Raw genomic sequence first — 72,089 nt, forward strand, 5'->3', positions numbered from 1 at the left:
CATCCCATAACATACATAGCAATAATATAAAGCATTCAAGCACATGCTATATAAGCGAAAAACTATCACAAGAAAAATTATAAAATAATAATTTTATTCATAAATAATAGATAGTTTTATTCAGATTAGACCTTATACAATTATTGAAAGAAATCAAAAACTGATGTATATTTTCCTTCTAATCGCAAGTCTTGTGAAGATTGCTTTCGAAAACTGGATTCAAATTCTTTTGAGCACTTCCCTTTTCAGTAGGCAATTTGTTCATCTCAAACAGTTGAGAATGAATATCAGCTAGTACTTGTTTTGAATCCTTTATCATCAGCTCATGATATCTAATGCAACCTCTAACAGTAAGAATCTGTTTTCTTAGAGAATCTTGAGGATTATCATGAAGAGAGACATCATGAGTTTCAGTCATAACTGATGCACAGAGTGCTAAATCATCAAGAGATGACTCTTCTTTTACCGATTTCTCCATTGAAACAAAATAGTCTTCTTTCGGACAAGAAGAAAGTATATAGGATGAGAGAAATTCAAGAGATAATTTGGTTTATAGAAACCAAATATATTTTTCCCAAAAGTAAAAGATATCTATTATTTTCACTTAAGGAATATGTATAACCTGCCCGAATTTATGCCTCCTCACAGTCAGAATTTTGGGAAACAAGTGAGGATGCATTCTTCAACACAATCTGTGTGTGTTGAGGTGAGAATTATTCTCACCATAGGTAACAAAGACATCCTTAGGATGACTTGTAAACAAAATAGACTGTGTTTCCTTACGTTCTTTCTTTCTCTTGTAATTGCAAGAGTTTGCAATTTCCTTTTGAAATCTAATAAACTTATCATCCTTCAAAATCTTTACCCCCTTGCGAAGTGCCTTGATAAATTTATTTTGTTGGAGATTTCCATGGAGATTGCAGTGTGGTTATTTCCTCCACATGAAGAACTTAGTATATTATCAGAAAAACTAGTTTCTGAACCTTTTGGTTTTTCAACCAATTTTTCTTGCTCAGATTTCACCATTCGGGTTTTATCTGATAGGAATTTCAAAAGGTTTTCAAGTTCTAGGCTTAACCTTTTATTATCCTTAATTCCCAACTCAATTTTTTCTATGAGTTGATTAGACTCACATGATTCAACACTGTTAGAGTTGTCAAGAAGCGCATTACAGTTAGATATTCCAGGGTTCTTCCTCCGGAATATCATGAAGAGTAGAGACATAAGCCTTGTTGCACTTCTGAGTTCTTCTGCTTGAACAATATTTTGCCATATTTCTGAATCTACGATAGTTGAAACATTGGATTTTTTTATCAGGATTAGAGTTATCTTTCAATAAAACATCCTTAATCCGTTGTGTTAGAAGAAGAATTGTTGAGTTAAGTAGTTCATCCTCTTGACAACGTTTCTCAGTCTTATTTATGCATACTTCTTTCGAAGATTGACTTGTTGTAGCTGAGATATCATATCCAATACTTTGGCTTTTCAGCAGAGTTTCTTTATCAAAGATCTTCAACTTTCCTACAAGAGCGCTTCGAGAAAGTATAGAAAGATCATTGGCTTCCAATATGGCATGTTTCTTAGACTTGTATCTGGATGGTAACAATCTGAGAATTTTGCATATTATTTCCTTTTCAGGTATAGCCTTTCCAAGAAAGAAAGAAAGATGCATTAACAATCTCAGAAAGTTTAGAGTTAAACTTCTAGAAGGTATCATTATCATCCATTCTGAGGTGTTCCCATTCGGATGAAAGGGAAAGAAGTCTTACTTCTTTTTCAGAATCATCTCCCTCAAATACAGTCTCAAGAACATCCCATGCTTCTTTAGAAGTTTTACATGTCAGCACATGATGTAGAAGATCATGACTAACTGCATGTATGATAGCATTCAAACCATCAGAATTCTGCTTTGCGAGAACTCTTTCTTAATGAGTATAGAACGCTAAGCGTTTGAACTCTGTCTCCGAATAATCCATCGGTTGTTCATGTCCGTCTTCGATTAATAACCAAGTATTAAAATCTCGGGATTGAAGAAAAGCTTTCATAGCAGATTTCCATAATGGGTAGTTTGTCCCATTAAATCTTGGCGGTACGTTAACTGAATCACTCATTAGATTCATTTCTTATAGGTTGGATCGCACCAAACACAGATTGTTAGATCTTTTCGCGTTTGCCTGCTCTGATACCAATTGAAAAGACGAGTGTACCCAAATATACCTCAATCTAAAACTTTTCCACCTATAAGTCCTTTCTCCGAAAGTGATTGTCTATGGACTGAGTCGAGGCAATACAACGCATCGGTTCATACTTCGTGTGATCGTCTATGGATACGAGATCGAGACAATACGACAACAAGATAACTTGCGTGATTGACTATGGATACAAGTTCGAGAGAATATAAAAACGAAGTATGATTACTTGATAATAGGTTCGGACTTAACCAAACACTATAGGATTTCTATCAAGTAATTAGGAATTAACGTTTGTGTATTTTACTTCTAATTACAATAAAACAATTATAATTGAGGAAATAGAAAAGTAAAAGACACAACAAAATTTTGTTAACGAGGAAACCGCAAATGTAGAAAAACCCCGGGACCTTGTCCAGAATTGAATACTCTCAGAATTAAGCCGCTATACAAAATCTAAACCAACTTCGTATAGTTGAGACCAAGCAACTAAACCTATAGTTCACCTAGTTCCCTCAGTATCCCTGCGCCTCCAACTTGTAATAAGTCACGCACTTGGAACAATTCATTTGGTTCGTATTCCAAATAGTAAAGGAACAAAAAATATGTTCGGTAACAACTCTTTTCAAACAACGTGATATGAGTTTGACAAAAGGCTCTTCCGTTTATCCCAATAAACTCCTTTGTCGGATACTTAGATCTATCTATTCAACAACTACCAAAGTAATTGTTTATACTATGCAATCAATATTATGAATCACAAAGAAATGAATTGATGCCGATCTACACAACTAATCAATCCAATCTATCAAAAGATAAACCGATTATAATTGGATCCCCAACCGAACAAGTTTTGTGCACATCAAAGATTATGAACTCAAATAATAAATCTTCTTTGTCTTCAAATCTTCTTAGATCTTCAATAAACACCTGTACACAAACAACTTGAATCTCTTGTGATTAATCACATACAGAACGGAGTCTGTTAAAGATGGATTATCACAAGACGTCTTTAGATCTACAAACAGTCTAAAGATCCCCGTCGATACTTCGATCTAGTTTGAGTGAATCTTATATCAGAAGAAAAGATTCGCAAGCAAAAACAAACTAGGTGCAATCAAATTTCAACAACCGTTAGTCAATCAAATCAATGGAAAACTAATAATAAACTGCAATTTTCTAGTTTCCTACCAACGGTACTCGTAGAGATTCTCAATCCCAAAGAAGTCTTTAAAATGAGCGGTTGTAAGAGATTTCGCCTAATTAGGGTACTTTCCTCTCCGAATAGACGGCTCCACCAGTAACAAACAACTAGGTAGTTTTGCTGGATCTAAGGATTAGTTTGCTCGAAATGCAAACTTCAATATTTATAGACCAAGGAAGTTTGGACACCAAGGAATTTGCAAAACCGAATATTCTCAAAGATATGCAATAAAGCCAAAATCGCTTTTCATAATTCCTGGAAATGCACTGCCCAAATATTGACCGAAATCTTAGTAGAAAATCTCCAATTAATAAATGCACATTACCAATTTTTATTTTCTAAAGATATGCATTAATTGCTGGAAAGTAAAAGCATATAAAAACTAAAAACCTTAATTAAAAGATTCTCAATTTATTTCGATCCAGGATTCCCCTTTAGTTATTAAGGAATATCTTTGAACAATAAAAGATAAGAATTACTGCACATGTTCAAAGTATGTCCACATCTTTACTTTGTAAATCCTTTTTCATATTTACAATCTTGGAACCGATATTCCACACTTCCAAACAAGTTTATAATTGGTTCATCTGACTTCCAAGAAATATGTGATTGATTATCCTATCAAATCACATTAATGGGTTTCACGGTTCTACCAAAACACAAATATTCGGTTCTACCTTTATGTGGGTACTAGGATCGGTCACACTATCTTTCCAAAAGTTGGTTGACTAGGTACTAGGATCGGTTACCACATTATTATGGTATTTACTTGTGATCGGTTGCACAAGTCATAGGATCAGTTACCAATTACTAAGACTTGTTATACCTATTACAAGAATCGATTCCACATACTTGTGATCGGTTGCACCTCTTACTAGGATCGGTTACCCAATGTCTAGAGTTGGTCATACCAATTACAAAATATCGATCATACCATCTCAAGTGATTACTTAAGATCGGTTTCACTAATAAAAGTCATACCAATAAAAAAGTCAGGCATTGTGAATAGTTTTACCAAAATACATAAACAAGTTATGAGCGACTATACTAAACACACATATTGGTAATCTAAAGATTTGCAATGAATAACAATACCAATAAGCTTAGAGATTTCCCTTTCGGTTCACAAAACAAGTTTATGAATTGTACTTCCTTTAAACGAATGTAAAACATTGTTTCCTAGGACGAAATCTTCACCCATACCCATACATAATCACAATAGCATTCATACGACTATGTCGATGTCTTATATACGAAGTTCAAAAGATAGATGTTATACTTCGTATTATAATTCCTTAAAACTATGTCTAACTAGAGTATAATTATTCACAGATTCGCAGTTATGTTTTAAATATGCATGACTTGAAAGATACGTTAGGAATGAAACATTTCAAGTCAAATATTACTAACCTCAAGAGGAAGGATGATGTCATCGTTGTATCTCTTTACTTCTTCACATTCTTCAAGTCTTCACGTAATACTTGTAAGTCTCATATCCTAGTAATTTTCTAGCTAACCTATACGAAGTTGACTCTAGTAAATAATCAAGCGACTCTTTAAATGAGTTTTGGTTCACTAAAATATGACAACCAAACTTGACATACCAACGCTTGGTGGGTTCAACCGAGCTATGCTCTAACACGCTGTTATATCAGTAAAAGAGGGTTATTATAGAAAATTCTTCCTTCTTTAGAGTATGAGTTGTGCGTACGTGAATCCTTTTAGTGTATAAAGGTTTCGTAACCCTACATTCCTTTTTCCTCTCTAAGAAACTCTTTTATCACAAGGTTGCTTGTTGAGATTTTTCTGTGAATCCCCTTCACGAATCCATATTGTTATGGAGACTCCAAGCATCATGACTTCTGATGGAAAAGATGTTAATGTGATTGTTAAGCCATCAATCATGAAGGAAAAAGACAATTCTCCTCTTCTCTCAAATCTGAAAAGGAAAAGGAGGAATGTGAGAAAACCAAGGGTTGTCCCTTCAAATCTTCAGAAATTTTCTGGTGTACTTGAAGAATTGAAAGAATTAAGAAAGGAAGTGCAGAAAATAAAGGCTTTTGTGTTTAGGACTCTTGAAATTCATAAGACCCTGGTTCGGCATCAGTCAAGAAGGTTTGTTGATATTAACTCCTATCTTCATGAACCTTATGTTCCAACGGATGTTGACGACAAGGAGTTCGGGGTTGATAAAGAATTTTTCAAAGGTTTTCATTTCTAGGAAACTTCTTATGAGAATTTATTCTTGTGTTTTAAGAAGGATAACTAGGGTTTGGAATAGCAATTATTGTGAGTACACATAGCTATTTCCAATAATTTTCATCTTGCAATGTTTTTAGATTTATTTATTTAAATTCTAAAGTTTATTTGGAAGATGATTTTGCAGTATTAATCTTTATGGTTTTATATATTGCAACTTGTTATGGGACATATGTGTTTGCTTCCGTGAACTATGATTATCCCATACATGGTCAAAAGTTAAGTCTTTCATATGTCTTTATGCAAATATCGATAAAAGATTGAATGAACTTTTGACATACAAAAGTTAAGCCTATCATGTCATTATGCAAATATTGATGGAAGATAGGATGAACTTTTGTTTACAAAGATTAAGTCTATTATATGTCTCTATGCAAATAGTGATGAAAAATAGAATGAATCTTTGAATATTCCGCAGTATTAGTCTTTCCTTGATCCACATTTTTGTGTAAATACTGTGCGGCTACGTAATTTTTCTTATGTGAGCATTTCCGATTAAATTAATCATGGGTTCTCTTGGGATTAATTTAATTGGGTATTTCGGATAAAAAATTCATGTTTCATGAGATTTTTTAATGTCCAAAGAAATCCTTCTTTTCTTGTAAAAGCAAGGTCGCTCTTGTTGTTCCTTTTGGAATGGCATTTTATGGGGGAGAGTTCTTATTTGAACTTGTGCTTAATTGCCAAATCTTTGTGGGGAGTACGGCTGTGGAATATTATAGGGGTTATCTTGTATCTTTATAAACTCCTTGATGAATGCATTTAGTTTCGGCTATATAATTGCATTTAAACAAGTTGATATGTGCTTCTCTTTTGGTCATGAAGTGTCTCTATGGAAATTTCATTAGGATCCCACTAATTTTCATACCTTTGCCAATTTTTATTGACAAAAAGGGGGAGAATTAATGTGTAGTTCACACTACAAATACATATGGTTTACGGATCATTATGTAAGGGAGAATGGTTTTCATTGTGAGATGAAGTGCTGACTAAGTGGGAGTGATACATATCACCATAGTATTGTTGTCAAAGTTGCGATACAATTGAACTTTGATGTGTATAATGATATTATGACACTGTATAACAATGATTGAGAGCTACTGTTTTCTCATTGTTATAGCTGCGGATATTCAACAACTATGATGCTGAATTGAACATCTATGGAATCATGGGAGTACTTGGAAGTGACGAAGATTTTGAGTAATGTTGAAGAACCAAGGAGATCAAGCATTTGGATGAGAAGCTACAAAGTTTATTTATTTTGTATTCCATATGTATTAATAATTTTGTCACTAAAATTGACAAAGGGGGAGATTGTTAGAGCACTGCTCGGTCGAACTCGCAAGCGTTGCTATCTCAAGCTTGTTTGTCAAGTTTACTTTCCAAAACTATAAGTTTTGATTTCTAGTCTACTTATAGCTAAGTCTCGTATTAGGATAGTAAGTGTAGTTGAGATTTAGACTTCACGGCGTTCATCGAATGAAGACGAAGAACTACTCAAGGGAACTTGTGGAACTTCATCAACAAAAGGTATGTGGAGACTTGAACTCATCTATCACTCAAAAGTTTATCTATTTTATCTCATATTTGAGATAAAAGTCGTATTGCTATATAGACTTCAATTATGGCCAGCCTACACAATAGACACATCATGATTTGTCAATGTAGCCATATACTCATCTATTGCCATAGGATATGAGTTCAGATTTAAACCCATGACCAAATGGTACTTTTTGGCTACAAGTTATGAATTTGGACCTAAAATCCATGACTAAATGGTGCTCTTTGGTTACACAGTGTTTTGGGGTAAAAACTGATTATGCTGGAAATGGTAAATTTGGGTGTGCTGCCGAGAATAAAATCTAAACCCTAACCAAATGCGCTGCATGGGAGTACTTTTAGATTCAAAAGATCAATCTGTAAAATTCTGGCCTAAACCAAGAATCGCAGTTCCGGTCTTGCTTCGGTTTGAAAAAGCGGGGGTACAACAACCTCACCCTATATTTCGATTAGCAATCTGTATGGAAAAACTCCAATATACTTTCAAGATAATCAACTAGACTCAATCTTAATAAAGTATATCAAAGAGTTAATATCTCTCTTTCTCGATTCAATTCTTACTCAAGCAAATAGTAATCTGCGAGTCTAATTGAATACAAGAGAAATCACTTGAACGGTACCAAAGAACAATGTTCAAGTATCAATCAATTTCAATCAACAACAAAAGGTCGGATTTCCAATTGATTGATTCTAACGCACAACCTGTGATATTTCAATTATATAACAAAATATAATGCGGAATAGAAATAACACAGACACCACAATTTTGTTAACGAGGAAACCGCAAATGCAGAAAAACCCTGGGACCTAGTCCAGATTGAACATACACTGTATTAAGCCGCTACAGACACTAGATTACTACAAACTAACTTCGGTCTGGACTGTAGTTGAACCCCAATCAATCTCACACTGATCCAAGGTACAATTATGCTCCTGCGTCTCTGATCCCAGCAGGATACTACGCACTTGATTCCCTTAGCTGATCTCATCCACAACTAATAATTGCTACGACCCAAAGTCGAAGACTTTAATAAACAAATATGTATCACACGGAAAAGTCTACAGTAATAGATAAATATGTCTCCCACAAAAATACCTACGAGTTTTTGTTCCGTCTTTTGATAAATCAAGGTGAACATGAACCAATTGATAAACCAGACCTATATTCCCGAAGAACGACCTAGTATTATCAATCACCTCACAATAATCTTAATCGACGCGGCGAAAGAAGATATTGTGGAATCACAAACGATGAGACGAAGATGTTTGTGACTACTTTTATATCTTGCATATCGGAGATATTAATCTCAAGCCAATCGTTACGACTGTACTCAAAACGATAGAATCAACAAGATCAGATCACACAACTACGACAGAGTAGTACCGATCTGGCTTCACAATCCCAATTAAGTCATTAAGTCGTTAACCTGGTTTACAAAAAGAAACCTAAGGTTAAAGGAGAATCGACTCTAGCTAATACAACTAGTATCACACAGGAGGTGTGGGGATTAGATTTCCCAGTTGCTAGAGTTCTCCCTTATATAGTCTTTCAAATCATGGTTTGCAATGCTTGGTAACAAAGCATTCAATATTCACCGTTAGATGAAAACCTGATTAGATTCAAGCTAATATCTTTCAACCGTTGGATCGAAAACTTAGCTTGTTACACACAAATGAAATGCACGATTTTAGGTTTGTGTAACCATACCCAAACATGTACATTTGTTGGTTCAACAATAGTTAACCAAATGGTTAGCCATATGAGCACTTTCATATCAACCATATTCTTCTTCACCATAACTAGTTCAAATAACTCAAATGAACTAGTTAGAGAGTTGTTCAATTGCAAGGAAATCTTATGTAACTACACAAGACACAATCGAAGCAAAAACGATTTGATTCACTCGAATCGGTTCATGAACTTTATAGCCACGGTTTGCATTTTGCATTCCTTAGTTGATATAAATATATGTTCACAAACAATCGTCTTTAGATATAACCAACTTAAGCTCACAGACTTAGTTCGCGGACTTAAGTTCCCGGAAGGAGTTCTCAAACTTCAGCAGATTTTGTCGGGTCGAGAACTTCCGCCAGTTCGCGGACTGGGTTCGCGGACTGAGTTCACAGCTCTTGTTTCGGTTCTCTTGATCAACAAATTTCGTTCAAACTTCGGTCCAAGGAAAAAGGACTTATACATATATGTGTTACCACACAATGCTTATATCCATAATTGGTTATATAATCTAAACTCTCATTTCAATCATTGAAACATTCTTAGAGGACGTTATTATATAGTTGTTATTCACAAACTATTTTTCGTCAAAGTAAGCAATTTTCAAAGTGATTGAAACATAACATGACTTTCGTCACTAGGTAAAGATGAACTTGGCCAAAGCAAAAGCTTACCAACACATATTTCGAGAAATAGATAGGCGAGATAAACTCGGCTCGAAATAGAAAATGTATATAATCAAAATCTATATAGTAAAACGACTTTTGTCTCAAAATAAGAGATAGAGTAGATAAACTTTTGAGTGATAGATAAGTTCAAGTCTCCACATACCTTTTAGTCGATGAAGTTTCACCAGTACCTTGAGTAGTTCTTCGTCTTGTATGATGATTGCCATGGAGTTCTTGAGCTCAACTACACTTTCTATCCTAGTTCGAGACTTAGCTATAGTAGACTAGAAATCAAGACTTATAGTTTTGATCACTAACATTGACAAACATGCTTGAGATAGCAACGCATGCGAGTTCGACCGAGCAATGCTCTAACAATCTCCCCCTTTGTCAACTTTAGTGACAAATTCATCAATACATATGGAATACAAAAAATAAATGAATTAACTTTTGTAGCTCCTATTCCACATGCCTAATCTTCAACGTTACTCGAAATCTTCGTCATTTCCAAGTACTCCAATGATCCAAAAGGTTGTAAGTTCAGCATCATCGTTGTTGAAAATCCGTAGCTATAACAATGAGAAACAAGAGTTCTCAATCATTGTTATACAGTGTCATAGTATCATTATATAGCATCAAAGTTCAATTGTATCACAACTTCGACAATAATACTATGGTGATATGTGTCACTCCCCCTTAGTCAATACTCCATCTCATATGGAAACCACTCCCCCTTACATAATGATCCGAAAACCATATGTATTTGTAGTGTGAACTACATATTAATTCTCCCCCTTTTTGTCACTAAAATTAGCAAAGGTACGAAAACGGGATCCTAATGAAATTTCCAAATGAGACATTTCATGACCAAAAGAAAGCATATATCAACTTGTTTAGATGCAATCATATAGCAGAAGATAAATGCATTCATCAAGGAGTTTATAAAGATACAAGATAACCCCTATAATATTCCACAACCGCACTCCCCACAAAGATTTGGCAATTAAGCACAAGTTCAATTAAGAACTCTCCCCCATAATATGTCATTCTCGAAAGAACAACAAGAGAGATCTTAATTTCAAAAGAGAAGAAGGATTTCTTTGGACATAACAAATCACATACGAGTATGAATTTGAATCCAAAATACTCAATTAAATTAACCAAGAGAGAACCCATGATTAATTTAATCGGAAATGCTCAACATAAGTGAACTTATGGAGACTCAAAAATACTCAATTAGGTTAATCACAAGAGAACCCATATTTAATCTAATCGGAATACTCAACCAAATTAACCACAAAAAGTAATCAATTTAATTGGTCATGCTCGACATAAGAGAACTTACGGAGCAACAACTAAACAACCAAACGAGGATGATTAATTTAGTTGATCATGCTCGACATAAAGTACCTCACGGAGCAACAACTAAGCTAATCATAAACAAATGAATAACTCAGCCGATTGTGCTCAACATAAGACACCTTATGGAACAACACAGTATATGCACAAAAATTGTAGACCGGAGGTCGACCAAATACTGTGGAATAAGCAAGGATTCATTCTATTTTCCATCACCATTTGCACAATGACATACAATAGACATAATCCTTGTAAACAAAAGATTTTAACCTTTTTTTTTTTTTATCAATAATTGACATAATAAGCTTAACTTTTATATTGTCAAAATTTCATTCCTTCTTTTATCAACACATGCATATCGACATATAAAGGACTTTGTATGGGTTGTCATAGGCTCAACAAATTAATAAATATATTTCCCACTAATTAACTGGTAATATAGCGGTAGTAAGAGATCGTTCCCACAGAGAGCTGTGTAATTGATATGTTATTTGATCAGCAAGATAAAGTAAATAACAAAGGGGGGTTTGGTTGTCAGATAAATAGAAAGACAATAATAAAGAAAAAAGATGATTAAGGAATCCTTCGTCGTTACCAAGCGATAGCAGGATTAGAACACTTATCTATTGTTCGTAAGAACCATTCATCACCAACCGTAGAATGAAACTAGATCAGTGTTATTCCCAAAACTCCTTTTATCACTGGATACGGAAGTTATCGCCTACCAGTTCGCGGACTTTACTGTCTTCGGTATTCAATGGAAATTGTTTTGGCCACAACTTCTTCATCCGAACTCGGAATGACCTCATTCTTTTTGCATTCTTTTTATATTTCAATTATCTTAAAGATGGTGATGACAAATCCTTAATTTGAATGAGTTAAGATCGGTCTTTGGCCTGTGTCTTGATTATGAGCGTTTTGCTCCTTTTCGTCGCACTTCTTCCACTTCTCTTGGACTTGGGCACTTGAATACTTGGAATACTTCTCTTCTTAGCTATTTTCAGAACTTTGTAGCTCCTTTTTGGATGATTCACCTAATATATACAAATAAGAGAAAACAATGGTAATAATACGAATACATGCAAGAATAATAGCTAAAACAAGTATGGAATGAACACTAAAATCATATGAATTATGCACTTATCAGACTTAACTTTTGACAAGGTATGGGACAATCACAGTTCACGGAAGCAAACACATATATCCTATAAAAAATTGCAATATATAAAACCATAAAGATTAATACTGCAAAAATCATCTTCCAAACAATTTTAGATTGTAAACCAAAACATGAAGATGGAAATTTTGGACACAGCTATGTGTATTCACAATAATGGCTATTCCAAAACTTAAGTTATTCTTCTAAACAAAACAAGAAAAAAGAAGATTTACTAGATGTCAAGACAAACTCGTATGCACATATAAGATGATTTGTCCTTAGAGGGTAGAATCAACCTTTTTCTCCCGGATTTATACTAAAAACAGCTACCAAAGGCGTATAAAAAGATTTTATTAACAAAGAGGAATATACAAAGTCATTAACGACCATGCACCATAGTTCACATAAAATGATTGTGAACATTCAAGAAACCCATAGTAATGCGTATTACTGCCCATTCTTGAAATTCCTTCTTTGTGATCCACCAACAACATTCTTTTAAAAGCTACAAAAGATCCTATAAGAGTAGTACTCCATGAATCCAAGTGTCCAAGTCCAATAGAAGTGGAACAAGTGCGACGAAACGGAGCAAAACACTCAACAAACAAGAGACAGGACAAATACCAATCTTAACTCATCCAAATTCAAGTATTCTCATCTCCATTTTGAAGATAATTCAAAGAGGAAGAGAATACAAAAAGAATGAGGTCTTTCCGAGTTCAGACGAGGAATATACGGCCAAAACAAGTTTACCGAAAATCGACGTCTACAGGCAAGTATGCATACGGGTTTGCAAACAAATTTTCATGACCTGGAGCAGTATGCAAACCAGGTATGCGTACTTTACTCCCTGGATTTTGATTTTAAATGATGGTATGCATACCTAGTATGTGTACCATGAATTCCAAACATCTCGAACTACTATTTTCAAACCTAAACATATAAGAACCTTAAACACAGATCAAGATAGGTAGAAATGAACGATAAGCAAGGTACATAGATCATCATAAAACCTGCTCAAGTTTAGAGACATACCTTTTTAGAAAAATCCGATTGAATTCTACAGTGTTACCAAACATTCAAAATCATACCAAACTTAATATGTGTACCCCAGTTCTTGTGCTTCCCTCACCGTATACATAACATGGCGTTTCTTGGTGAGGATGCACTTTTAACACAAACAAGTTGTGTTGATGTGAACAATGTCTTGCTCACCATGGCATCAAGAGAGAGTTTCTTTCCAGCAACTCTTATATCTTGTAGTGTTGAGAAACACCCAAGGAACTGTTTTTATAAGTCTATCAAAGAGCTTCAAGAGAACCCAAAAAGATTTGTGTTTCTGATTTTTTGTTTTCCAACTTATAAAAAACAGTTTCTGCGGATAGTTTATAGTACTGCGAAGAGAAACTCTTTTGATAAACAGATACATCCTAGCTTCTTCATAAAAGAAGACAATACTACTATCTTGATAAGAAGTATCAGGAATTGAGCAACGAATCAATTCATGCTTTGAGGTGATACACTCAGATGACTGAGATTTAAACTCCTCTATAATTCGTTTAGTTTGTTACAACTAATTAGATTACGCAGAGGAGCAACATTGCTCTCACTGATTAGTAAATCAATATCAATATCAACCTCAACATAAATATTATTCATCATAACTTGATTTAGCCTGTCAAGAGATTCTTGCTCTTTCTGGAGGTACAACTCAACATCAAGAGATAAACTCTCAAGCTTCTTTTCAAGCCCTAAAAACACTTCAAGGGATTTTAAACCTGGTGGAGGTTTAGATAGAATTTCTTCTACATATTTTATTAAATCATTCATGGAAGAGAATTTAGAAATCCCTGGATCTGGTGGTGCATTTATTGAGATAGCACTTTTGTCCATATCAGATCGCTACAAACACAGACTTATAAGGTCTTTAATGTGTTTTCCTGCTCTGATACCAATTGAAAAAGCGAGGGTACAACAACCTCACCCAATATTTCGATTAGCAATCTGTATGGAAAAACTCCAATATATTTTCAAGAGAATCAACTAGAATCAATCTTAATAAAGTATATCAAAGAGTTAATATCTCTCTTTCTCGATTCAATTTTTACTCAAGCAAATAATAATCTGCGAGTCTAATTGAATACAAGAGAAATCACTTGAACGGTACCAAAGACCAATGTTCAAGTATCAATCAATTGCAATCAACAACGAAGGGTCGAATTTCCAATTGATTGATTCTAACACACAATCTGTGATATTTCAATTATATAACAAAATATAATGCGGAATAGAAATAACACAGACACCACAATTTTGTTAACGAGGAAACCGCAAATGCAGAAAAACCCCGGGACCTAGTCCAGATTGAACACACACTCTATTAAGCCGCTACAGACACTAGCCTACTACAAACTAACTTCGGTCTGGACTGTAGGTGAACCCCAATCAATCTCACACTGATCCAAGGTACAATTATGCTCCTACGTCTCTGATCCCAGCAGGATACTACGCACTTGATTCCCTTAGCTGATCTCACCCACAACTAAGAGTTGCTACGACCCAAAGTCGAAGACTTTAATAAACAAATATGTATAACACAGAAAAGTCTACAATAATAGATAAATCTGTCTCTCACAGAAATACATACGAGTTTTTGTTCTGTCTTTTGATAAATCAAGGTGAACATGAACCAATTGATAAACCAGACTTATATTCCCGAAGAACAACCTAATATTATCAATCACCTCACAATAATATTAATCGACGTGGCGAAAGAAGATATTGTGGAATCACAAACGATGAGACGAAGATGTGTGTGAATACTTTTATATCTTGCCTATCAGAGATATTAATCTCAAGCCAATCGTTACGATTGTACTCAAAATGATAGAATCAGCAAGATCAGATCACACAATTACGAGAAAGTAGTATCGGTCTGGCTTCACAATCCCAATGAAGTCTTTAAGTCGTTAACCTGGTTTACAAGAAGAAACCTAAGGTTAAAGGAGAATCGACTCTAGCTAATACAACTAGTATCACGCAGGAGGTGTGGGGATTAGGTTTCCCAGTTGCTAGAGTTCTCCTTTATATAGTCTTTCAAATCAGGATTTGCAATCAATGTTAGCTTGGTAACAAAGCATTCAATATTCACCGTTAGATGAAAACCTGATTAGATTCAAGCTAACATCTTTCAACCGTTGGATCGAAAACTTAGCTTGTTACACACAAATGAAATGCACGATTTTAGGTTTGTGTAACCATACCCAAATATGTACATTTGTTGGTTCAACAATAGTTAACCAAATGGTTAGCCATATGAGCACTTTCATATGAACCATATTCTTCTTCACCATAACTAGTTCAAATGACTCAAATGAACTAGTTAGAGAGTTGTTTAATTGCAAGGAAATCTTGTGTAACTACACAAGACACAATTGAAGCAAAAACGATTTGATTCACTCGAGTCGGTTCATGAACTTTATAGCCACGGTTTGCATTTTGCATTCCTTAGTTAATATAAATATACGTTCACAAACAATCGTCTTTATATATAACCAACTTAAGTTCGCATACTTAGTTCGCGGACTTAACTTCCCGGAAGGAGTTCTCAAACTCCAGCAGATTTTCTCGGGTCGAGAAATTCCGCCAGTTCGCGGACTGAGTTCACAGCTCTTGTTCCGGTTCTCTTGATCAACAAAGTTCGCAAACTTCGGTTCAAGGAAAAAGGACTTATACATATATGTGTTACCACACAATGCTTATATCAATCATTGGTTATATAATCTAAACTCTCATTTCAATCATTGAAACATTCTTAGAGGACGTTATTATATAGTTTTTATTCACAAACTATTTTTCGTCAAAGTAAGCAATTTTCAAAGTGATTGAAACATAACATGACTTTCGTCACTAGGTAAAGATGAACTTGGCCAAAGCAAAAGCTTACCAACATATATTTCGAGAAATAGATAGGCGAGATAAACTCGGCTCGAAATAGCAAATGTGTATAATCAAAGTCTACATAACAAAATGACTTTTGTCTCAAAATAGAAGATAAAATAGATAGAATTTTGAGTGATAGATAAGTTCAAGTCTCCACATACTTTTTAGACGATGAAGTTCCACCAGTTCATTGAGTAGTTCTTCGCCTTGTATGATGATTTCCATGGAGTTCTTGAGCTCAACTACACTTTCTATCCTAGTCCGAGACTTAGATATAGTATACTAGAAATCAATACTTATAGGTTTGATCACTAACATTGACAAACATGCTTGAGATATCAACACATGCGAGTTCGACTGAGCAATGCTCTAACACGGTCACAAAATGAAGGAGTAGGGTTGATCTTAGGGAGGGAAGTGAAGAAGGTGTTAATATCATAATGGATAACTCTAAAGGTGTGGTTGTTTTATGACTTGTATCAGAATGTGGAACTCGCTTGCGGAACGTAAGTTGTGAGTTCTTTTGTGTTTTTCTAGATACTTGTGTTGATAACCATTGTTGGTTGAAATAGGTTGAAAACCTGTTTATATAAGTCATAGTTGAACGCACCCTGATCTCATAGGAAGTGATATTAGTTGAGTGATGGAAAAGTGGGATCGTGTGAAAATTTTGAAAACCACGTCTTTCAATGAGGGAAGACGGGTTGGTGTATACCCACTACTTCTCTGCTGCCACTAACTGTCCGTCTTTCCTGACACTTTCTCATAATGAGTGTGTTGCACGTCGCACGCTGTAAACCTCCAGACCAATACCCTGATGAACATCCCTCAGTTTGTGACATGTTTGATGTCTCGAGTATTTTCATGAAAATATGCAGCAGGTTGCTGAGTGGGTCTTGTTTGCAGGACCTAGTTATTTTGACCAATCACGCGCAAACTAGGAAGCGGGTGGTCATGTATTACAAGTCGATCCATGAGGCTTGCCGCAAGAAATAACACGTAACGCTTCTTAGGTCAAATAATTAAATTATTTGTGAAATCGATACTTATAAAACATTGTTTATAATCGATGCATATAATGCATCGCTTTTAAGCAAGCAACTTAAAATAATCGATGCTCATGAAGCATCGTTGTGTAAGGCTTGCTTAAGTTAGTCGCGGAGCCTAATGTCTCAAAAGGAGCACGACCGGCCATTTTCGAGAAGCTGATGGGAGCCATTTATGCGCGCCAAAGGTAGGCCAATCGGTCCTTATAGGAGAGTGACGGTTGGCGACCATGGCGAAATCTTATTGGTCGCCTAAGATTTGATCTAGGCTGGTCAATTTGGCTAGCGAAGTTGGATGGCCGAGATGATTTGCGGCATTTAACGGCTGCTGCTGAATTTATCAAAATTCCTATTGGCAGCTCGACTAGCCATTTTTGGGTGATCTTTTATGAGCCATACGGGCAGGCCGCGGCTTGGCCGGTTGTTCCTTATGGAAGAGGGGTGGATAGTGACCATGGCGATGTCTCATTGGTCCCCTAAAATTAGATCTAGGCCAATTGATTGGGCTAGCGAAGTTGGAAGGCCGAGATGATTTGCGACAGTTACATACTGTCGTTAATTCAATTTAGGGTTTAATAGCCGTGTGGCCAACCTACTTTGGGCTAACGGTTTTTGGTGTTAGTCGCTTGCTGGGAGCTGTTCGATCGGCCAGCACAATAGCCAGGTCGCTGGTGAGTGTGTCCGAAACTTGCCCGTTGATTAATATTGAATCTAGGTCGGTCAATCCGGATGGCGAAATTGGGCGGCCAAGATCGCAATGTGGCAGCAATATACTGCTGCTAACATAAATTAGGGTTTTGTAACTCACGCGGCCAACCCACTCTGGGTAATCGTTTAATGGATCCGCTTGCGAGTTGGAAGGATTCTGATTGGCCTAAGAACTAGTGGGCTCGCCAGTGTGCATGATAGTGCTTGTCCGACCATGTTAGGAGGTGGCTAGATTTGATAAATCGACCGGCCAAAACGTACGGTCGTGATCATTTTGAGACTGACATGGGCAGCATATGTTCAATTCCTCAAGGAATTAAGTACTCGACCAACCAACTTCAACTTTTAATTGAAAGTGCATGTTTCTCATTTAAAGCGATATGATTGGTCGATGGGAAAGGGGGGCCGGCAAGCGGCAACATGGAGCGTGGCCAATCGTCCACGGGTGACGCCTGTTGGAGCAGATCGGTCGACCAAGTGGCGTGGCCACGCCTCCCTTTGCTGCTGCTTTTACTTGCTGTGGTTCCTCTTTATTTGTTGTTTTCTACTTTTGGTAGGATTTTGCTCCTACTAGTCCATGGAGGATTAATTTCCTAGCTTACCTAGGTTTGGTATCGACCAATAGGGTTCGAGATGTTGCGCAGGCCGCAAAAAAGACCTAATTTTTGTAAATTAGTAAAATTAGGTTCGAAAGATTGAATTTTGTGGGCTGACACAAAATCAATCAATTTCTGGTGAATTTTGTGCGTTCATGCAAAATCACTAATTATATTTCAGAGGACAACATAACTTTGCGTGTCTCTAATTGAGTACTTCTATGCATATCTTAATCCTGACACTTCGGGAAATCCATGCTACTCTGTTGCGAGCGAACATTAATTGTCATTATAGGATCAGAATCTCGCAGCAATAATGCCTCAGCGAAATTATTAACAAAACAACACGACAGTGTCGCAGAACAGCTTCAGTAACGACATAATAAACGACATCAGCCAAATCATGAGAAAAGTGTGACGACCCCGCGAAAATAAGGAAGTTTGCGAGATTGATATTTATAAAGTTGCAAGAATGTCGCTAGTCATATTCTAAAATAAAGGACAGATTAGCTGTCATCCACTATGTGATTTCCTATAAATAACCATTCAATTGTAAAGGAAGAGAGAGATCTTTTTTGAGTGAGAAGCAAGTAAATAGGAGAGAAAATCTTGAGTAGTGGTTATTCTTGATTCCTTTATCTTTTCTTGTAAGATTGTTCAAAGATTGATCAATAAAATTAAGATTGTTAATCCAAAAATAAGTTGAATGTTAATGAAATCTTGTGAGGGGTGTAGTGTAAGATTTCCTGCAACTACATAATGGCGCTAGAAATAGGGACTTGAAGATTGTTGTTGAGATTGTTCAAATCAAGAAAGCGATTAAATAAATCAGTGAACCAGTTAAAAGAAAAATGATTAGAGTCAATGAAGATGACAAAAGATTGGAGTGTAATATGATAAGAAAAACAATGGTTAATGAAGTCCATGAAAACATCAAATGAAGGATACATAAACGAGATTTTGAAGGAAGAAAGGTTATGGCGGTAGAAAAAACATCACCCTTAAAAGATTGGGAAAAGCAAAAAATCACATTCATGGCGGCAGAAATACCAAAAGAAAATTTGAGCCACACATCTCCATTGGTTATTACAATACCTATTACACGAAAAGATAAGGGGACAACAACAAAATCCATGAAAGAATGGATATTGAACAGAACTTTAGTCGATACAGGAAGTTCAATGGATATAATATTCTATCATGCGTTCAAAGGAATGGGATTCAAAGATGAAGAAATGTCTTGTTCAACATATCTTGTTCACGGCTTTGGAAAATCCACAACAAAATCTAAAGGAGAAATAGTGGTGTGAATTCCACTAGGAGAGATCGAAACACAAGTGACACTATGCGTAGTAGATATGGAATCACCATATAACATGTTGTTGGGGAGGCCATAGATACACACAATTAAAGTTGTAGCATCAACTTTGCATCAATGCATCAGGTTCCCCATGCCAAAGGGAGTAGGTGAGATTAGAGGAGATATTGACAGTGCGAAATTATGTTATCAAATTGAAGTAAAGCATTATGAAGGACGAGCAAAAAAACGACAATTTCGCATAAAAATAGAAAAGGAGGCACAGAAAGAAGAAGAATTTAGAGTGTACATGATAAGAGCAAAACAAGGTAAAGGAATACCCAGCGAAATTTCGGAGGAAGGAGATGGACATGTGAAGATGATAAAAGAACCAACACCAATGGGAGAACCCAAGGCCAGTTACACTGCGGCAGAACCAACAAAAGAAGTAAATGTTGGGACTATAGAAGAACCCCTAATACTGAGGATTGGAACCAAGATGGATGAAGAAGAGGAAGAAAGAACTGTCAATCTTTTTCGGGAATATAAAGATATTTTCGCGGGGAGCATGGATGAGATACCTGGAATAGATCCGTCAATTGCATGTCATAAGTTGGAGATTAACAAGAATGTGAGACCATTTAACAGAGAATAAGAAAAATCGCAACGACCTATCATCCTCAAAGAGAAGAAGAATTACAGAAAATGCTTGAGGCGGGAATTATAAGAGAAGCTAAATACCCAAAGTGGATAGCAAACATGGTTGTTGTTCCAAAGAAAAATAAAGGGATAAAAATTTGCATAGATTTCACTGATTTAAACAAGGCTTGCCCTAAAGATAGTTTTCCATTGTCGGATATTCCTCAAATGGTTGAATCAGCAGCGGGAAATGATAGAGTGTCTTCTTTAGATGGGTACAAAGGTTATAACCAAATCCCCCTCGTTGAAGAAGATCAAGAACATACTGTTTTTTTTTTGCTCCAAGAGGTTTATACTGTTATACAAAAATGCCTTTTGGTTTGCGAAATGCAGGAGCAACATATCAAAGAATGGTAGAGAAGGTGTTCGCGAAATGGATACACAAAACATTAGAGGTGTACGTGGATGACATGTTGGTGAAGAGTAAAGAATCCAAAGATCATGTACAATATTTGAGAGAGATTTTTTAACAGATGCGGCATTATAACATTAAACTGAACCCTGAAAAATGCATTTTTGGGGTTGCATCTGGAAAATTTTTAGGCTACATTGTATCAAAAGAAGGAATACAAGTTGATCCAGAAAAGGTAAAAGCAGTTCGTGACATGCCAACACCAGCAACGATAAAGGATGTACAGAAATTGAACGGACTTTTAGCTTCGCTAGGAAGATTCATTTCCCGATCATCAGACAAATGTAAGCATTTTTTCAATATACTCAAGAAGGGTGCGAAATTCAAATGGACTGATGAATGTGAAAAAGAATTTCAGGGGATCAAAGAACACCTTATGAATACATCTATTTTACAAAAGGCAGAACCAGGAGAAGAACTATTGATCTATCTTGCGACAACATCACATGCTTTAAGCGCTGTGTTATTGCGAACGGACGCAGGAGTGGAAAAGCCCATTTATTACATCAGCAAAACATTTAATGTTGCAGAGAGGAATTATTCAAAAATTGAAAAGCTAATTTTAGCATTAGTATACGCCGCATTTAAGCTTCGCATATATTTTCAAGCACACAAGATAAGGGTGCTAACAAAAGTACCAATTGAATCAGTGATGAAAAATTCAAAAAGATCAGGTAGGGTGGAGAGATGGAATGCACAAGTAGGACATTTTGAAATCAAATATGAAATATTATCTTCACCAAAATCACAAGTTGTCGCAGATTTCTTAGCAGAATTTCCTTTAGAAGATTATGAAGCGGTGGAGGAGATGATGGATATAGAAGAAGAACATGGAGATCCAAAAGACTTATTAACAGAACCAAATAGATGGTAGATATTGGTAGATGAATCATCAAATGGGGAAGGCAATAGAGTTGGAATTGTTTTAATTTCGCCAGAAGGAGCGAAGATGGCTTTTTCATTCAGATTGGAATTTGCATCCACTAATAACGAAACGAAATATGAAGCTGTGCTACATGCCTTAAAGTTCGCCATAGAAATGAAACTAGAAAATGCCAGGATCACTAGTGATTCACAGCTAGTTATTCTCCAAATAAAGGGAGAGTATACTACAAATGAACCATCCTTGAAGAAATACAAGAAGCTCGTTGAAGAATTGTGATCGAAAATCCCGAAGATAAAATGGAGGCACATTTCAAGGAAGGATAACAGACTCGCAAATGCTTTTGCTTTCATATCAAGCATGATGACAGATCCAACTGCGAGATGCATAAAAATACAGACACTTCTGTCACCATCAATCAATAAAGAAGAAGAAGAAGAAGAAAACGTAATGATGATAGAAGGTGGAGAAAAAGAACAAACGAACAATATCGCAGATTGGAGAACAGAACTTTATACATATTTAGCGAAAGGAGAAACACCAAGAAACAGATTGGAAGCACACAAGGTAAAAAGCCGAGCAACAAATTATGAATTAAGAGATGGGCTGTTATACCAAAAATCCTTTAATGGACCATCACTCAGATGTTTGACACGAGAAGAAGGGGAAAAGGTGTTAAAAATGTTACATAGTGGGGATGCTGGCAATCATAGCGAGAGAAGATCTTTGGCACATAGAGCAAAAATGCAATGCTATTACTGGCCATACATGCACGAAGATGCAAAACAAATATCAAGACGTTGTGAAGATTGTCAGAGGCACGGAAAGAAAATACATGCACCTGGAGCACCATTGTCATCTTCAACCAGTGTATGGCCTTTTGGAAAGTGGGCTTAGATATTGTGGGGCCATTTTTACCAGGATCTGGACAAAGAAGATACTTAATAGTCGCAACAGATTATTTCACAAAATGGACAGAAGTAAAGGCAGTACAGCATGTTCGCGACAAAGATATCTTTACATTCATATTTGAAAATATTATTTGCATATTCGGAATTCCAGCGCAGTTGGTATCTGATAATTGGAAACCGTTTGAAGGGCAGAATATAGAAATGTTACTTAATACATTTAAGATAAAATGTGGAAAGTCTACTCCTCAGTATCCACAAGCTAATGGACAGGAAGAGGCAACAAACAACACAATTGCAGATATATTAAAGAAAAAATTAGAAGGACATCATAGAGCATGGTGCGAACAAGTATATAATGCAGTATGGGCTTATAACACAACTAGAAGAGAAGCTACTGGAATGTCACCTTTTTATTTAACATACGGAGTTGAAGCGGTGCTACCAACAGAAGTTGTTATTCCGACGACAAAGAGAGAAGCTTGGGAGAAAAATCTTAGTGCGGGTTTGATCTTAAGCAAACTTGATGAGTTAGAAAAAAAGAGAAAGAGCTTTACAGCATATGGAGAATTATCAGTGAAGATTAGCCCGAGAATATAATAAACGTGTCAAAATACGTGAATTTTAACCAGGAGATTTAGTTCTGCGAGAGACACCAATATATCAGCGAGAAAATGGTGGAAAGTTAGCGAAAAAATGGGATGGACCTTACATCATTAAGGAGATAGTTGGGACAGGAGCTTATAAATTAATGGATCCAGAAGGTAGAGATGTTGGTCATAGACTTGACAGACCATGGAACAGATTGTACTTAAAGAGATATTATCCATAAGAAGCTTTGAGAAGTTATGTATGATGCAACAAAATGATTGCGAATAAACATTCAATAAAAGAATAGTTGCGAGATTATTCACATCAAAACAAGATCATGATATGCGAAACTTTCGCAGAGATAATCAGAGAACAATGACAAAAGATAAAGGGGAGAACCTTTATGGCGTACACCCTAGTTCGTGAATAAAATTTCGCAAGAGGAAAATGTAAGACCTAAAGTACGTCATATAATAGGGTACCTGTTGCATGGCTCAGGGAAAGGCTACACCGCCCCCGGAACCTGAGTCATGGAGATTTGGGGTCAATAAAGCCCATCCGGGAGAGGCACCTTGGATTCTCAGCTTAAGCATACGACTTAGGTTGGGCGACTAAGGTAATAAAGACTCTCCCAAGGAGTGCAGAATCTGACCAAGGCGCTGAGGTACACGGTTGAGTCAAGAGTTCCAGGGGCGTCTGGAGCGTACCTTGCCATTCTTGACAAGTCTTGGCTTATACTGCACTCGGCCCGAAGAAAACCCCACTTAGGGTGCAGTCTCGTAACCATAAACCCTATAGGTAAAAGGGATAAGAGGCTGCGAAAACAACTGGTTGTTGTTAAGACCGGATGGGAGGAGCCAACCTTGTATGGTAGAGGTACGTCTCCTTGAAGGGGCAACCAGGGGGGAGATAAGGGCGGCACCCTCCATTAGGGAGCTGATAAGTGTCTTAAGACGCAAATGTCATGAGGATTTTTACTCGCAAGGGTATTAAGGCTTGTCATATTTGTGCGAAAATCCTGAAGAGGCAATAATACTAAAGAGAAAGATAAGACGAGATCAATGGGTTTTCGCATGAAAGTGCGAAGACGTCCTGTGATTTCGTCGCACGACGACAATGTCATGGGGCTTTATTTTCGCAAGAATATTTAGGCATGTCATATTGTCGCAACAATCCTGAAGAGGCGATAATACAAAAGAAAAAGTAAAGGCAAGATCAATGGGTTTTTGCATGAAAATGCAAGGACGTCCTGCGATTTTGTCGTAATAAAAAGAGGTGGCATAATAAGACCTTTAATTAGGAAGGCAAAATAAGACCACATGACAAAACAAAATATTCATAACAGATCATTTCTCGCAAGAAAGATAATGAGAGGCAAGTATGGGAATCAGTAAACAAGAGGCATTATCTTTCTCGCCAGCAAAATATTAAAAGAGAAAATTAATTCCAAAGTTGGTTGAAGAATATTATTCGCAAGAAATAATAAAGATGAAACAGTTCAAGAAGATAGAACTAGATAAGAAACTCTTCGCCAATGTTCTCATTATCACCAGCCTTTTCTTCATTTCGATTCTGATCTTCACCAACAATAATTTCTTTGAGAGGGACTTCTTTTTCGCCGCCATCTTGATTATCGCCAGCAATTACTTCTTTAGAAGGGATTTCTTTTTCGCTTCCATCTTGATTAGCACCAGCAGTTGTTTCCTTAGAAGGGATCTCTTCTTCATCTTCCAAAAGATTATCCTCTCCACCACTTTCATAATCATAATCACTGTCGGCAGGACGAGGAATTTCATCATCATCTACTTCCAAAGGTTCGATTGATGTAGGAGGAAGATATTTGGAGAATAAAATATCATTCACCAGAACTTCAGCCCGGAGATGAACTTGACGAAGAAGTGCTCTCTGATGATTCCTATCTTGAATATCCTTAAAGTAAGCAAGATAATCAAGTCTTCTTTCTGCTCGGTCGCGAGAACCAGTAAGGACAAAGACGAGTAGTGCATTTTCTTTGCGAATTTTGGCATATTTATCCTCCAAAACAGAAATGGAGGAATGAAGATTTGTCTCAGACTCTGCGAAAAGTAGAATACAAAATTTCAGTAAGATGAAGAACTCAAAAAGGTATGACAAAGAAGAGATAGTTAAAGCAGTCAAACTATTATGACTACCTTCCTTTTGCGAAATAAGGTGATGAATCAAGGTCAAACAACTATTCTCCCAACGGTCCATCGCATTATCAAATTTATCTCCAACTAAACCTTTAAGTCGAGACTGAAGATTTTTCTCTTTAGAAATAAGAAAGGCATTTTTCTTCGCAAGTGAAGAATACGATTCTTCTAATTTGGAATATTGTTCTTTAAGTTGGTTCTCCTTTACACTTAAAGCTATTCTACCTTGAATGAGTGAATATCTTTCAGCGATAGATGTCTCTGTTACTTCTTTAAGTTCATTTCTTAAGGAGCGAAGAGATTGTTCTTGGTCATCACATACTTTCTGAAGGATGCTAAGTTGTTGCGAAGACATCGCCATCTTGTTTAAATAAGTTCGCTTCTCTTGAGATAGAATTTTATTCTCATCTGATAAAGTTTCCATCCCTAGATTAGCTTTAGTTAAAGAATAAGAGAGGCGAGATACTTCATTACTTAATAAATTTTGCCTCTGAACTAATTGGGTATTTTCATTGGTAAGATTATTTATATGATCAATAGAGGTTATCTGATTGGTTATATTGATCCGTCAAAATCTGTTTATCAACACGGGTGATGAGTGCCAAATATTGTATATATTTATCCCTTTTTGTTGGCATTTTAACTCATCTTTTGTGCATTAATTCTACATTTTATCCCATATTCTGTATTTTCATTGTTTTCAAGAATAAATATTTTTATTAATTAATTTTGCATTTTTAGGTAATAAATAAAGTTCGGATGAATCGCGGAGCGAAAAGAGCAGAAAAGTAGTGAAAAGCCGGGAGAAATTACGCAAGGAAGCCGCGAAGAATGGTGCGCACAACCTCATTTTCTACACACAAAAGCGCCTCCGTTCTCAGCCATCAGATCATTTCTCAGAAGCATCCGACGGTCGCTCCTTGCTGATCATCAAAATCTGATGTCTCTGCCAAGCACCACAGCGCTGAAATTCCAAGCCTTCAGATTAGATGGTAGTTGAATCCAACGGTCGCTCCCTTGCTGCGCATCGAAGTTTGATATACCCGCCTATCACTACAGTACCTAACTCCATCTGGCATCGTTGATTTTGTTGTATCATATAATCCAACGGTCGCTCATCGCTTACCTCCGCATTACCGTCCGATCTACCTACCAGCTCCATATCCCACGGCTCATCCTCGCTGTTCATCCGACTCGATGGATCCGCCTAACACCCTAGCGACCGAGAACCTACACCCAACCAAACAGATCCTTCTCCTATTCTCTCGAGCCACTCTTCCATCACCCTCACCCTGCTTCACCACCATACCCTGTGTGCAGAGCCACCTTCTCCACTGCCATCGCCACCACCTCCACTGTCTTCCCCTGCCACAACCATACCATCATCACAACCACCCATATTACCTAAACCACCTAATACCCCTCTCTCTAGCCCTCTATTTCACTGATTTCTCACCACTCTTTTCTCTGAACCCTAGGTGAGAAATCAGTCAAATAGTGAGTCTCGAGTAAAATAGGAGCATGGGAAAGGTGCAGCAGACCAAGGAGAAGAATGGGTCGAGGTTAATTTGATGTTGCTACATCAAATTAGGTAAAAAAATCAAACCCTAGTCTACTGTTAATTTGGGATTTTTTTTATAGAACCCTAATTGTGCTTGTAACTATAATTGGGATGATGGGTGTATGTTAAAACTATGTTGGGATTAGCCCACATCCAGGACTCTCATGTCCTGTTAACTGTTAACTTTAGTTCAATTTTCAATTTTCAGTCACTGCTTAATTTCAGTTCACAGTTGTGTTGTTCTTGTTCATTGTTCCATGTTTTAAATCTTTGTAGTTCAGTTTCATGTTCATGTTGTATTCCTGTTATGCTTGTCTCCTGTTATTTATAGTTTTGTTCATTGTTAGTCAGTTAGTCCTGTTAACTTGTGTTGTTGCTCACTGTTAGTATCAATGTTCCTGTCATGTTTGTTTACTGTCATTTGAAGGAATGCTAGGCTAGGTATCTGTGAAGCAATGTGCTGATTGTGCAATGGCAAGAAATCAGTGCTCATAGCAAGCTGATGTTCTTGCCATTCTCCTTGTATGCTTAGGTTGCAGTGTTGATTGTGCATTGGGAGAAGCTAGTGCTTATAGCAAGCTAGTTTTCAACCCATTCTATAGGAATGCCTGTATTCTTGCCTTAGTATTGCTTCTTGTCAGTTTCTTTATCACCCCTGCCCTTGGCCTTAGGCCTTGGTCCATTCTTGTTTTGTTCTTTGCTTTTGCTGTTGCCCTGTTGTATCTTTCATTTTATTTTCTGTTGCTTTTGCATTGTTTTGTCCACTGTAATTTTCATTTGCTTCTGTTCACTTTTATTTTGCTGTTGCTTTGTTCCTTGCTTGTACATTCTATTTGCTGTCCCCTGCTGTGTGCTCTCTTGTGCTGCTGTGCAGCTCTTTCTTTGCACTGCTTGTGCAGCTGCCCTGCCAAGCTGCTGCCACTCTTGCTCCTGCTGCTTGTGCTGCTACTTCTTTTCTTGTTGTGCACTTGCCTTGCTGTGCACTTTCATCTGCTGTGCTGCTACTTGCACTGCTTGTGCAGCTGCTGTGCAGTCTTGCTGCTGCTGCTTTCCTTCCCCTGCAGCTGCTGCTGCAGCCCTTCTGTTGCCTGCTGCTGCTTCCTGCCAAGTCCAGCCACAGTTCACTAAGCCCAAAGGCCTAGTTCAATAGCTAAGCCCAATACATCCCAAGCCCAAGTCACACTTCAAACTGAAGCCCAATTCAGTCAACTGTGGGCTTAACCAAAGCCCAGTTGTTCAACCCAAAAGCCCAAAACAAGGTTTAAGACCTAAAGCCCATAGTCCATATTTCTGAGCCCAAGCTCAGTTCAGCCCAACAGTTCCAAAGGGTATTCAAAGACCATTGATATTCAAGACCCCTTTGGTATTCAAAGCCCATTAGCAAATTTAGAACCCAAAATAGCTAGAAGCATTCCAAAACACACCCGATCTCTGTGGATTGACCCGTACTTGCACATTTGCCACTTTCGACACCGTGCACTTGCGGTTATAATTTGTAGGACCTTTTAGAAGCCTACCAAGTTTTTGGCGCCGCTGCCGGGGATTGGTGCTGTGTTTTATCTGTGTTTTTATTAGCTAATTTGTATTTCATGTCATAGCATTTGCATCTGCATCTGCTTCATTTCATTTGCTGTTGGACCTGCTGTTTTGAACCTGTTTTTCCTCTGCTGGGACGCCACCAAGGAAAAGAACCAAAACCCAACTGGGTTTTTGCAACAATATCAGAGCAGCTGGGCTGTGCTAAAAAGGTAAGCCTAAACCCATTCCATTTGAGAGAACCCAACCTGTGGGCTTCCAATTTTTTATTTGTGGGCTTGTAATAATTAACCCAATTTTTTTGGGCTTTTTATTTTTCTATTTTGGGTTTGTAATAATTTATTTGTGGGCTTTTTTTTTTTTTGTGGGCTTGTTTAAATTCTTTCATTGGACTTGTATTTTGAACTCTGGGTTTAAACCCAGCTGAGCTTGTAAGCATCAATTGGACTTGTATTCCACTCGAAAGTGACCTCGAAACCAAAGTTTTAAAACAAACGTCGGGCCTTAACCAACTGGGCCAAATTAAACTTTCAAAATTAAAACTTGGATTTTCGTAGGCCGCAGCCTTCATTCCATTCCATTAGAGGCTTGCACAGTGGGCTTGCTCCCATTTCAAAAACCAAATTTTATTTTTCTTAATTTTAGTTTTTGAAAAAAAAAAAAAAAAAAAAAAAAAAAAAAAAAAAAAAAAAAAAAAAAAAAAAAAAAAAAAAAAAAACCTTTTGTTCCTTTTGTATATATTTTGCTAATCCAATATCATCTCGGCTAAAATATGTTGGATTTTTGCCTTGAATAACGGAGTTTTAATTCTGCTTTCGCCGAAATCGGGTATTCTCTCTCCTTTTACTCTACTCAACATGTCCCTTTCCATATGTTGCATTTTAATTCTTTCCATATTTTGAAACATTGAGGACAATGTTTAGTTTAGGTTTGGGGGTATAGAGTAGATACCATGATAATTGCCATAATTGAAAACGAACTCCTTCTTTTTGAAAAAATTGAAAAATTCCAAAAAAAAAAAATTGAAAAATCAAAATTCTAAAAAAATTAAAAAATTGAAAAAAAAAAAAAAAATCATAAAAAATGGAGCTCATTTACCTTGAAATGTTGACTCTTGTGCAAATATGTATAATTATTAGGAGTCTTAGTCTAGATATTTAGGCACCCTGATTCTAGCACAATTCACATCGTGATAAGAAATTTGCACGCGCACGATCTACCAATACATGTATGGCCTCGATCTTCAAGGTGTTTGATAGGAAGTTACGATTGCCAATCACTTTAGAATACTGAACGAAACTTGACTAGCTTGTTCTTTGGTTGGTTGGGATAGAAGATGGAGGTTACATTAAGAAAAACAACCATCGAATTTAACTGGGTGCATCAAAAAGGGCTACCTCTTGCAAAGTGTCATGTAATCTTTTGTTTCCTTTTTGTTATGTATCAAAAGTGTTTCCAGTTGTTAAAAAAAAAAAAAAAAAAAAAAAAAAAAAAAATAAAAAAAAAAAAAAAATAAAAAAAAAAAAAAAGATGTATATATTCAGAAAAAAAAAATCAGAAAAAATACCAAAAAAAATCAAGTATTTATCAATTCCATCATCTCTTGTTCCAAAAATAAAAAGAGATTTGTCAATGTAAATAAGAGTCATGTAAATAGTCATCTTTTGTTGTTTCGTTGTAATAAGCAAGGAGGGTGTATGCCATTGATGTACAACGCGAGTAATTGTGAAATACCTCCAACTCATTCACAATTCTCGTAAAGTCCGGACAGCTAGCTAGATTTCGACCTCAGTTCTTAGCCTGAGAAACTATCTCTTGGTGATTAGTAGTCATGACTTCAGATCTTTCTTTACACATGTGTAGATACACTTTACACTCTTATCACATGTCCTTATTTGTTATCAGTGCTAGGATTGTGCCTTGATAGCTAGATTGACATCTCCATTTTGCTGTGAGCTTAACTGTTTTGCACATATCACATTTGACGGAATCTGAGCTTATATTTTGTCCTTAGGTTTTGTAGGCACACCTCTGGTAAACCTTCACGAGACTTCACTCGTCCACTAGGGACACTTAGTGGTTTAAAAGGCTTAGTGCATACGCTAAATGCATTCGAGAGACCAGCGACAGTGGTATAGTTAGGATTTCCTTAGTTTTGTTTTACTTGAGGACAAGTAAAATTCAGGTTTGGGGGTATTTGATGAGTGCCAAATATTGTATATATTTATCCCTTTTTGTTGGCATTTTAACTCATCTTTGTGCATTAATTCTACATTTTATCCCATATTCTGTATTTTCATTGTTTTCAAGAATAATATTTTTATTAATTAATTTTGCATTTTTAGGTAATAAATAAAGTTCGGATGAATCGCGGAGCGAAAAGAGCAGAAAAGTAGTGAAAAGCCGGGAGAAATTACGCAAGGAAGCCGCGAAGAATGGTGCGCACAACCTCATTTTCTACACACAAAAGCGCCTCCGTTCTCAGCCATCAGATCATTTCTCAGAAGCAACGGTCGCTCCTTGCTGATCATCAAAATCTGATGTCTCTGCCAAGCACCACAGCGCTGAAATTCCAAGCCTTCAGATTAGATGGTAGTTGAATCCAACGGTCGCTCCCTTGCTGCGCATCGAAGTTTGATATACCCGCCTATCACTACAGTACCTAACTCCATCTGGCATCGTTGATTTTGTTGTATCATATAATCCAACGGTCGCTCATCGCTTACCTCCGCATTACCGTCCGATCTACCTACCAGCTCCATATCCCACGGCTCATCCTCGCTGTTCATCCGACTCGATGGATCCGCCTAACACCCTAGCGACCGAGAACCTACACCCAACCAAACAGATCCTTCTCCTATTCTCTCGAGCCACTCTTCCATCACCCTCACCCTGCTTCACCACCATACCCTGTGTGCAGAGCCACCTTCTCCACTGCCATCGCCACCACCTCCACTGTCTTCCCCTGCCACAACCATACCATCATCACAACCACCCATATTACCTAAACCACCTAATACCCCTCTCTCTAGCCCTCTATTTCACTGATTTCTCACCACTCTTTTTCTGAAACCCTAGGTGAGAAATCAGTCAAATAGGTGAGTCTCGAGTAGAAATAGGAGCATGGAAGGGAAAGTGCAGCAGACCAAGGAGAAGAATGGGTCGAGGTTAATTTGATGTTGCTACATCAAATTAGGTAAAAAAATCAAACCCTAGTCTACTGTTAATTTGGGATTTTTTTATAGAACCCTAATTGTGCTTGTAACTATAAATTGGGATGATGGGTGTATGTTAAAACTATGTTGGGATTAGCCCACATCCAGGACTCTCATGTCCTGTTAACTGTTAACTTTAGTTCAATTTTCAATTTTCAGTCACTGCTTAATTTCAGTTCACAGTTGTGTTGTTCTTGTTCATTGTTCCATGTTTTAAATCTTTGTAGTTCAGTTTCATGTTCATGTTGTATTCCTGTTATGCTTGTCTCCTGTTATTTATAGTTTTGTTCATTGTTAGTCAGTTAGTCCTGTTAACTTGTGTTGTTGCTCACTGTTAGTATCAATGTTCCTGTCATGTTTGTTTTACTGTCATTTGAAGGAATGCTAGGCTAGGTATCTGTGAAGCAATGTGCTGATTGTGCAATGGCAAGAAATCAGTGCTCATAGCAAGCTGATGTTCTTGCCATTCTCCTTGTATGCTTAGGTTGCAGTGTTGATTGTGCATTGGGAGAAGCTAGTGCTTATAGCAAGCTAGTTTTCAACCCATTCTATAGGAATGCCTGTATTCTTGCCTTAGTATTGCTTCTTGTCAGTTTCTTTATCACCCCTGCCCTTGGCCTTAGGCCTTGGTCCATTCTTGTTTTGTTCTTTGCTTTTGCTGTTGCCCTGTTGTATCTTTCATTTTATTTTCTGTTGCTTTTGCATTGTTTTGTCCACTGTAATTTTCATTTGCTTCTGTTCACTTTTATTTTGCTGTTGCTTTGTTCCTTGCTTGTACATTCTATTTGCTGTCCCCTGCTGTGTGCTCTCTTGTGCTGCTGTGCAGCTCTTTCTTTGCACTGCTTGTGCAGCTGCCCTGCCAAGCTGCTGCCACTCTTGCTCCTGCTGCTTGTGCTGCTACTTCTTTTCTTGTTGTGCACTTGCCTTGCTGTGCACTTTCATCTGCTGTGCTGCTACTTGCACTGCTTGTGCAGCTGCTGTGCAGTCTTGCTGCTGCTGCTTTCCTTCCCCTGCAGCTGCTGCTGCAGCCCTTCTGTTGCCTGCTGCTGCTTCCTGCCAAGTCCAGCCACAGTTCACTAAGCCCAAAGGCCTAGTTCAATAGCTAAGCCCAATACATCCCAAGCCCAAGTCACACTTCAAACTGAAGCCCAATTCAGTCAACTGTGGGCTTAACCAAAGCCCAGTTGTTCAACCCAAAAGCCCAAAACAAGGTTTAAGACCTAAAGCCCATAGTCCATATTTCTGAGCCCAAGCTCAGTTCAGCCCAACAGTTCCAAAGGGTATTCAAAGACCATTGATATTCAAGACCCCTTTGGTATTCAAAGCCCATTAGCAAATTTAGAACCCAAAATAGCTAGAAGCATTCCAAAACACACCCGATCTCTGTGGATTGACCCGTACTTGCACATTTGCCACTTTCGACACCGTGCACTTGCGGTTATAATTTGTAGGACCTTTTAGAAGCCTACCAACGGGCTTCTTCAACAACAGATTCAAATTGATATCTCTCCATTATTCGTTTCTGGTTTAAGGCTTAACATGCGAAAAAGGGATTTCAAGGATAATTAAATATGGAAAGGATAAAATCATCAGAAAGGCAAATTGAAGATTCAGGTAAGGAAATCATACCTCTCAGTTCATCATTCTTCCTGCAAAGATTGTCACGATCCAGCGAAACATTCTGAAGCTTTTGATTTTCATGACGAAGAGCATTACACTCTAAAGTCATCATTTGGAGATTCTTATTCAAGATTTCAATCTCTTTTTCAAATGTTATTTGCGAAGCATCTCTGTCAGAGCCAAAATAGTTACTCAGAATTTCGCAAACACCAGACTTGACAGGATCAATGGGAGGCTTCTTAACATCATCCAGAACCTCAGACAAAACTTTGAAAGCAATATTTAAAGGAAGGGGCTCAGGCAGAGAACTGGCAATGATAGAAGATTGGGAAACATTATCAATAGAAGGAGAAGAAGTTTCATTCACGGAAGGATTAATAAGGGGGGTTTCAATCATTGAAAGGTCAGTTGAAGGGATGAAATCTGAGGAAAACTCTCTCGAATTGGAGATAATGGTTTAATTTGTGAAGATGTCGCAGGAAATTTTGAAGGGATAAGTAAGTGAAATGGAACAGAGGTTTCAACGATTTTGAGGTGGCGAGATTTCTTGAGAGGTTTGCTGGAATCCTTATCATCCTGCGAATCACAATCCGGATAAGTAACATAGGCAACAATATTGTTATTAGAAAAGAATAATGTTTCTTACCACCTTCTGATTCGCAGACTTTCTTTTGTTTACAACAACCTTATGTTGCTATTTGGAAATATTAGGGTTCTGAACCGTAAATTTGGTGTTAGAGGCGTTTTTGCTGAAATAACAACAGTATGGGAATCACATAAACAACATCAAATAAGGCAGTAAACAAGATCAATTTCAGCAAAACCTATAAGAAAGAAAAAAGAAAACTAACCTCAATGAATCCATGGAAAACACCAGCAGGAAGATTAATTCGTAAAAATTAAAAAGAAAATACGAATGATGAAGATCTACAGAGGAAACAGTATGGAGATGAAGAAGAAATTAAAAATATTGAAAGAAGAAGAAAGAAGAAAAAGTTGCAATGGCGGAATTTTCATAAGAACGATGAAGTTGCAGAGAATATAAAAAGAGAGTAAAAGGAGAGAAAAAGAGAGTAAAAGGAGAGTATACATAGAGGAAATTTTTTCTCGAGAAGATAAACACGATTAATGCGAAAAGACGTGAGCGGTTAAAAAGCAGCAGTTACATAAGACGTGTCAAGAAACAGATGGGAGAAAGGATACATATGATAAATGCAGAATATGAAGTGATGGATAACTGCGGCATTTCTCACATCATTCTCTACTTCGCAGAGAAGATATGAGAAGAGGCAAGATGTAGGATCAGAATCTCGCAGCAATAATGCCTCAACGAAATTATTAACAAAACAACACGACAGTGTCGCAGAACAGCTTCAGACACGACATAATAAACGACATCAGCCAAATCATGAGAAAAGTGTGACGATCTCGCGAAAATAAGGAAGTTTGCGAGATTGATATTTATAAAGTTGCGAGAATTTCGCAAGTCATTTTCGAAAATAAAGGACAGATTAGCTGTCATCCACTATGTGATTTCGTATAAATAGCCATTCAATTGTAAAGGAAGAGAGCGATCTTTTTTGAGTGAGAAGCAAGTAAATAGGAGAGAGAAAATCTTGAGTAGTGGTTATTCTTGATTCCTTTATCTTTTCTTGTAAGATTGTTCAAAGATTGATCAATAAAATTAAGATTGTTAATCCAAAATTAAGTTGAATGTTAATGAAATCTTGTGAGGGGTGTAGTGTAGGATTTCCTGCAACTACAGTCATGTCATGTTAACATCAAGAGTTCAGCTGGGGAACTTAGCATAGAATAAATACTCGGCAATCCATTCATTAATGAGTAATGCAGGTGGAAGATAAAGTTTACAAAATATTTGGGATTGTTATTGCATGCACCATTCAGGATAAATTTTATATATAAATATACCGAATTGCTCAATACATATGTGAGTAAAGATGCCTAGGCACTCATCACTATTAAATGGCTCAGTTTCTTTGCAAAAACGATGGCGCATTAAACATAGGGTTTTACAATTTTAGCCCTGAACTAAAAACCACCATCAACACAAGGTAAACTAAAATGTGGCTATAACAACACTTTAGTTTTAACTACTACATGTAGCTACGCAAATAACCCAAAACGTGGCTAGGTTATAAAACCAAAATCATGGCCTATGTAACTATTTGTACTAGTAAATTGTTCATGAACTAAAACATTTATATAATAAGGAATGCAATCTTTTGCAAACCGTGGCTATGATGTTCATGAATTGATTCGAGAGAATCAAAATCGATTTTGCTTCAATTGTGTCTTGTATACTTCTATGAGATCTAAGCAATTGAACAACTCTCTAACTAGTTTCATTTGAACTAGTTATGTTAAAGATGAATAAGGTTGATATGAAAGTGCTTATATGGATAACCATTGGTTAACTATTGTTGAACCGACTAAGTGTACACGTTTAGGTACGGTTACTCAAACCTAAATGAAGATACATTTCATTTGTGTATAACAAGCTAAGTTCGATCTAACGGTTGAAAGATATTGGCTTGAATCTAATCAGGTTTTCATCTAATGGTGAATATTGAATGTTTTGTTACCAAGGTAAGTTATATTGCAAACCCTGATTTGAAATCTATATAAAGAAGAACTCTAGAAACTGGGAAACCTATTCCCCACACCTCTTGTGTGATACTAGTTGCATAAGCTAGAGTCGATTCTCCTTTAACCTTAGGTTTTTCACGAAACCCTGTAGGTTAACGACTTAAAGACTTCATTGGGATTGTGAAGCCAGACCCAACTATTTTCTCTGTAGTTGCGTGTTCTGATCTTGTTGTTTTCTATTGTGATTGAGTACTATCTTCTTTAAGATTTGCTCGAGATTTTATCTCCGATAGGAAAGATTGAAAAGTAGTCACAAACACCTTCGTCTTATCGGTTGTGATTCCACAATATCTTGTTTCGTTAATCGATTAAGATTATCGTGAGGTGATTGATAATACTAGGTTATTCTTCGTGAATATAAGTCTGGTTTATCAATTGGTTCATGTTCACCTTGATTTATCAAAAGATGGAACAAAACTCGTAGGTATTTCTCTGGGAGACAGATTTATCTATTCAATAGACTTTTTTGTGTGATACAGATTTGTTTATCAAGTCTTCGACTTTGGGTCGTAGAAACTCTTAGTTGTCGGTGAGATCAGCTAAGGGAATCAAGTGCGTATAATTCGGCGTGGTTCTTGAGGCGTAAAGAATGCAGTTGTACCTTGATCAGTGTGAGATTGATTATGGCTCAACTACGTTCCAGTCCGAAGTTAACTTGGAGTAGGCTAGTGTCTGTAGCGGCTTAATACAGTGTGGTGTTCAAATCTGGACTAGGTCCCGGGGTTTTTCTGCATTTGCGGTTTCCTCGTTAACAAAACTTCTGGTGTCTGTGTTATTTCTTTTCCGCATTATATTTTGTTATATAATTGAAATATCACAGGTTGTGCGTTAAATTGATCAATTGGTAAATCCAACCTTTGGTTGTTGATTGAAATTGATTGATCCTTGAACATTGGTCTTTGGTACCGTTCAAGTTATTTCTCTTGTATTCAATCAGGCTCGCAAATTCCTATTTGTTTGATTGCGGATTGAATTGAGAAATTGAAATATAACTCTTTGATATACTTTTTCTCAAGATTGAGTCTGACTGTCTAGTTGATTCTCTTGAAAGTATATTGGAGTTAGTTCATACAGATTGCTAAGCGAAATATTTGGTGAGGTTGTTAGACCCCCGCTTTTTTAGTATTACTAACCTCGAACAGAAGGATGATGTGTTCGATGATGCCGATACGTCTTCAGGTTCTTCAGAGTAACACGAGCAAGTCTCAACATTTCTAATGTTCCGAAGTTAAATCTAGTAATCTAATCAAGCAGTCTCAAGTTTTGGAGCTAAAATATAACAACCAAACTTGACATACCACGCTTGGTAGGTTAAACCGAGCAATGCTCTAACTTTCTGGTTAGGTTCGGTTAATTGTCCAAATAATTTGATTGGTATGCCTAGTTTGATTAATGATACTTTGGAGAGTGTGGGTAAAATTTTTGATTGTCCATTTTACTTTGAACACATTACTGACTGTCTGATTTTACTTTGAACAAATTAATGTCGTTCATGGTTTACTTTACAGACTTAGTGACTCGCTTATCTAGTTTTTGTGTTGAAAATAATTGAAAAGGTATCAAACTTTAAAATTTGATCGATCCTTAATAACCAAAATTAATTGAGTTATCGCTAGTAAAGACATGGGATATAAATAGGGGTGGGGTCAGAAATTTGAGCTTGGAAAAGTAATATATGGTGTGCAATTGTGTGCAAATGGGATTGGATGCCCACCTTTTATAAAATTTTAGGCTTGGAAAGTCAACTAGCTGGACATACAACTACATTCACATGCTTATAGCTGGGTCCGCCTCTGGATATAAATAAGAAAAGTCAAAAATATTTATCAAGATTCGTAAAGTGGATGATGACCACAAACTTAACAAAAATTCCTTAGTTTTGGATGAAAATTGAAATCTACAATCTTTTTTAAAAAAATCAATTATACTCTCTTCCTTCCTAAATAGATGACCTATTCATTTTTTTAATTTTGTCGCACTAATAAATGACCTATATTATTAAACAATGAAACATTTCTAAAACTACCCTTTTAATTGATTATTGTTAGTATAAGAAATACGTATAATTTGGTAGCCATATTTATATTCATTATTCATGTGTTTTAAAATGTTTTTCCATGATATAACATTTACGAATATCCGAGAAATACATCATTTTTGGATTTTATTTATTATTTTCCATAAGGGTATGATTGTACAAAAATACTTAAAAACACTCACATCTACTCCTTGCCTTAAAAATTATACAACTTTGAACTAGCTCACCTATCTAAGGAAGGAGGGAGTAGTGTTTTAAACAAGTCTTTTCGCGATTTCACAGCTATGTATTTTAGGGAGTAAACTTCATCTATGGGTGTTTTTTTGTTTTATGTAAATGTGTTTAGATTGCAAGTTTTTATTTAAATATGTACAGTTACGGCTATAAGCCATGACCCATTTTTCACACCATAGATGAAACAAAGTTAATTGCATTTTCATCTGAGAGAATCGGTCTAGCCAGACTGACCTGGTCAGAGGGTTTGATAACTCAATAGTCATAAAGAAAGGGTGACGGCAGGAACAGTAACCTGGATGTGAACGTAAGAAAGTATTCATATCAGTGTGCAGAAAAGACCACCAGTAGATCAGATGAGACAATGATGATAGAGAACGAGAAGTGGAGAGGAGAGGGGGCTGTTGGTACGTGCAGTCTTTCTCCCCATCTAACTCTTATTACGAAGCAAATGCTGGGTCGGATATGAAAGTAAAAGTAGTAGGTGTTGTTTCCCGAGCTGACATTACTGTAGTATATCTAGCCAAGTTAAGGGATGTTTCAATTGTTCATATTCTCTTGTACTTATGTGTTTGTGTATCGTATTGATGCAATATATACGTGGTCAATTAATTCTGTACTAGTATAATGGTACAAGAACCCCACCACTCTCTCTCACAAGAAACACTCAAATCTAACATGTAGTGTTTCATGAGAGACAACCTTCAAGCCTAATGTCTGTGGCTCCGAGCTTGTCTTTGAGGAGAAAGATTTTTATTAATTATTATTAATATATTAGTATAGGATTCTCAAGTATGAATGGAGCTTGTTCTTTCAAGTCCCAAGATCATACCCCCATTCCCTTTTGTTTCTTCATTTATTAATTATTTTACTGGACTCTACTCGGATCAATCTCTTATGTGGGATACTTGATTACTCTTGATTTGGTAACTTTTTTACTCTCCACTACTTGTTTCTTGATATTGCTGATTTTAATTTGGCCCCCTTAAATTAGAACATTTGATCATCTTCTCTCTGTCTCTCTCTTCACATACTTTTTGGTCTTTTGGGGTTTTGGTGTTATCACTCTATCTTTTTCTCTCACTCAAATCTGAATTGATCTTCTATATAGTCATTACATTCTCTACATAAGTATTAATCAATCCTTCTATAGCTTATTCCATATACTCTCTGACCTCTACTCATCTTCTGCTTCTCTTCTTTTTCTTTTCCTTTTTGCTCTTTCTTTATTGTTGACCTCTACAATGTCAGACCCCTACTCTAATTTCTTTCCTGGATGGTTTAACCTCAACAATGATCATCAACTCCAGCAACACTATTCACCTACACCTTCATCCTCTAGTTATCCTCTTCCTTCTCCTAATTATCATTATCCCCATCACTTATACGCAGCACCGAGCATCACTGACAACAGTGCTATCTTACAATATTATCGTCATAATTATGATAGATCTGCTTCATGTTTATCCACACCGCCCTCATCTCCACCTCTTAGAGAAGCTCTTCCCCTTCTGAGCTGCTTAGGCCCAGCAGGTGGAAATGGTAGTCGTCATGATCAAGATTTTAACGACGCATCCTGCAGTGCTATGGAGTTGGAAGACTACGACAGTACTGTTTATAACGGTAATAATGAGATGGAGAAGAAAATAAACAGTAGATCCGATGATTATGATAATGGCGATGATGCCACAAAATTCTGCTTATTCTCTTCTAATAATAACGTTAGAACTTCTACTGCTACTAGTACCACAATGGCGTCTTCTGATACAAAATATCCTCTTGATCAAACTGTGGCCTTTTCCCTTCATATAGGTCTTCCTAGCAGCCCAACTACTACTACTACCACTACTGCTGATCTGATCTCTAGGGTATCTTCTTCCTGTTTTACCATGAGTAGCAGCACTAGTAGTGGTAATAGCCATGAGTTCATGAACACAACTAAGCAGCAGCAGCAATTAGGTGGTGTTACTGTGGCAGCAACTGGCTATCCCACTACCGCTACCACTACTACTAATACCAATATTAATACTAATTGTATTAGTGGCTGTAGACTCAACAAGGGGCAGTACTGGATCCCTTCCCCATCCCAGATTCTCATTGGTCCTACACAGTTTTCATGTCCTGTTTGCTGCAAGACCTTCAACAGATACAACAACATGCAGGTTGGTTCTTTTGCTTAATTTAATTAATTCATTCATTCATTTTATATCATAACATATAGTATATATACACTTTTTCTAAATAAACTTACATATATATGTACACTTGATCCTGCATGACTGCATCCGCGTGATCTGGATCGATCTAGTTTATTCTTTAACTAGTTTCCCCTTTTTCTTTCTGATCTGGTTTGGGTTTTCAAGGACAGAAATTAGTTAAGAAGAACGCAGTCTATAACTCTTGTGCTATACTACAAAGTATAGTTCCGATCACTAACGGCCTGACATAATAATAACAATAGTAAGAATAAAGATGAAGATAAATTACGTACTTGATAATCTTTTAGTTGGTTTTGTTTCTTGTTCATATCTGTTAATCTCAATTCATTTAATGAGATCCCTTGTCAGGTGACGGTCAAGTTTCTTTTAACAATAGAAAACTTGGGAAATATCCAAGGGGTAACTCATGTAGCTAGCAAGAACTACGTCAAAATCCAGTATTCCTGCTTTCTTTTGTGTGATGTATATTGAAGTAGGTCTTTGGCATATACATTAAATTATCATCTTATGATATCTCGACTCGTGATGTATCATCATTTCCTACTTTCCCTTTTGGTTATGATAGCTCCAACTGAATTATATCAGTGACGACTTTCCTTGTATGAAGTACTGGCCTTTATGTTATCGAAATGCAGAATCGTACACAAAGCTAGACAGACACAATCACACAGCATTTTGAGCTTCCTTATTGTCCTTTTTACTGACTAGAAGATTGATTAGTAATGGCATGGGCATTGCATATTCTTGGAATTTGTGCACAACCACATGCCCGTGTATATATATTTATACACAACTCAATAAATCAGTTAACAAAACATGACCTAATATTGCAGATGCATATGTGGGGGCATGGATCCCAGTATAGAAAAGGGTCAGAGTCTCTAAGGGGAACTCAACCAACGGCTATGTTGAGGTTGCCTTGTTATTGTTGTGCACCTGGTTGCAGAAACAACATTGATCACCCTAGGTCAAAGCCACTCAAGGACTTCAGAACACTACAAACCCATTACAAGAGGAAGCACGGAATCAAACCCTTCATGTGTAGGAAATGTGGGAAGGCATTTGCGGTGAGGGGTGACTGGAGAACTCATGAGAAGAACTGTGGTAAACTCTGGTATTGCATATGTGGATCAGATTTCAAGCACAAGAGATCTCTTAAAGACCATATCAAAGCCTTTGGTCAGGGACATGCAGCTTATGGAATCGACGAGGTTATATGCTTTGAAGAAGAAGAAGATGATGGAGAGGTTGAAGCAGAAGATGACGATGAACCTGCTGCACTATCTGAATTAGAACAAGACGACCCATGCCCATGATTGCTAGGCATGCACGTACTATGGTCTTCACACTAGATAACAGATGTACCTGGCTACAGCATATTCATATATGAGCATATGATACTAATTAACTCATGTGTACGTGCATGATCAGCTATATTGCGACTCATTTTAATTAGTTAACTCCGTGGGTCTGGCATAAGTAATTAATGCTTGTGAGAAATTAAGGTATATCATAAACATGTTTTAAATATATTATAGTTGGAGATTAAGGATTTTAAGTACCTCACTCATCGATTGATGTGGATCTTGATGAATTTAGTTATGATCTCAACAAAATGCACAACCATGGATCTTTAGTTTCAACCATGGATCTTTAGTTTGATCAAATACATTTCCTAATGGATGAGAAATTGTAAAAATTAAGTTTTACGCAAATACACACTATGTGGTATCTCTAACCCATAAATATATAGAGATAGCTCGAACTTAATTTGTAACATAATTTGTAAAAAGGGTTGGATAATCTTCTTGAGATGTGAGGTATGAGAACATGAGCATCAGAGGAAAACTAAACAGATTGAAAGAGAAATCTCTATTGTATTGTGTTTATTAGATTGGCAAAGCCGTAGTATATATACAGAGATTACAACGAAAAGAAAGAAAATAAAATATACAAAAGATACGTACAAGCGATACGTACAATATTATGACAACACTAAATATATATGCAGTTAAGAAGAGGATATGTAAAGATACTATAGTATCTCTTAACACCCCCCCCAGACTCAAGATGGTGCTGAACTCATATTGAGTCTGGAAAGCAAGAACTTTAGTCGAGGAGCAGGATGTGACTTGGTGAATAAATCTGCCAATTGAAATTCTGAGCTTACGTGAGGAAGAGTAATTGTTTCATGCTTAAAGTGATGTCTTGTAAAATGACAGTCAATCTCTATATGCTTTGTTCTTTCATGAAAAACGTCATTATGAGTAATTTGAATTGCAGCTTTGTTGTCACAAAATAGAGGTGTAGGCGTAGAAATGACAACTCCCATGTCACTGAGTAACCATCGAAGCCATATGATCTCAGAAGTAGTATGAACTAGAGCTCGATATTCTGCTTCAGCACATAAACGAGATACAACAGTCTGCTTCTTACTTCTCCAAGATATAAGAGAATCTCCCAAGAACAAGAAGTACCCTGTAATGGATCGCCTATCTGTAACATCCCCTGCCCAATCTGAATCTGAGTATGCTCTAAGAATAAGTTTAGATTTAGATGAGGACTGCAACCCCTGATATAAGGTTCCCTTGAGATAACGAAGTATTATAAGAACAACAACATAATGAGTAGAACGAGGAGCTGACATGAATTGACTTACAATATGAACTGCATGACTTATATCAGGTCGAGTAATGGTTAAGTAATTCAGACTTCCTACCAATTGTCGATATAATGTTGGATTGGATAAAAACTTTCCATCTGAAGGACCATGTCTGACATTCACTTCTAGTGGAGTGTCTGTAATTTTAGCATCAGTAATTCCAGAGCGTGCAATGATTTCAGATGCATATTTAGCTTGAAAAACGAAATAACCATCAGCTGACTTGCTCACCTCAATACCAAGAAAATAACTGAGTGGACCAAGATCCTTCATTTGAAAACATGTACTTAGATGGTTTTTAAGATCTCTGATACCTTCAATATCACTTCCAGTGATAACCATATCATCTACGTACAATAAAAGGATAATAATACCTTTGTTTGATGATCGTGTAAATTGCTGAATCGTAGTAAATCTGTATAAAGCCATATTGAAGAATTGCACTACTGAATTTTTCAAACCAAGCACGAGGTGCTTGTTTCAGTCCATAGAGAGCTCGACGAAGTTTACACACCTGATTTGGAGCATGGTCTAATCCAGGAGGAGGACGCATGTAGACTTCTTCTTGCAATTCCCCATTAAGAAATGCATTTTTCACATCCATTTGATGAAGATCCCACTGTCGAACAGCAGCAACTGCAATGAGTGTACGAACAGTTACCATGCTAGAAACAGGAGCAAATGTTTCCTCATAGTCTATGCCATATTATTGAGTATAACCCTGAGCAACAACACGAGATTTGCACCGTTCAAGACTCCCATCTGAATTGGTTTTGACTTTGTAGACCCATCTGCTTCCAACAACTGATTTTCCAGGGGGAAGATCTACCATTTCCCACGTACCAGCTTCTTTATGTGCATTCAACTCATTTGTCATCGAAACCTGCCAGTCTGGTATAGCTCAGCTTCTCTGTAGTTTCTTGGTTCATAAACAGACATAATGGTAGATAATGAGCAATGATAGTCATAGAACTTAGCTGGAGGTCTTCGATTACGAGGTGGCAATGTGTCAACTTGAGAATCAGAATCTCTTTCCAAGGCAGCATTGTTAGGTGGAGGCATAGAGTGGTCGGACGCAGTTGGAATCTGATGAGTATCATCAGTATGTGGAACAGTTTCATTACTATACACAGGCACTAGAGATGTATTGGTGTTAACTTTACTAGAAAAAGGATCAGTGTAAATGAAGTTCTCAAAGGAAGGGGATTTACTGTTTGGAAGAGACCAAAATGGAACCTTTTCCCAAAAGGTTACATGTCTAGAGACTCGAAGTTTTCTACTACCAGGATCATAGCAGCGATATCACTTTTGTTCAATGCCATAGCCCAGAAACACACAAAGAACATTCTTTTGAGTAAGCTTATTTCGTTCACGCTCAGGAAGGAGAACAAAACATGTTGAACCAAAAAATTTAAGCTCAGAGTAATCAGGTTTCTTACTATAAAGGCATTCATAAGTAGAAATACCTCCAATGATAGATGTTGGAACACGATTGATGGTATAAACTGCTGTAAGAACTGACTCTCCCCAGAAATTTGATGGAACTGATGCAGAAACAAGTTGGGTTCTAGCTGTTTCGATAATATGACGATGTTTGCGTTATGCAACTCCGTTTTGTTCTGGAGTTTCAGTACAAGATAGTTGTAATAATGTGCCTTGAGTTTTGAGAAAATCTTTGAAGGGAGTGGATATATATTCACCTCCTTGATCAGCACGAAAGATTTTGATAGACTTACCAAACTAAGTTTTGACCATAGTTGAAAAGGTTACATATAAGTTAAGAAATTATGCTCTTGAACTAAATAGATAAACCCAAGTAAACCGAGAATAATCATCAATGAAACTCACATAGTATAATGCACCTCTTTTTGACATCACTGGAGATTTACCCCAAACATCAGAGTGAAAAAGAGCAAAAGTTTCAGTAGTTTTTGAGGTGCTTGCATTAAAAGAAAGTGCTGGTTGTTTTGCCAGTTTACAAGAAATGCAACTAGCTTATTTGTGTACTTGTGTATCTCCTAGTAGACCTTTATTGACCATATATGAAAGACGAGAAAATGAAACATGACCTAGTATAGAATGCCAAGACATAAAAGGAGACGTGGAATGAGATGTAGAGGTTGTAGCAGCAACATGATTTCTGAGTTTTGATGGAATAATCAGAGTCTGTAGAAGATACAATCGACCCACTCTACGGCCTATCCCAACTAGCTTCCCTGTTTTGAGATCCTGAATAGCACAACCAACAGGAGAGAAAACAATGTTAAAACCTTGATCACATAGTTAACCAATTGAGATGATATTCATTGTAATCTTAGGAACAAGAAGAACATCTGGTACACAAATGTTATTTGAGTCTCTAACCACCCCAATGTGACTGGCGGTTACAACAGTTCCATCAGCAGTGTGAATCTTAGGGACAATAACTGGACAAAGACTGTTAAAAACTTTGAATCATAAGTCATATGATTGGATGCTCCAGAATCTAGATACCATCCAATTGAGAAAATACCTGAGAAAGTATAAAAGACTGATGCAGCTGCAGTATTGTTACTGACTGAAAGAGCTTGTTTAATCATCTCATGTATGTTAGCGAGACTAGATGATGATGTATCAGACGGAACTATTGATTGAGATGGTGCAGATGGTAATGCTTCAGCATATGAAACTGGTGCAGCAGAGAATCTACTTGAACCATTAAACCTGGTTGTACCATTAGCGTTTAATCTCCGCATATTCCTGGAGGTTGGAGATGTACAGTTTCTGGTAGAATGCCCAAGTTCTTTGCTGCACTGTGTGGTAGGAGTATCTTGCGGTATTGCAGCAGGTGGCAGAGTGCAGTTCCTTGCTATGTGACCAGTTTTCTTGCAATTATGACAAACAAGTTGTGAAGAATCACGTTGTGTTGCAAAACTATTCTTCTGATTGTTGAAGTTTGGACAAGGTGCAGGCATAGCAAATACTCCTGAGATTTCTGGCTTGATCCGTTTGCATGTTTCTTCAGTGATCAGCTCAGATAAAGAAATTTCTACGGATGAAAGAGGTGAACGATGAAGAATAGCACCTTTGACTGATCTAAACTCTTCTCGTAGAGCCATCAAGAGTTGAACCATTCTTGTCTCTTCTCTATATTTTTCCCATATTGCCAAATCAGTTGTCCATTTTGGCTCCATAAGTGCAAGTTGATTCCAAATCACAGACATCTCAGAGTGAAAGTCAGAAATCGATTTATCTAATGGTTGCTTCATAGAACGAATATCTTGTTCAAGTTTGTATTTTTTAGCAAAGTTAATTTGTGTGTACCTTTTTGCGAGAAAGTCCCAAGCATCTTTAGCAACTTCAAAACTTGTAAGCTGCATACTGATTGAAGCAATCACTGTGTTGCCAATCCAAGTTAGGATCTTGTGATTGTTTGTCTCCCAGGTTTCAAGACTACTTGGTGATGTTTCGGTTCCCTTATCTTTGATGATAGAAGTAGATTCTTTGGGTTTTGTTTCTGTCCCATCTATGTATTTCCACATGCTTTTGCCTTTGAGAAAGCTTTTCATAAGGAAAGACCAGTGATTGTAATTAGTACCATCTAGTTTTGCAGTAATAGGCTGAAAATCTTCGCGTGACATGATTGTCAGGAGGATGAGAAAGAAGTAACTGGATTAGGGTTTAAAAACTAAAGGTAAAAAGGTGCTGAGACACAAGAGTAAAAGATTCCTGGATGGCTTAATGAGATTGTTTGTTTGCAGCAGAAGGTGGCCTTTCAGATCTTACCTAGCTCTGATGCCATGATAGAACATGAGCATCAGAGGAAAACTAAACAGATTGAGAGAGAAATCTCTATTGCATTGTGTTTATTAGATTGGCAAAGACATAATACATATACAGAGATTACAACGAAAAGAAAGAAAACAAAATATACAAAAGATACGTACAAGGGATACGTACAATATTATGACAACACTAAATATGTATACAGTTAAGAAGAGGATATGTAAAGATATTATAGTATCTCGTAACAAGGTAGAGAGACAATATTTATCTCACACGTAAGTTCGATCAAGCCGACTAATGTAACCTGATTCGTACCATAGTGAAACACCAGCCAAATTCCCATAGACGTGGGCGTTAATGATGAACTGTACCACCTATAAAGTTACTTGTGTAGTTGCGAACTTAGCTTTGATAATATTGATATCATCTCTCTCTACTCTTGCTATATTCTAGATGGTTAGATCCTGAGATATCTACTAGAAAGGGAAAATGGGTCATTTGTCCAAATATATTTAAAACATGATTCAAATGGACGAGTAAAAATTAGTATGCGTGAAATGGACACCAAAAAAATAGCAAGGATGAAACTGGATTCATCCTGACTTAAACTTAAAAAATAGTAAGGATGAAACTGGATGCATCCTGATGTAAATTAAAAATAAAAAAAATATTTGAAAATGAGTAGGATGAAACTGTTTACATCCTTGCTATTTTTACATTTTTGTCCATTTAAACAGTATCAAAATCTAAATATCCTTTTCAACCGGGAATTGTTGATTTTGGTCTTTTTAACCAATTTTGTGTACTAGAAAACATTGTAATATGTTGAAAATGTACCATTGCCGTGATATTATTAATAGAGGCAGCATGGTGTTATTCAGTCATGACTCATGACTGATCATGATGTCATCTATGACTAAAAGTAACAAAAAATGTCATTGCAAAAAAAATGATCTTTTCGGCTGCTATACTTTTAGAATATTCGTGTGAAAACATCTGTATCGCAATCCACGGCGTGGCCCATTTTCCAAGCATTGGATTAATAATGCTTCTCCACACATAATAGATAGAGGTGAAACATGGTTCAGACCTCTTGCTGATGAGCACTATTTGGTGTCCTCCTACGATTGAGATTTTCATTCAGAACACCATATTGCAAGAAACCAGGGAGGCTAGGTGGTTGGTCTTAATTATTTAGAGATTCAAAACTTGACTGAGTTCGGGGATAACTAAGTACCGAACTTTGTGTTTTGCAAATAGAGAGGTTCGATCTTCAAGAAGTTTGATAAATAAAACGATCTTTACAAATAAACCGAGGCGCATCATTACAAGTATATATATAGGATTCGAGCAGGGAAAGGAATCCTATGCTAGTAACAGTGATTCAAGAAACCGTTAGAACAGACGGAAAACAACTGAATTAACAGACTAACCCTACAGTTACACTGAGAGACTAACACTGACACCAAACAAATTACACTTCCGTTACACTATTATTAGATCTCAAATGAGATTGTGCATGATTTATAAAAGGGATACCAGTTTTTTGGGCTGATGCCATTTGGACGATCCAACGGTCTGGATCCGTTAAAATTTCTTTGTCCTATATACAATGGTATCAGCCCAGAGGAAATCTGGTATCCCCTTTATCAATCGTGAGATTGTGTTGCGGACCAATCCATCTAGATTTGTAATGTCAAACCAAAACCAACCGCCTGGAATGGGCATTGTGGTTTTTGGTTTTCTCGGCTTCCTGGTTTCTTTTATCGATTTGGATCAGATTCGATCTGGGTTGAACACTAAACCACATTGCGGCCCTATCTTTGCATACTTTATAAACCATGCATTTGAAAATGCCTTGTACATGTGTTGTAGTACGGCCAATATATATATATATATACACACACGCAAGGTCTTTATGTCCGTGCATTGCGAGGACTAATCCCAAACCTTGTAGTACCTTGTCAACAATGTTGCATCCGTGGATGGAGTTTAAATATGATGACCAAAAAGATTTCATTTACTTCTTAAAATGAAAGAGATTTTCCATTAGAATTAACCGATGTATATGTTTTTTTTTCTAATGAGCAATTGTTGAAAAATGTTGTTGATTTAAGGAAAATTTGCGAAAAAACACGTCTATTATTTGGAAAAATAACTTGAAAATGAATGTTGTGTCCCTTCATTTTAAACTCCATCTCTTGCCATAAACCGCTTCCATTTATGTTAAACCCATTTATTTGTTACTTAAGTTTATTTGCCACACATTACTCTAAATTACTAGAGAATGACTGTAGTGCTTCCATGTAAGAAAAGAAATTAGACTAGAGGATTCTGCTTTATCCAATAAGCATGTCGATGGAAGCAATATCGGGAGAGGCAAGCCTATTTACCCTTGCGAAGAATGGTTTTTGGGCACCACTCCTTTTTGGAGGGGGACCATATTTTTTTAGTAGGTCATTTAGAAGTAAAGTGAAACATCCCTTATCCATATATTTACTTTAGTACCAAAATTACCCTTTTTAATTAAGATGAAGATGAGGGTTTTGGAAAAAAAAAAGGTTAGATCTTTTTCTTTAAAAGCTACAACAAGAATATGGCGTTTTGGGTACTCATGGATACTTCAAATTTAGTTAATGGTGTTTGAATTGGCCAAAACATTCCTAAAAATGAACAATTTGCAAATTGAATCCGATTTGGTTAAAAAAGTTCGGCTACAACATCTGAAGAACAGGTAGCCGAACACAATATATAGGTTTTTCAGATAAAAGTTTGGTTAGGAGAAAAAAATTGCGACGTAACCGAACTTTTGCGACGTAACCGAACATTTTTGCGACGTAACCGAACTTTTCTCTGAAAAAAAAACCTCCATTAAAGTTGAGTTCAGCTAGTTCGATAAAGTTTTTCCCAAAATTCCTAGCCGAAATTCTCTCTGCAACTTCCATTGTCTACTCATTTTGATGATTACTTCTCATTTTTTCAACCAAAAACGAATGATTTAAATTAATGGTGGTGGTGGTTGGAGGATGGTGGTGGTGGTGGTGGCGACGGTGGTGATTTGAGGTGGTGGTCGGTGGTAGTAGTGGTGGTGGGAGGAGGCGGTTATATATATATAGGTGATTATTAGGTTGGTTTTAAATTAAATTAGGTTAAGAGTATGTTAGTCATTTCCACACTATAGGACAACCCTTATAACTATAGGTAGACATTTTATCATTTAATGGTCCCCGCCAAATAGGGTGGTGCCTAAAAAACGATTTCTTGCAAAATAGAATGATGCTTCATGTGACAACTCTAACTTATAGGGCCTATGTTAACCCCATTGGAGACGCACTAGTAAAAAGTTTAACGAAATATTAAGACTGGGGCATAATACCTCCAAAGGCATAGCTAAAGTATATAACTTATTAATAGGAGCTTACTTTTAAGCGAAAATCACAATGCAATCAATGGTATAGTAAGTTATTGTTTTCTTTCATCATAAAAGAAAATTGATTAATGAAAAAGGAAATTACATGAAAGAGTCGTCTTTCTCTACGACGGAGGTAAATAACCTTGGAAAAGTGACCTCTCATATCGACTAGCACGATAATCTTTAACATATTTAGCTAGCACATCAACAACTTCATTACTAGACTTGGTAACATGGAGACAATTTACACCTCTAGCTACTTCAAGCATCCTACTAATATATGTGAGAAGATCATTGTCTTGTCATTTAGATGAAGCGAAATTATAGGTACAACCTCTATAACAGTACAATCTCCTTTTACAATTACGTCTCTAGCTTGTTTCTTACTAATCTAGTTTGCAGCTTCTAACATCACAAGAGCTTCAACTTGCAAACATCATCTCCAGATTTCATAAATTTCACTATTGCTTCCAGAAAATTGACCAACACCTCTATTTTTGTATTCAAAGCAAAAAGCCCTTCAAACTTAGTAATTTTCACCAACTTGGAGGAGGATTAATCCAGTGTGTATTTTTCTTTAATTTTTCTACAGGCTAGTAAACATTGCATGAGTCTACATCATTTATCTGCATTTCATACTAAAAGATTTTATGCATTTTACAATATTATTGGGGTGGCTGTATTTATTCCCAATTTTTTTTAGATATTTATGCTTCCATATTTGCCAGATTATTACAGTGGCTAATAGGATGCTTGTTGAATTCTTTGAGGAGATTTTTGTTTTTGTTTCCATTTCAAGCTCCAAGATCTAATCAATTAGTGTGCATAGCTTCAGGAAACATAGCAAACTAAATAAATTTAGCTAATTCATATGCATGAAGATATGAGAATCTGTTGCTGATAGAAATGAGTAATCACCTAAAATATCTTCCAATTGTACATTGTTTGAAGAATGTCATTCATACATCCATGTAGAAATAATAAGTAAGTTTTAAATGCTAGATTCTCAACTAGAAATCTGTGCTCTTCTTTGTTTATGTTGTTTCCATTTGAACCTTAAATAAGGTCTTTGTATGAAGTATAAACTGTAAAAACTCCAGTTCTAGTTAACTTTCATCGAATAGACTCTTGAGATTTGACCAAGATTCTTATATCTTGTATTGTAAAGACTTCATTAACAAAGAATAGAGCTTACAATCTTTTTTAATCTCATTGAGTGTTGTTTCCCTTTATAAGAACTTAAACAGTAGAATTAATTAAGCATCAGTCAATTGAATTGTATGTATGTCTCGTATCCAATTGTGCTTCCAAGTGTTTATTTTAGCTCCATCTCCAATTTCAGATATAATACTTCTTAACAATTTGTAGACATTTCTTATTGGTTATCCAGATGCAAGAGTCACGTGAGTTAAGTTTATCGCATTGAAGCATTTAGCTTTCAGGATCTTTGACCATATAACATTAGACTCTATAATCATTTTTCTAGAACAAATATGAAACTTAAGGAATTACAACGTCTAATACAAAGAGAACTTTGTAATTTTTATCAATCTTATTCCATGATTGATGATTTTTGAATGACCGTATAACATAAAGACGGGCCTTAAAATAGAAAAGAACTACGATTATCAAGATAAGATTCTGATTATCAAGAACTATCAGGAAAAATATAGTCTGGTCGAGCTTCACGAATCCCTTGGTGAAGACTTCTTGTGAGGTAGAATCGATTAGGCATCTCTATAACCTTTTGAAGAGAGTAAGCTATCCTAATTGTTGAAATTTTCTTGGTATCTTATCCTTGAAGATCCCTCATAAGAGAATAGATTTTCATTACCTTGATTGTGTATTTTTCTGAAGGAAATCAATAGGTTATCTGTTAGAGGCAGAATAGTTAAAAGTATTCATTGCGACTAAAACAACTTCTAGGGATGTAAAGGACGTCATCTGTTGGAATTCAAGTGCTTAGGTGTAGATGGTGATTTTTCGACCAAGGAAAAATTGTCATTTTTAACTAAGGGCAAAATTGTTATTTTGTATCCAAGAGGTAGAACGGTCATTTATCAAAACCGACTAACCCAGTCCGAGTATGTTTGCTTAAGTCGATATGTACTCAAGTTCATGGGTATTTCCAGGTATCAAGTTATATGAAGAAATATTTGAACTTAAACATAAGATGAAGCTCAAACTCCATCTAGGATGAAGTTCAAGATGAGATTCGATCTCTAAACAAGAAGAGCTTGCCTAAGCCAGAGAGGCTCGGTCATCCAAATTAAAAGGGATCAGGCGCCCAAAACTAAAGAGGTCTATCACTTTACTTCGAGGCGAACAACCTCTGTTATTCCTTCGAGTAAAATAACATTCGTCACTCCACTCCGAGAAAAAGATCCTTCATCGCTCCGAAGTGGAAAGCCCTTCTCACTCAATGGCTAAATCCCCATCTTAGATTGGTCCTGGTCATGTCTTTCAATCAAGCTAAATACATTGAAATATTACCCCAAATCTCTCGTCAAATTCAAGACTGTTAGAGCATTGCTTGGTTAGACCCACTAGCATTGTTATGTCAAGTTAGTTGTCAAATTTAGATGAAAAAACGCATTCTTGATTTAGTCATTAAAGTCAGTTTCGGACTAGACTAGGTTTAAGAAGTAGAGTATATAACCAAGATGTCCTTGAAGAATGGAGATTGAAGACCATATGAAGACATTTTAGAGAACTTCGTTAAAGGTTAGTAACGATCTCTTGATTCTCTTATTTACTCTACCTCTCTATTTATAGAAACAAGTGCTCACTCTATGGAACAATTCCTGTGATGGTAAATATATATTTATATATATACTAGAGGATATTTGAGCCCATGAATTTTGTGAGGATGACCTTTATCACTATAAAGGTCCTCATGTTGTAGTAAATGAGAATATTAATGCAACGAGCCAAGATTCACTCAATTCCAAGTTATAACGAAGACGTTATGAGTGATTTATTAAAACAACACTTATAAGTATGGTTAAGGTTGATTTTGTGAATAGGAAATTGTACAGGAACTTTTTGCAACAGTTCGCGAACCTGAACCGTGAATACTTGACTAAAAGCCTATTTTGGTCTAGTATTTAGGTGTTTCCTAACCTAGACAAGGTAGCTTTGTTTCCAAGCAACCTAGCCTTGATCAACTAGATTACAAAACAAAGCTTGGACAAGTTAGGCAAGATAAAGATCGGTCATGATTTGTTCTCCTAAAATCTAAATCGACGGTTGTCGTTGTTTATTTTTGTATGTCTGAGATTGAAAGTTAGAATGACATCTAATTGTCTTGATTTTCTTATCATATCTTTAATGTCCCATTAATTTCTTCATAGTTCGTGTTTATTAATTTCCTATAATAAATATATATCCCATTATATATAGATCCTAATAAATATCTCTTCATTAATAAATAATAAATTTGCTAAGTGGTGGTACAAGAAGAAGTAGTGGTAGGTGGTTCTTATGATGTTAGTGGGTGTTGGTGGACAATTTTAATTTTGTTTTAATTCGTGTTGGTTAATGCAAACTCAGTTACGATACAAAAAAAAGATAATCTAATAAAATCGGTATTGTCACTTTACGTAGTAACAAAAAATGAATGGTACATATTTTTATCGAGCATGTATTGCTATGGTATTGGCTAGGTTAGATTATGTAAGTGTTTGTCTATATTTGTGCTTGCAAAAGATAAATTCATGTCTGGCATATTTCCTCAATAAAATGAAAGTGATGGTGAATTATTTAGATAAATCAGTTTTTCTTTGTTGTAATAAATTTAACTCTCATGAAACTGCAAAGTTTCAAGGTTCGTATGAATCGTCTCTATGCTATCCCTTGTGTATTTGGGTATTTTTTAAAGTTTTCAATTCTTTAAATTGTGTCAATTTTTTAATTTGGATTTTGAAATTTTGGGTATTCAAATGGAGTATTTTTTGAGTAACCAATATATATACATATATAATATGACATCAAAATATTAGACTTAAATTCATTATCGTTTGGGTTTTGCGGAGAAAATGGCGCAAATCTTGTCCGACCTTGTCCATCTAAAAGTGTCCATGGATCCTCCCTCATATATATATATATATATATATATATTAGTCGGTCGGAGGTTATGGTTTTGTTAGATTTTTGCCGTTATAATTTTGTACTTATATTTGATTTTATATGAGGTTTAGATATATTTGGATCACCTCAATGCAATGGCATGGTTCAATCTTAAGCTTCTGCTTTACCACATATAATTTACAACGGTTTCAGCATTTCTATTTATTATGTTGTTTATTAGATTTGTTTTGTAGTATTTGATATATGGCCCATTTTTAGGTTTATATTTCGGGTCTACATAGTGTGAATCAAAACCGTTGAAGCTCAAAATGGGTTTATCCCTTCTAGGTGATTAAGAGTGATGTTCACAGATATGTTGGAAGATTCAGTTTTCACACAGTTATCATTTACACTTTCATTTTTCTTTTGTTATTGATTTATGTTTGAGATTAGAAATCAAATTATGTCTTCATGGTTTTTTTTTGAATGATCTTACTCATATATATTTATATAGATTTTTATTCAAAAGTTAAATATAAAAAATCTTTGATGGCGGTTTTTGGTTTAATGTACCCCAATATTGTTTTTGTTCTTTTTTAATAGAATATGTCGCACAAAAGCTTGTCGCAACACAAGTTGATAATTTTGTGCTTGGAGTGTACATAATAGTTTTTAAAAAAATATTCTTTAATTAGTTCAGCTGGCTTCTGGGTGGTTGCCATTGCAACTAATACATTGGATGTGTTAACTGATTGTTGTCGTAGGCGTCAAAAATAATTACACTTTCTTACTACTCAAAATATATAATGAAGCAAGGGCAAGAAAGGATCCCACAGAGAGGTCTTGGGTTGTCAATATGTTTTGGTTTCTTATAAGTAAGAAGGGGAATTTTCTGATTGTTATAAAGTAAACTAAAATAAAAGCAAAGAAAACACGCAAATCAAGGATGTGAAATATTGGATAAAGGTTTCATCTTGTTTTGAATGTATGATTAGAATTCGTATTTAATCTCGCTATCATCAAAAGCCTTAGAATACCTTATTGCAAGAATACTCCGTAAATTTTCTAAGTCATCAACACACACATTAGAGCTGCGTATGTGAATTCTACCTAAAGAATAACCTAATGCCTTGCGCTAATTAAGTTCAATTCCTAGGAGCATTAAGTTTCAGAAATAAGTTAATTAATGCAATTGCCATACATTGCGCATGACAATTCGGACAAAGGTCAATTTCTACATATGACTACAAGAGTGTATCACTGCAAATCATAATCATATCATGTTACTCGTATTCAAGGTTATCACTCGATGATGAACCCTAAATTAACTAAAGATATGGATATGAGTTCAATCAATTCTAAACTTAACTAAACAAACATTCAATCATATTGCAATACGTCAATCATGCAATTATTATAAACCTTAGAAAGTGAGCGATAATATGAAGAGAAAACTAATTCATCATATCAAAAACCATGCTTGCAAAATCCAACTACATCTTTAACCAATAAGAATAAATTATCTACTCATAATCATGGAGTTCATAATCAGAAGGAAGAGAAAACCTATCATGTTGCAAACCCTGGAAAACAAAAGTAGAAGAAGAGATGATAGATCTTTGAAAAAGAGAGAGCCTTCTTTTATATACTTTCTGACTTCCCTTGTAAATCTCGGCCAAATCCATCCAGCCCATGCTCATAATTGCAATTCAGGCCTCAAACCAAACTCATAGGCCCATTAAATATTTGGCTTGTCAATCTTGTGGAACTGACAAGCAACTCCACCACTTTTCCACCAGCACCACGGCCATACTAGCAACCTAGCCATTTCCTTGTGCTCACTCGAACAGTTTCAGTGCATACAACCAAGTTCTCACATTTCTGAGCAACAAAACTCTCCAGCAGCAACAACTTCCCGACAGTCAGTTCCATTCATCATACTGCCTTTACTGCAAGATCATAATGCCTACAATCCATTATCTGCAGCACATACTATTCAGCACAAATTCATCCCAACCATTCCACCTGCGGCACTACACAACCATATACAGCATCATCTCAATCTCAGCTGCAATATTCAACCTGTACCCACTCATCTCATACTTGAACTGCAACAAACTTTGGCTTCCTCCATGCAACAGCAACAGCAGCAACACCAACTCAATTTCATCCTCCGCTCATACATCCACCAGCACCTGCACACTGCTAAACACCAGCTTCAATTCATCTGCTGCTTCTCAGAACCCTTTGTACACATCCACCAGATCCATTTGCTTTCCCTGTAATGCACATCTACCTCATGTTCTGCAGCTTCTATTGCCTTCTCTTCTTCTCCCAGTTCAGACCCATACACAATTATTCAGTTCATATCACCAATTCTTCTCTGTAACACTCCACTGCTGCCACTGAAACCCATTGCAGCAATTCTTCTTACCTGCTCACAACACCAGTAGTTACTCAGCTCTGTAACATAACCAGAGCCATTGTCTTGCTCAGCTCCATAGCTATCCTGTCATCCAACATCAGTTCATAGCTCCATCTCAGGCAACTCAGACAAACACAATCACCACCATTCCTTCACAACTTCAACCTCTCTGTAGCTTCCCATGAAAATCAGCTTAAACCCATTCTGTTACTTCTCTGTCTGAACTCAATTCATGCCCAATTTCACAACCACCATCTTCAAATCATCTAACCCATCTTCGCATACATGATTTCAGCTTCTTCCATGTATTTCTGGTTCAATTGCACCACCAATTTCTCTTTTAAACCCTCAACTCAAACGACTACAACATCATTTTTCAGTACCAGCTCAAACTCCATCGTCTTTGAATCCGAGCAGCAAACGCAACTCATCAATTCAATCATAACCCAGATCTCTTCACACAAACCCTAACTCATATATTTCATCAAAAACCCATTCATTCATTTCACGGCAGCATCAATTCCTCTTTCTCTGATTCATGTTCTCAGATTTGATATAAACCCATCCATCCATAATCCCAGACGAAAATCAACAATCACACCCATCTTCCATTCTTTCGAAAATCAAACAGCAAACCCCCATTTACTCACCATCAGAACCAAACTCCTAATTCAGAACCCTAACTCCATTTCTTCCATAATTCGAATCAACAGCAACAGTAGTTTTTCAGTGAGCTCCTTAGCCATGCCATCACCATCGATCTTTTCAACCTCAACAACAACTTGTTTGCCACCACCAATTTCATCTGAATCTCTCGATTTCAGACAAGAGGAAGAGAAATAAAAACTGATGATAAGAAGAAATAACTTTTTCTTCTCTGATTTCAGGTTATGTAGGAATAGAAATGGACACAGGCACCCAGCTTTCGGATATAGGCCACCTGAACAATCTTTTGTTGATTTCAGCTGTCAAATCTGGAAGACTGACAGTATAATTCCTCTTCTTGTGTTATCAGTTGTAGGGAACTGACAGGCTTCATCGATGCTTTCGCTCATAACTTCCTCTTATGACATCGTGGTGACATCATTCTTACGCCGATGGCTTCGTCTTTTCGTTCTCTTCAACATGATAAGAAGAAATCCAACTTTTGAGCGAGTTCCACTTCTTTTTGCTCCAATGACTCCAACATACCTAAATAACTCAAAAGCAAACATAAGATATATAATTTACAAGAAAAATCGCAAAGAAAGCATAAATACTATATATAAAATTAGGTGTTTTAGACACCTATCATTAACCACCACCACCACCACCCCCCCCTCTCACTTTTAACAAATTTATCCTTTGATGTTATCCACAGATATAGTTGGGATATTTACTAGCATCACTAATGCACAAACAGTGACGACACTGAACGACTACGAAAGTCGTATGCTATGACTCAAATGGCAGATAGTTGGATTGTCGATCGGTAGTTGATGATTTTCTCCGGCACAACATCGAATGTCTATGTAAAGTGGTTCGGAACAACATTTCAAAGGGTTTTGCAATTCTACGTTGCTATCTTTCAAGTGGACAGGAAAACATGTTATTTTATTAAGATTTTCGATATACGTAAGAAGTTAACAAAAATCATTGGAGCTCATATATGATCTTACTTCTACCCGATATTTGAAGACCATTATTGATTAAAACTTAAACGCTCCAGTGAAGATGGATGATTATTGTATGATTCAATTCATAAAAATTATAGGATATAATATTATACGGTTTTGTGATATACATTCTAATATCTTACTTAGATCTACACAAAAAATGTAGTAGTGTTACCAAGAAGAAATAAGAACTTTAGAAAGCACACATTTCCCATATATGCCAAAATATACGGTTTTGAGATAATCGTTATAATTTTTTGGATTGATTTTATCTCAAATCACAACAATCAGAAATTCATGAATTTCTCACTCTTCCTATTTCCCAAGGTGAAAGGTAAAATATAAAATTATTGTTGAAGTGTCCTTTGATCATGATATTGCTTGGATTTTTCTGTCATGATTTTTGGTTTCATTTTGTTGCACCAATGTTATTAGTTTTTATTCGAATTTTTGATTGTTTAGATGGTTAAATTATTAAACCATGGTTATTTAGTACCCTTATTATACAAGACATTACGTAACCATGTTCGGTGGGGTTTTGTAGTTTTGGGTTTCCTTACAAAAGAAAGTAACAGAACCGTATCTTTATATTTACCAGTTCCAAATAACAGGATGCGATGCACGCCCGTGCCGTTCACTATAAATAAGGTTTCATGTAACCACACAACTTATCCCTTGAAAAATTGTGTGTGTGTAGCATAAGGTTATTTTCCATATCTTTGTTATTCACGAACAAGAGTGAGATTTCAAAAGACTTTACTTAGGGATCATAAAGCACAGGAAAGCTATCTTCTTTGATAGTTACAGAACCCGTTCCTAGGTATTTTTCATAAACCCTAGTTTTGATGGATCAAGATATCTCTAGATTTTTCTAGGTGATCTTGTGAGAAGGATCAATTAGGTTACGGAACCATAAACCCTAATTATTGAGGAGTATCTTCTGAAGATAATTGGTGTTCTCCCATAAGATTTTCAAGAGTATCTTTGCTAGAATATTTAAGAGAAAATTCAAAAAGAGAATTGGTGTTCTGCTAGGAGTTCTACATTTGTTTTAATACAACTGAAACAAGTATTACATCTAGTTCGAATAGGTAGTAGGTAATTGGTGTAACAGCTTATAATCAGTGTGTGTGCGTTCAATCTGGACTAGGTCCCGAGGTTTTTCTACAAGATTGTAGTTTTCCTCGTTAACAAAAATCTATGGTGTATGTGTTATTTATTTTCCACATTATATTGTTTTATCTTTATAATTGAAATATCACAGGTCGTACATATTTAAACCTAGATAGTATTAACTCAATTGTACAGAATCTACAAGACTAGTTTTTGTTGAATTCGTATCTTGAAATATAGATTACAAGACTTTTTCTTGTTGAAATTTGGTTTATAGGTTTGTGTTTATAGCGATTCGAACCTATAGACATGAATATGAACTTATATCAACCAAGTTCAATTTACGTACCACCAGGATTTGATGACACTAATTACTTATGGTGGAAAATAGTTATGTGCTCCTTCTTACAAAGCCGTGACTTTCATACATGGACACTTGTTGTAAAGGTGTATGTTCCTACAACAGTTCGTGAAGGAGAGAATATTGTTTCTAAGGACATAGATACATATCGCAAAACTGAAATTAGTGTTGCAAAGCATAATTCTGATGGGTTGAATGCTATTATACATGCCATAAGACAAAATCTCCAATATCACGTGACTACATGTGAAACTTTGAAAGAAGCTTGGGATATCTTGCGGACTGTATTTAAAGGGAATACCGCATAGAAACAAAAAAGGCTTCAAAACCTATCATCTGACTAGGAAAACCTTCGTATGTCTGATAATAAAACCTTTGATGAATTTAACCAAAAACTTTCTCAAATAGTTAACTCCTCACATTCGTTAGAAAAACCTATTCCCAAGAAAGATATTGTGTGTAAAATTTTCAGGTCTCTACCATCAAGATACGAGTCTAAGAAATAGGTCATCGAAGAAGCAAACGATTTTTCAATAATTTACATAAATACCCTCGTTGGTAAGTTAAAGATCTTTGATAATGAACACAGATCTAAAAAAGAGATGATTTCTCTTAAAGCTGCAGACAATATTGAATCATGTGAGGATAAATTTAGTTCACCGGATACTAAGAATAATTCTCCACAACAATTTAGAAAATTCTTGAGAAACAAGATAAAGAGATTTTCTAAAGATACAACATCTCCAGGTGATGTTGTTCAATGCTTCAACTGTCGTGGTTTCGGGCATTTGTCTTCCGTATGCCTTAGCATGGACCATAGACAACCAGCATACACTGCAACTCATCCAACTCTCGATGATATATCTGACGATTATCCAGAGTACACAGTTGAGTTCGCATTAGCTACTGGAAAATATTTTTCGGACACTGATTCTGACTTTGACGGAGAAGTGTACCATAAAGATCCAGTTGCTAATAAACTTATTAAAGAATGTCATCAGAAAATTTCTAAAACTGAAAGAACCTTATTCAGTGAGAAAGTTAAATATGACAGACTTCGTAATGAGAATAAAGACTTATGAGACCAACTTGATTCTAGTTGTGCAAGTGATTACCTCAAACAAATACGAAATATTAAAGAAAAAATTGTTGAAGGTCGTGAACGGGAAATTATTCTTCAAGCAAAGCTAGATAATTTAGAGAACATTAAGATAAACTTGTTATTTAATTCGGAACGAGAAGATCTCAAAGTTCAATTAGAATCATCGAAGAATGATCTAGTTATTTCTCTTGAAATGATCAAAAGGTTAGAAGAGGAAAATACAAGCTTAAAAGAAAGCTTGGGTAGCAATAGTAGCTCGGATAAATTAATGTCAATATTGGGAGCATGTAGAAATCATTGTGATATGCGAGGATTGGGCTATGAAGGAGTAGATGCTCTTAATATTTGCAAAGAAGTGAAATTTGTCAAAGATAAAGATACTTCTCAACCAAAAGCTTCCACTAACGACAAAGTATCTCCACCACCTGCAGATGACGGAAAGAGGAAATTCCATCAATCTTCAAAGAAAGCATATATACATCCAGGTAACAATAAATACCACTTTTTTCATTCTACTAAAAATTGCTTTCATTGTGGAAAACCAGGTAACTTGTAAAGAGGTTGCAGATTTCTTAAAGAGATAAAGTCATATCTGATTCTGTTTAGATGACAAGATCTGATGTTCCGAACGGGAGAAAAAATGGTTGGCATAATATTAGTTTTTACAAAGTTCCCCCTCGGAATTTTTATAATAACATTGAGGATAAAAAGAAACACGTTGCTCCTAGAGTTACTCGGAAACGGGTACCAAAGAAGATCAATAAATCAACAAGTGTTATTAAGAAGGATATCCCAGAAAAGAGCGCAATAAGGTACAACATCTTAATGAAGTACGAAAAAGTCGTTGAAAGTTTCAAGGAAGTTGTACGATTCCTAGAAATCATGCATGACTTTGTTTCAACTACCTGTGGTGAACTAAATGATGTTCACCCAACACAACTTGATTGTGTTGAAAGTGTACCAAGAACCAAAGCTCATTTTCAGTAACAAGTACCGGGTAGAGCAGAGATAAACCGCGTAACGATCTTATCTCCAAAGTGCGACAAAAGTTTTTACACTGGTCGTTTGCCTGCCTAGACGCAACTTACCCGAAGGAAAGAGTAATCCTTAACACATTCTGTGTCGTGTTGTGATGAACAGGGAGTGAGCACACCGCTCTAGTTGGGTTTACGTATTCACGACCGTTAGAGTAGCATATTCATTTTATCCCTGCCCAGAAGACAGAGCAAGTCTGCCAACTGGTGATTTAACGAGTTCGCATGCTGAAGGTATAGCCCTCGAAAGAGTTGACACTGGCGAGTGACCCGTACACATGGGCCCGAATCCATGCATACGCTACAGCGGGCCAGATGCTACTAATGCCGTCCTTAACGCTCAACATTGTTTTGGTAATCGAGTCTGGTTGTTGGATTACCTTTGGACAGGGTCCATTGCAAGTGTACCCTCACCAAGAAATACGCTAGTAAGAAAGATGGTGAGGAAGACACAAGAATTATGATGCACATATTATATTAGGTAAAATGTGAATATTTGGTGAAGCCGTAGAATCATGATTGGATTCTTCTAAAAGGTATGTCTATAAACTTGAGCAAAGCTTTATGATTCTATTATTATATGCTTGATGCCATGATTCATTAATATCAAAACATTTTTGTTTTTGTTATTGATACTCTTGCTTTCGTTAAATGTTTTTATGGAAATCTGTGTATCATTCTGATTAATTGTTTAAGCACTTACTTGAAGTTAAATACCCAATGTTTCTAAAGACAATAATATTCATATCTATTTCATGTTGAGACGTTGCTCCATAGATATGTATGCATGCCAAGAGGTTACGTGACCTTCTTGTGATAATGGTTATGACGGTAAATTTCCCTAGTGGTTTTCATAATTGTCTTCTATGCACCTATAAATTAAAGAGTCAGTATAGTTTTATACGACTCAGGTGTACCACGTCGCTTGTGAGTCCAAATTGTAATGACTAGATGTGGGTATCAACACTTCTTATGCTCTTTGTAGAGTTCTTCCTGCCTATCTGACTCCTACAAGAGACGAGAATAGGATCCATGAGAATTTCTACATAACAAGCTAAGAAGGATATGCGCTATAAAATCTATCTAATCATAATGTTGATATTTAAACTTAATTTCTGGGTAGAACTCTGAAGACATGATAATCATACAGATTACGGATATCATTCACCATTAGTTAAGAGATACTGGATTTTAAAGGTGAAGTACTCATGGTACACAAACCAATCCGGCTAATGATCCATATACCTCGTGTATAATTTGTTTTTACCTAACTTGATTCGTGTTTAAGTTCTTAAATATACAGGTTAGAAGAAACAAATTAAAGTCGATGACTTGTGTTTTTGGTGAATTGCAAAGAAGAAATTTCGAGTTCAGACTTGTCTTATTTAAACTATCGAAATATGGATCAAGCAATGGTTATTCATAGTCCTTAACAATCTTGGTTAAAAACAATTTATTGTTCATGAACTATTTTTGTTTCAAGTTGATCATTTGAAAACTGCTCAAGCAATGATATTTATTATCTATGTCCATTGGGAAAGTTTCAAATTGTCTAAAGAGAGTATTCAAAACTTCTGTATTCTCGGCTCAGGGTAGGTTGGCAAACCATCTCGCAAACCATAGATATCTGAGTTTCTAAAATACATGAAGGTTGGTTAACCAGTTCACCAACCGTGAACTTCTGATTGGGAAAGTTCACGAACCCAGTTCGCCAACCGTTGACATCTGAACTTTGGGAAATAGGATAGTTCGCGAACCCAGTTCACCAGTTGTAGATTCTGAATGGGACAATTTGCGAATCGGTTCTCCAACCCTCCAAATACTGAACTTTTCAGATGCTCTTAAACTATTTTTATAAATATTTTTGGCGTTATTATAACTCTCATAAATAATTCTAAGACAACTTTGATCCCTAAACCACTTTGTTTTTGTGAATTTTTGTTTAGTCTTGAGTGTTATTGAAAACCATTATTGATTGAATGTTCAAACCTTCTTGGTCCATATGTGAACTTACGGAGCACGGTTTTTATTGATTTATATGTGCATCTTCTTCTTTATCAAGGAAATCTTTTCATGCGCTTTTGGTAGCCATTCTTGGTGTAAATCCTTGTGGAAAAGATTGACTCTTCCTTCTAAGAGTAAATCAAATATTGTTGACACATGTTTTTATCTTAGCTATGATGATCGCAATAGTTCATCTTCATGATCATATATTTTGTATTGTTTGATTACCATCGGATAGTTCCAAATTTTTTTAATAATACGATCTCATGAGAAAGGTTGCTTTTGTTGTTCTTTAGTGAATGGTAATATTTTTGTGGGGTGTGCGGACGTGGAATTGCAGGAGATTTTTGTACCTTTATATATCCTTGACGCGAATCGAGTTTTACTTGGTAAAATCGTCTAAACTAAATGTTGGTATGTGTTCACTAATCTTGAATACTCTTTTGTTTAATTACGATCCTTATTTTTCACCTTTGCTAATTTTGTTGACAAAAAAATGGAGAATTATTAAGTAGTGTTCTACTACAACATACGACTTTTCGGAGCATTATATAAGGGGGAGTGGATTATAATCTATAGGTTTTACCTATTATGAAAAATAAGTAAGTAAGGACTAAAGGGGAGAAAATACTTATCGTAACAACTTGGGTAGAGTTTTCTCATAAGTTGATAATATGTTGCGTATCTTCAACAAGTACAGGATGAACGCATGCATAATCGAAGACGTCGAAGATTCAAGAAATCAAGAAGCATAGTGGAAAGAACATATGTAAAATGGGTTTGTCACAAAAATTGACAAAAAGGAAGACTGTTAAAAGTATTCCTTGGTTGAATCCATTATCATTGGTATGTTAAGTTAGTTTTCAAATTTAGATGATAAAACGCATTCATGATTTAGTCACTAAAGTCAATTTCGGACTAGACTAGGTTTAAGAAGTAAAGTATAGAATCAAGATATCCTTGAAGAATAGAGATTGAAAACTATATAAAGACATCTTGGAGAACTTCATTAAAGGTTAGTTACGAATTCTTGATTCTCTTATTTACTCTACCTCTCTATCTATTAAAACAAGTGTTCACTCCATGAAACAATTCTTATGATGGTAATTATATATATTAGAGGATATCTAAGCCCATGAATTTTATGAGAATGACCTTTGTCACTAGAAAGGTACTCATGTTGTAGTGAATGAGAATACGAATGCAACTAGCCATGAATCACTCAATTCTGAGTTATAACTGTTAGAGCACTGCTCGGTCGAACTCGCAAGCGTTGCTATATCAATCTTGTTTGTCAAGTTTAGGTGATCAAAACTATAAGTCTTAATTTCTAGTCTACTTATAGCTATGTCTCGGACTAGGATAGAATGTATAGTTGAGCTTTAGACTTCACGGCGTTCATCGATTGAAGACGAAGATCTATTGAGGAGATCTTGGAGGAACTTCATCAACAAAAGGTATGTGGAGACTAAAACTTATCTATCACTCAGAAGTTTACTCTATTTTATCTCATATTGAGACTAAGTCGTATAGCTATATATACTTTAACATTTTACACATTTGATATTTTGAGATGAGTTTAACTCGCTTATATCTTTCTCGAAATATGTGTTGGAAGCTTTTCTCTTTAGCTACGTTCATCATTATTCTTGACAAGTTTAGTTGGAAAAAAATTATTTGTTGGAAACTAAATAATGAGTCAGAAGATGATCATGTGAAAATTTCCTTGAAACATCTTATATGATTTGTGTGAGACAGTCATTTTATGTCGACTCAGAATGTTTCGTATTGATCATTCGATCACTTGAAAATTGCTTATAAGCTAATGGTTTGTATGAGACAGCTATTTTCGTCTTCTAAGGATGTTTCAATGATTGAAATGTGAGTTTAGAACAATTAACCATTGTCTTGAAGACTATATAAGGGAGAACTCTAGCAACTGGGAAACCTAATCCCCACACCTCCTGTATGATACTAGTTACGACTAGAGTCGATTCTCCTTTAACCTAGGTTTTTCCTAAGACCATTATAGGTGTTGATACATGAAAATAATTACCCCTTAGCCGGGCTAGCGATCCCCTATAGGGGAGGCAAACCAAACATGAAACATGGGGGCCTTGGGGACTAAGGCCCAAGTCCACTAAAAGGTATCCATAAGACGGAAAGGATAAGGAGGAAATTAATGGAAAAGGAGAAGGTTGTATTAGAGAAGGAGTGGCACTAGTGGTAATTTAGGAGGTTGAGGACATGTGACATGATGTCAGAAAAGGAAGGGCTTCTTGGATAGCCTATAAAAGGAAGCACATGGTACAATGGAAAGGGGACTTTTCTATTTCTCTCTCCTCTTGGGAATTGGGTGTGTTGTGGCTAGGACTTGTAAAACCAATATTATATTCACCGCTCAACAATAGGTTAATGACTTAAAGACTTCATTGGGATTCTGAAGCCAGACCCAACTATTTTCTCTGTAGTTGCGTGTTCTGATCTTACTTGTTCTATTATTTAGTACTATCTTCTCTAAGATTTGCTCGAAATTTATCTTCGATAGGTAAGATATAAAAAGTAATCACAAAACTCTTCGTCTCATTCTTTGTGATTCCACAGTAACTTGTTCTACTACCATATAGTTAAGTTATTGTGAGGTTATTGATATTTCTAGGTTGTTCTTCGGGAATATAAGACCGGATTATCAATTGGTTCCTGTTCACCTTGATTTATCAAAAGACGGAACAAAAACTTCCTAGGTATTTCTGTGGGAGATAGATTTATCTATCAGAATAGACTTTTCTGTGGGAGACAGATTTGTTTATAAAGTCTTCGACTTTGGGTCGTAGCAGCTGTTAGTTGTGGGTGAGATCAGCTAAAGGAATCAAGTGCGTAGAGTCTTGTTAGGATTCATAGGCGTAAGGAACGCGACTGTACCTTGATCAGTGTGAGATTGGTTAGGGCTCAACTACATTCCAGTCTGAAGTTAACTGTCTGTAACGGTTTAATACAGTGTGGTGTTCAAATCTGGACTAGGTCCCGGGGTTTTTCTGCATTTGCGTTTTCCTCGTTAACAAAACTTCTGGTGTCTGTGTTATTTATTTTCCACATTATATCTGTTTATATAATTGAAATATCACAGGTTGTGCATAGTTCGATTAATTGGTAAATCCTACCTTTGGTTGTTGATTGAAATTGATTGACACTTGAACGTTGGTCTATGGTACCGTCCAAGTTATTTCTCATATCAATCAAGCTCACGGGTTTCTATCTGTTAGATTGCAGATTGTATTGAGAAACTGAGATATAACTCTTGGATGTTTTTCCTTGATTGAGTCTGACTGTCTAATTGATTCTCTTGGAATTATATTGGAGTTAGTCCATATAGATTGTCGAACGAAATATTAGGTGTGGCTGTTAGACCCCCCGCTTTTTCAATAACGAAGAAGTTATGAGTAATTTATTAAAGAAACACTTATAATTGTGGCTAAGGTTGATTTTGTGAATAGGAAATTGTACACGAAGTTTTTGCAACAGTTGAATACGTGACTAAAAACCTATTTTGGTCAAGTATTTAGGTGTTTCCTAACCTAGAAAAGATAGTTTTATTTCCTAGCAACCTAGCCTTGATCATTCACTACAAATAAGGGTTTCGTGTAACCACACAACCTATCCCTTGAAAAATTGTGTGTTGCAGAAGGTTGTTTTCCATATCTTTGTTCTTAACGAACAAGAATGAGATTTCAAAATACTTTACTTGGGGATCGTAAAGCATGGGAACGATATCATCTTTGATAGTTACGAAACCTATCCTAGGTGTTTTTCATAAACCCTAGTTTTGATAGTCAAGATATATCTATATTTTTCTAGGTGATCTTGTGAGAAGGATCAATTAGATTACGGAACCGTAAACCCTAATTGTTTAAGAGTAACTTTTAAAGAGAATTGGAGCTCAGCCAGAATATTTTCAAGAATATATTTTAAAGAGAATTGGTGTTCTACTAGAAGATTTAAGAAAAGAATTCTTAAAGAGAATTGATGTTCTGCTAGGTGTTCTACAGGTGCACGAATACAACTGAAGCAGGTATTACATCTAGTCTGAATAGGTAGTAGGTAATTCGTGTAACAACTTATAATCAGTGTGTGTTCAATCTGGACTAGGTCCATGGGTTTTTCTACCAGATTGTAGTTTTCCTCGTTAACAAAAATTTCTGGTGTATGTGTTATTACTTTTCCATATTATATTGTTTTATCTTTATAAATGAAATATCATAGGTCGTACGTATTTAAACCTGGATAGTATTAATTCAACTGTACGGAACCTACAAGACTAATTCTTGTTGAATTCGTATCTTGAAATATAGATTACAATACTTGCTCTTGTTGGAATGCGGTTCGTGAACAATTTGGGTAATATACAAGGTTTACCTTGTTAAAAAAATCTTAAAACAGTTTTGCAACATGAATGTATATATTATACAAGTATTGTTCTTATAGGTTCCCGAATGAAAAGGTTGGTGGTGTATTTGATACCCCCTACGTTTTCAAAGACAGTTAAACGTCACCCCGAGTCTATCGTCAAACTCAAGACTCTTTAAAGTTATCCCGAGTCTGGGTAGGTTTAGTGCTCTAATTAAATGTCACGATGAATAATAAGCCTCTACCATAACTCATCTTCAGGCCTGGATCCGCCATAGCGCCTCTTCAGGCCTAGATATACTTTGTCCCGTAATAAATGAATTGTGGTGTTTATCATTCAATAGATTAACTGTCATGCATCTGTTCTTCACTAGATGGAAGGTTATGCTAGGTTAATACCCAACCTTAGCATCTGCCTTGCTCCTATAATTAGACAAGGAATTTCCTTTCTCTATGAATGGTCAAGCAACATCATTTGTATCCTCTTCACAGAGTTGGCCACGCCTCCACTCATATATCGACAGAAGGTAATCCTAGGTCAATACTTGACCAGTATTAAGTCATAGCGCCTCTTCAAGACCTACCTTTCTCTAAGCCTCTTCACAGAGTCGGCGCCCCACTCTTTTCCTACAAAGGAAACATCAATAACTAGGTCATACTTGAACTCAACCAAGATTGAGCTCTCCTCATAATACACGCATCTTCAACAAGCCTCTCAGAGCTCTTCAGATGATTCATAATGTCCTCCACATGCAAACATGTGTTTTTCTCCATGTAAAGTTAAGACAACTCTAGAGAATACTACCGCACCATACCCGAGCCACCTTATTCTGTGAACTCTTCTGCCCCTGAATCCCTACCATCATTGTGAATACTAGACACCTCATGCATGAAGGTTGATTACGTCACTAATAAAGGAAAAAACTTAAGGTTTTGGTTTAGCGGTTTATGGCATGTGTGAGTATCAACCTACACACGCGGAAAGAGAATAGTCGATCACAAGGGTCAGCTGCGGAGGATACACTCAACCCTTGTTCTATCCTTGGTTATTCATGAAATAAGGTGAAGCTGTTTATCCTTACTCCTCATCCTTATCTCACCGACTAGATATTATGGTTTTGCAGAGATATAAATAGAACAAATCTCGGTCATTCTGAATACAACAGAACAATAACATCAAGTTCACAACTATAGACAATAGCTTTCCCTATCAAAGCCTCCTCTTCTGCAATTTTTTGCAACTAAGAACTCTTGTCTCATCTCTTTGATCTTCCCTTGCTAAACTAATATTACCTCTCCATATTCAACTGAAGGATCCCTTGAATGTCCATTTTCTTGGTTTAGGAAGGAATGTTCATAATTAGTCTTCATCCCCCACGTCAACCTTAACCATTATTTACCTTTTTTATCCCTCTCCTATTTTTCCTTATTGATATATTGGCGATCACGGTGGAAAGGTTTGTCACTCATTCATAGATTTATATCACAATTATGGTTGTCACCATGAAGGAAGTTGATTCTTCAACCACCAACCATGAAAAAAATGTTCCCAGAAAGCTAAATTTAAACTTTATGCCGAATGAATGATTTTTTGTCCGCATGCAAAATGTTTCTAGAATACTGAAAAAGAAATTCAAAAGACGCCCCACCTCTATTGTGAATGGCGCCATGTATATCATAGACTCGTCTAAGGCAATAGATCCTTATCAGGGTCTCTCTCACATCAAAAGAACGCTCAGATATAATGAACTTGTTAGTTTGAAGTCTAAGATTTCCTTAATCTTGGCCCACGGTACAAAAAGGTCCTAGTGACCCCCTTGCTAAAAAAATCTTCTATTAGATCTCAAAAATATTAGCTATGATCCTCGACAAGCTCCGAGAAACCCAACAGAATCTTACAAGATCTCATATCAACATCCTGACTTACCTGAAAAACGCTTGTTGAGTATTAGTTAGAATATTCCAACGCACCTTGAACAAAACACGTCTATCAAAGAGGGAGTAATCAAAACACCTAAGAATAACACGGATGGAAGTCATAACGCGATAAACCTCATTTGTGGAGACGATGCTCACAACAAACGTGGGAAGCAAAGGAAAAATTATCGAACGGTTTCATATCTCTCAATGACCATATGACATTAGAAACTCAAAGTTTTTGTTGAAAAAATTCTCTAAAATTCGTCTAGTTCGAAACCACTCGACCTGATCGGGAGTAACCTAGGAAGTGTGCTACACTGCTATTTTCCTCATAATTCCTTTATTCTTCATCCGATTGACCTCGTCGTTTTTCATTGGATTTTTATTTCCATTATCTACTGAATAAAGGGAGGAACACTTGAAAATGATTCTACAAATTCATGACCCGAGAAAAACATTGTTTGGAACGTGCTTATACTTAAACCCTTATTGTGATACGTCTTATGGTATATAACTGTACATGATAACCGTGATACAGATAGTTGAGGAGCGTTCCATTAACATGCTCCATTTCGACAGGTTTTGACAGGATGATATCACCCGTTGGATGCTAACATAGAAACCGTAGAGATCTTTCCTTTAAATTTCGGGTTATTGGACATCCGACATGAAATCAACTAATTTTTACTTCACGCATCTCAAGCTTATTTTCTCTCTCATCTCACCCGTAACACATAAAATGTTAGGATTTATATTGAATCATTGACTATATACTTTGAAGTAAGAATAGTGATCGATCATCGATGATTTAATTATTAGTTAGGGTAAGTAAAGAAGATAAAGTATTTTTTTCAAAATCATCCGAGTTCTTGAGAAATTGTTACATATGGAAAATGGGTTTGTATGTTTGCTTTAATGGTATATCATCAATCTTTTCATGGTTTTGTTTTTTGCTTTCTTTGTAAGGAAAAATCGATGGGATTGGTGTCCCTTATTAGTTAGGAATTATCCCGATTCGTCTGAGGAAACAAATAATCAATCGGTGACCTACATCATCAAACAAGATTCTAAATTGATGAAGATGGAGAAATGAAATAATCCCTATTTATCTTGAGGTTGTTGTCACTTATTAGTCAGGAACAGCTGATTTATTTATGTTCGTCTGAGTAATTAAACAAGTATTATTTATTAGGTTTTAAGCATGATGTTGGATATATATATATATGATGATGAATTTTATGAAGAACTCATAACATGATATCTACCAGATAGTGCCATAACTTTCATACTAAATGGAAAGAAAAAGGAAATAAAATTTCTTATCAAACAAAAAATGACAGAGGATTACAAGAAGTTCGGGGGAGAGAGAAGAGGAATAAATAATTTGAAGTCAATAACGTGTGGTATCATTATGGGTATCCAGTAACCCAGATGGAAAGAATCCCTACTACCATCTTTATGTTAACGGATCATATCATCCTGTTAAAATCCTGTCACTATCCATTCTTGTTGTAGAATGGCCTGGCCAGGTTTATTATCGCTTCAAATAGACTTTGCTTTTTTAGGTCACCATCACTAGCCAGTTAGATTGGCATGGTTTTTAGCACTTATACATATTTTTGCTTTTTAATGTAAAAAATGTAAAAAAACATGTTAAAATCCTGTCAAAATGGGGCATGTCAATAGAACGC

At 36.2% G+C, this 72,089-nt stretch overlaps 2 protein-coding genes across 2 annotated transcripts; one reads left to right on the top strand and one right to left on the bottom strand.

The window, feature by feature from the left end:
* Positions 1–38,977: 38,977 nt before the first annotated feature.
* LOC113313788 (zinc finger protein WIP2-like) lies at positions 38,978–42,030 on the top strand. The gene is made up of 2 exons (XM_026562575.1): positions 38,978–40,416; positions 41,307–42,030. The coding sequence occupies exons 1-2, from the start codon at positions 39,499–39,501 to the stop codon at positions 41,787–41,789; spliced, it is 1,401 nt and encodes a 466-aa protein (XP_026418360.1). The 5' UTR covers positions 38,978–39,498; the 3' UTR covers positions 41,790–42,030.
* Positions 42,031–42,538: 508 nt separating this feature from the next.
* Positions 42,539–44,012, bottom strand: LOC113312770 (uncharacterized mitochondrial protein AtMg00810-like). Its single transcript, XM_026561505.1, has 3 exons — positions 43,856–44,012; positions 43,650–43,771; positions 42,539–43,534 (listed from the first exon to the last, which is right to left on the bottom strand). Exons 1-3 carry the CDS (start codon positions 44,010–44,012, stop codon positions 42,539–42,541), a joined length of 1,275 nt encoding a protein of 424 aa, XP_026417290.1.
* Between the last annotated feature and the right edge of the window lie 28,077 nt (positions 44,013–72,089).

The sequence above is a fragment of the Papaver somniferum genome, chromosome 9 (assembly GCF_003573695.1).
Source record: "Papaver somniferum cultivar HN1 chromosome 9, ASM357369v1, whole genome shotgun sequence".
Taxonomy (NCBI): domain Eukaryota; kingdom Viridiplantae; phylum Streptophyta; class Magnoliopsida; order Ranunculales; family Papaveraceae; genus Papaver; species Papaver somniferum.

Coding starts and splice junctions, on each gene's coding strand:
- LOC113313788 (XM_026562575.1), top strand. CDS start 39,499: ATGTCAGACCCCTACTCTAATTTCTTTCCTGGATGGTTTAACCTCAAC. Junction 40,417..41,306: donor ACAGATACAACAACATGCAG/GTTGGTTCTTTT, acceptor CTAATATTGCAG/ATGCATATGTGGGGGCATGG.
- LOC113312770 (XM_026561505.1), bottom strand. CDS start 44,012: ATGACAAATGAGTTGAATGCACATAAAGAAGCTGGTACGTGGGAAATG. Junction 43,772..43,855: donor ATCTCGTGTTGTTGCTCAGG/GTTATACTCAAT, acceptor CACTCATTGCAG/TTGCTGCTGTTCGACAGTGG. Junction 43,535..43,649: donor TAGACCATGCTCCAAATCAG/GTGTGTAAACTT, acceptor ACTACGATTCAG/CAATTTACACGATCATCAAA.